The sequence below is a fragment of the Sceloporus occidentalis genome, unplaced genomic scaffold (assembly GCF_023333645.1).
Source record: "Sceloporus occidentalis isolate IW3139 unplaced genomic scaffold, rSceOcc1.0.p SCAF_89, whole genome shotgun sequence".
NCBI lineage: Eukaryota > Metazoa > Chordata > Lepidosauria > Squamata > Phrynosomatidae > Sceloporus > Sceloporus occidentalis.
In genome coordinates this window covers 4,057,528-4,129,616 of record NW_028317069.1, presented here as the reverse complement: position 1 = coordinate 4,129,616, position 72,089 = coordinate 4,057,528, and the positions used below count along the sequence as shown (strand labels likewise).

At 41.4% G+C, this 72,089-nt stretch overlaps 3 protein-coding genes across 4 annotated transcripts; 2 read left to right on the top strand and 1 right to left on the bottom strand.

Moving 5' to 3' along the window:
- The first annotated feature begins 1,499 nt into the window (after positions 1-1,499).
- On the top strand, positions 1,500-3,511 carry LOC149284766 (hemojuvelin-like). The gene is made up of 2 exons (XM_089496371.1): positions 1,500-2,012; positions 2,897-3,511. The coding sequence occupies exons 1-2, from the start codon at positions 1,704-1,706 to the stop codon at positions 3,509-3,511; spliced, it is 924 nt and encodes a 307-aa protein (XP_089352497.1). The 5' UTR covers positions 1,500-1,703.
- Positions 3,512-19,995: 16,484 nt separating this feature from the next.
- Positions 19,996-22,687, top strand: LOC149284765 (thioredoxin-interacting protein-like). Its single transcript, XM_089496370.1, has 8 exons — positions 19,996-20,245; positions 20,849-20,921; positions 21,006-21,153; positions 21,424-21,526; positions 21,614-21,870; positions 22,024-22,183; positions 22,282-22,433; positions 22,655-22,687. The coding sequence occupies exons 1-8, from the start codon at positions 19,996-19,998 to the stop codon at positions 22,685-22,687; spliced, it is 1,176 nt and encodes a 391-aa protein (XP_089352496.1).
- Positions 22,688-49,407: 26,720 nt separating this feature from the next.
- On the bottom strand, positions 49,408-55,024 carry LOC149284764 (DNA-directed RNA polymerase III subunit RPC7-like). Of its 2 annotated transcripts, XM_089496415.1 has the most exons (7): positions 54,905-55,024; positions 54,229-54,358; positions 53,070-53,138; positions 52,617-52,673; positions 51,692-51,765; positions 49,760-49,870; positions 49,408-49,494 (listed from the first exon to the last, which is right to left on the bottom strand). In XM_089496415.1, exons 1-7 carry the CDS (start codon positions 55,022-55,024, stop codon positions 49,408-49,410), a joined length of 648 nt encoding a protein of 215 aa, XP_089352541.1. The 2 variants fall into 2 exon arrangements, with proteins under 2 accessions (XP_089352541.1, XP_089352542.1); XM_089496416.1 differs by lacking the exon at positions 53,070-53,138.
- Between the last annotated feature and the right edge of the window lie 17,065 nt (positions 55,025-72,089).

Sequence of the window (72,089 nt, the reverse complement as noted above, 5' to 3'; positions counted from 1 at the left end):
GTGACACCATATGGAAAGGAAGAAATAAAATGCTAATTTGTATAGAGTGACGCTTCTAAGCATTGTACTGAGTTCACAGAAAACTATCTGGCTTTCTCTTATTAGTTTGAAATACATATATATATATATTCAGTAATAAAATAGCATTTTTGTGGACAATAACCATGTGTCCTCTTTTGGTCCTGCTAACCACTGCACATGCGCAATAGACTGGATCTTGAGCAATGTTGCTAATAGTTGTATATTGCCACTTAGCAAAATAGGCGAGGGTTCATGTGTTGTTTTGGTAAATCTAGGCCACATATATCAATCTAGGACAAGTTGATGTCAATGTATTTAGTGTTTGATTAAATGACACCGCTAATCATTGATCGTGAAGAGAGCAGGTGAAAGGATTAGAGATCGGCTGATACTTTGTTTTGCCATCACGGAGAAACATATAACCTAGTGATTAATTAGCTGGCACGTGCTTGCCGCCACAAAATATGATCCAGCTTGTATCATTCTAAAGGGAGAGTACCAGGCGCAGGTAGAGTATCCACTAAACAATTATTTACATGTAATAAGCAACCAATCCTATATATGTATGTATTTACTGCCTGCACAGGCTCACATGTACAGTATGTAAGCACATGTTTCCCAAGGACTTTAAATACCACCGTGTTTCTGCCTTGTCCTGGCATTCCTCTAGACGGGGAGTAAGTGGAGTAAGTAAGCAAAGTGGGACTCCATAAACCAATAAACAACTGAAACTGTTATTATCAAGCATGTGTAAAGAAAATAACTTTAAAAATAAAACAAACTAAGCATGTGTGTTGCTGGACGATGTCCTTGGATAGTCCTTGAGGGACGTGCTAAACGTAGTATGGCCAAGGAAGAGATTGATGGACCTGTATTCCAAAGCTAACAAATCATGTTACCGGTCTGTCTAGAAAAAAAGAGCATTTTCTTATTTCTCTGCCCAGTGACCACAAACCACATGTTCCAAAAGTTAGTTCTCAACAAGTGATTTGCGGAGAGCATCATCAAGTAGTTGATGGAATCTCTCATGGTTAACGTGTATTAAAATGTTTCTCGGTTTCTCTGCACAGAAAATGCATGAGTGAAAACAGTGTGATTTGAATGGACTGGAATGGGTGGATCAGCTGGGAGACGTCATTTCCCGACACGGTCAGATAGCGTCCTGTGGAAGACCGTCCTCCTGCTTATCATCTGTGCGCAAGGTAAGGACCTTTTAAAGAGCATGTAAAATGCTACTCACACCCCACAAATGTTCATAATTGGTCTTTTAATTGGCGTTGTCCCAGCTCACAAATAATGAACTGGGTGTGTAAAGTCCCTCTGTGGCCCGTCCAGGCCTAGAAGTTAGCTAACCCATTTCTAAAGTTTCTTAGACATCTTTGAAAGAAAGCCCGAATCCAGGCAATGGCATAAGAAAGGTTTTAAAATATATATTATTTCAAATGCTAAACATGATGAATTGTCAATACATTATTTTTTTCCCCCCTTTAGTGGATGCTCAATGTAAAATCATTAAATGCAATTCAGAATACCTCTCCGCCACCTTTAACCTGAGGGTCTCTAACAGAAATGCTGCGTACTGTGATGCCCTGCGTTCCTACTCTCAATGCACACGGAACACTGCCCGTACATGTCGAGGCGACCTCGTCTACCACTCTGCAGTGCACATCATCGAGGACCTCATGATCCAGCACAACTGCTCCAAAGAGGGGCTTACCACGCCTCCCAGGCGGCAACCCCCACAGTCGCTCCCCGAAAACCCTGGGAAACAGGCATGCGACTATGAGAAGATTTTCCGAGAGAAGCATGGGAAAGTTCCAAAGTATCTTCACTGTGCGGTGTTCGGGGACCCACATGTACGCACATTTAGTGGGGACTTCCAGACATGTAGAGTAAATGGGTCATGGCCTCTTTTGGACAATGATTACCTGTTTGTTCAAGCCACCACCACGCCACTCACCAGCTTGTCCAATGCCACTGTAACAAGCAAGGTAAGAAGTAGCGTTTGGTTTTCCATAACCATGGTAGCTGAAGAGATGTGTGCTGCTCTGGAAGAAATGCACCCTAACACTAAAGCCAGCCCCGGTTTTAACTTTCTTCACAGCCACTCTACCTCTTCAATTGTTGTTATACTTTTGCCCCTCTGTGTCTAATGTAAATGTGCCCTACCCATCCCCCTTTCCAGTTTAATTATTTTCCTACCATGTGTTCTTCTCCCTGTGCTTCTCTCTTTTTCTCACCCTGACCTTGTATGCCGCTTTTTTTTGTATTTCTTCTACTTCACTCTGCCTTCCCCGCGATGATTGGCTTAGTCTTTTTATTCCATACTAGTCGATATACCTCCTTGTGTATGTCTCTTTCATTCATTTTCTATTTCCTCTCCTTCTGCTCTATTCTACATCCTATAACTGTCCCCATCTCTCCCTTTCTCATCCCCTTCCAACTGGCTCTTTTGTTTTGCCCAACCACCACCCGATTGAAATCCAAAACTATTCTATTTCGATTTGCAATGGAATGTTCACAATAATTATGGAAATGATATGCAAACATGCTTTTCTTTAATTAAAAAAAGCCCTTTTTACCCTCTTACTTAATCTCTCCAATATTATATTTTTGCATAATATGTCCCATACATTTCTAGGAATATGAGACATTATAGTAATATGAATTTTAAAAAGCAGGTGCATGGAATGGTTTTAAGTTTATAGCAGCTGTATTTAGAAACTATATACAAAACATGTTTTTGGGGTTTTTTTGTTAAAGAAGAGAATTGGAGGACTTTCGTTTTGGAAAGCAGTGTTTTGTTGATGAGATACACTTAGTTCTAAAAGAGTTTGGAAAGTTAATTGTAACTGTGCCAACATTCCTTTTATAGCTGACGATCATTTTCAAGAGTATGAAGCAATGCATCGAACAGAAGGTCTACCAGGCAGAGGTGGGCAACCTGCCAGCGGCGTTTGATGATGGATCAGTCAACGGAGGCAGAAGAGCTGGTGGGAAAAGTCTTACCATCCAGGAGAGGGAGTCTGGGAGCTACATCGAGATCCAGGCCTCGTACATTGGCACCACGATTCGCGTACGGCAATTAGCAAATCAACTTTCTTTTTCTGTACGCATAGCTGAGGAGATCTCTCAAGCTTTCCTCGAGGAGCAGGATTTACAGCTGTGTGTTGGGGGCTGCCCAGCGAGTCAGCGGTTATCCAGGACTAAGGACGTTGGTCGACCATCTTCCAAGAGCATGGAAACGGCCAAATCCCTGTGCAGGGAGAAGTTACCCGTAGAGGACGTGTATTTTCAGTCATGCGTGTTCGATTTGCTGGTGTCAGGAAACACTAACTTGACAAACGCCGCTTATCATGCTTTGGAGGACGCTAAAGATTTTCACCCTGAACCAGGAACATTACATATCTTCAGTGGGGCAGTGGAGCACCCCCGCCTGAAGCAAACAATACTTCTGATCTGTTTAATTATCGCTGTGTGGATTCTTTAGCTTTGGTCTGCCACTTGCCTTGTTGGTGTGTGGAAAACGAGCAGCCATACTAAATGTGAATTTAAGAGATATAGAGGCAGTTGGCAGGAGAATTTGTAAGAAAAGTTTCGGTAGGGCCTCCCTAAATTCACTTATAAAGGGCCAACTCGCAAATTCTCTGTAAGAAGGGCTGGCCTGGCCATGTATAAAGTATAGTTCAATCAGTGACACGAATTTCAAGGAATCTCACTGATTTAAATAACCTCATACAGGGTCCGCCATGGTCTTCTTTCAGCGGAAGATCACTGGGGTTGGAACTTTTTAATGTATCGTTACATGAAACTGCAACTCTCCTGCCAGCTCCTTCTATAGTGACTAGGGAAAAAGGCACTAATGACTAAAAGGTTGGAGTGGTGTCACTTTAGTGACTGAAAGATTTACAACCTTGAGTACATATGGCCTGTAGAGTAGAATCTCTCCAGTGTATCAAGCATCCCTCTCCAAACCAATGTCTCCTTTTGTAACCTACCCTTCTTTATGTATACATAATAATAAGAAAAATATGAACATTGCTATATTACATTTGTTGTGATACTACAAGTCTATATTCAATTTTTCCATTAGCTCAGAGTGGGCCTGTGAAATTACATTAATAGGAAACTAATCAATAGTGAATCTGCTGCGTTTTGTTTTTAAAGTACAGCATAGACATTTGCTACAGAAAGGGAGGATCTCACATGTCATTTGTCTTGAGTTGATGAGTGAGGGTCTCAGTGTTCCAAACAGCTGAGACAGTTGCCAAAGTCATAAGGACTGGCGGGATTGTAACAGGCCAAAACGCAACGGGAATCGTATAAAATACTGATTCATGTGTCTGGGTAGTGACAGTCATATTTGGACAATGACACCAAATCACTACAAAGATTTTTAGTTAACAACGACCATTCTAGAGTGCTTGTTATACCACAACGTTCCACAAGAGAGCGCTATACATTACATGACAACCACAATTTATCCCACTGTACTATGTCTCCCCATATAGTGTTTATTTTAGATACTGGAAATCAACCACTGTAATTAAAATGTGCTAATATTATATAAATATTTAATATATATAGAATGAATTATTTAAAATGCTTTCTATTTTTTTATTTTGTTGGTTTTTTTAAACTAAGATGATATATTACGTGGTGTTTGAAGATTTATGGTGTTTCTTCTGTAAATGCTTTTACCAGCGATCACTGTGGATTAAAACGGTGACCCAGTAACAAGGTGATGTTTCCAGTGTAATACCTACAGAAGAAAATATTTTGTCAAAAAAAACTATTTTTTTTTTTACATAATAGTATTAATTGAGCTGAAAGCCTTATCTTTTGGGGAGGAATTGTAGCTGGACCCATGTTATATCCCTTTTCAGTATTAAAGCACCACATGGCTCTATGTTTTGTGGATATAAATTCAATTTTCTTACAGTATAATAAACCCCCTATTTTACCTTCCACTGTGTTGATTCAGAATACTTTCTCCCTCTCTCTCTCTCTCTCCATAATAAATGCAGGGTGGAGGAGACAGTTTCCCTTTTTGACTGAGAACAGCCCCACTGCATTTTGTCTGCATCTTGGAAGGAGCAGGAGGTGTACCTCAGCTCTGGTGTGCTACAGAGTGGGCTTGGTAAGAGAGGACTTTTGTGAATCTGTTAGAAGTCTATTCTGTTTTATTTTATACTGGGAGCCAGCTTAGCAGGCCAGTTCTTTGTTTGTTGGCGAGAATTGCTGTATAGTAAGACTGTGTATTGGGTGCAATAAAAGCCTGAAAGAATGTTGGGTCTCCTACTGTCCCTGTAGCACTAGAAGTGTCCTAACAGGTACCTTACTACAATATATATGTGTATATATGTGTATATATATCTGTTTATATACTAGACTTTTGCATTCAGATTTGTTCAAATTCAAAATTTACCAAATTTTGGCAAATATGCTGATTTGTACAAAGACATGAAAACATTAAAATGAAACAAGCTGAGAATTGTCTGAAATACGTGGGCCCACATTCACTTACACTTTCACACACTCACTCTCATTCTCATATTCCCTACATTCTCTGCCAACCACTTCTGCATCTTCATCTTCTAGCTTATCTTCTTCTATCTTCCTTCTTGTATGTTCATTGGACATTGGAAGAGTGAACCAAAGTGGACATCGGGCAACAAATTTTGTTCCCAAATTAAAAATACCCCGAATAGTTTTTGCACATGTCTAATACATATACATATATTCAGTCAGCATAGAAAAAGCGTTCTAGACCTCTGAGGTCTTTTTCATTTGAGGTCCTGACTGCTTATGTAATGTCTTTTTCTGTGTTGACTGAATGAGTTATCAACTTCATCCTATGTTGGACCAATGTGGCTGTATCTGTTTTCCTTAGTCTTATAGAAACTCGAATCACACTACTTTCCATAATTAAGACTGATCATTCATGGCAATATATTCTAATGGTGTGATGTTATAACTTGCGCCTTGCCTCTAAGTATTATAATAGTTAAATGCTACCACGTTTGTTAACATAAGTGTACAACCAACCTGTGACTCCTACTCTTTGCCACTAGATGGCGATGTAACTTTACCAATCAAATAGTAAGAGCCCTGACATCACACCTGAGGAAATCATAAGAAAACATTTAAAAAAAAAAAAGTGCTCTGTATTTCCTGGGTAAACAACTATTACATCCATTCATCACCTGACAACGAATTGGTAGTGATAGCTACACCAATCTTCAACTCCAAAGTCCCACCAAGATCCACTCACAATCATTCATACACTTGGAAAGGATATTCTGTCCTCAGTAGGGCTCTTTGGGTACATTTCAGTTTTGAGCCCAGATAAGGATTATGACAAATTCATTCTCTCCAGAACATCAAGTTTTTCTTTTAAAACAACTAGAAATGTTGACGTTGTCAGAACAAAGCATGGACCTTGACAGAAACAAGCAGAATTTTATGTAACCAACAATAGCACCCCTGTGCTCTGAAAGTATTTGCGAATAAATAACTAAAGGCTGGCTTGAGCACGCAATGTTCTTTATAAAATTAAGTTTATACAGCAAGTTAGTTTATGTGTGCGTTGAATAGGCACGAAATAATCTAAAGCATTAGACAAGACAAAGGACCAAAAAAGTTTAGGTCTAACAGCAGCTACAAAAAGGGCAGACTATATTGTGCTGATTGTCTCTGCCTTCAAATTGGTTTGTAGGTATATTCCTTATTACTGATGTGTAAACTATGGTGTGTGTATTCACAAAGCTTTATCAGGGCCCCCTCAGCAATAAGTGGGGTCCGGGTCATATTAAATTCTGTATGCACATGAGTCTGATTTACCCACTACAAAAAATACGGCCTAAGAACACTAGCAGGTTAAAAATAAGTATTGTGGAATATTGTATTGCAAAATAATAAACATAAATACTAAGTATCTTGAAAATATATATTTTTCATGTCAAGTAGCAGATTGAAAGCTCACTGTGTGATGTTCGTTTTAAGACATGCTTTATTGTTTGAACTAGTTCTAAAGAAGATTTACATGCTTGGTGGATGGAGACAGAGAAGAGGAATTCTATTTTAACTGGATGATCGGAACTCTGTGCTTAGCTACTCCAGGAGTAAAAGGCTCTAATATTTTGACCTTGAGCGGTTTCCAACACGCCGTAGAGTACAAAGATGAGTTTAGCCAATCTTGTGTTTTGCACGGGACCTGTTGCTCTCAGTTGATTGTGAATTACGCGGTCGTCACTTGTGACTAATGTTCCAGCTGAGAAGACACTACAAAAATGTGCCTGTACTCAAGCATGTATTATGCAACCCAATCTGTTTGTCTATGCAGAAATGCTTACTAAAAATCATCCCCTGCTGTACGTCGCCAGATTAGGTTTCAGCTTGTGGTTTTACATACTGGCAGATGTGGTGCTCTACTTGCGTATGGTTTTTAGGCCAAACATATTGGTTCTGTAACAAACATACAGATAAGTCAGGACTCGGTAGAAGAATACAAGGTAAAAATACTAATAAAAAATGGTGGTTATTTTTGAAGCAATGCACCACTGCAGTGCATTGCTCCAAAAATAAGCACCCATTCTTAATATGTACTGGAAAGCATGTGAAAAGACATGCCTATTGTGCTGGCTTTCTCCCTATGGCTAAGCCTGGCTGGGCTTGGGGCGAGAAATAATGGTAACAATGTTATCGAGGTTTGACCGGCATTAGATTGCCTTTTTCTGCGTGTCTTGTGATTTAGATCTAAGAGTTGGCTTAGCATTGGATATTGTCTATATGCTGCTACAGACAGTACAGAATATATGTCAGCACGTACACTGCATGCTATTTGTAGGCTTAATACATTGTTTAACCCCTTCGTGACAAAGGCTGATTCTATTTTTTGTACCCTTCGTGACAATGGCTGTTTTATCGTTTCTGCGGTGTTTGTGTTTAGCTGTAATTTTCTCTTAACCCATTTACTAAACCCACACAAGTTATATATTGTTTTTTTCAGGACAAGAAGGGCTTTCTTCAGACACCATAATTTTTTATATATGATGTCATTTTCTATAATAAAAATAATAAAATATGACGAAAAATTGAAAAAAAAATAAATTTATCACTTTTATTTGAAAAATCTTTTATTCATCATAAAAAACTACTGAAAAAACCTGCTAAATAGATTCTACTATTTGTCCCGAGTTTAGAAATACCCAATGTTTTTATGTTTTTTTGCTTTCTTCTACACGTTATGGGGCAATAAGTACAAGTAGCGTTTTGCTATTTCAAAACCATTTTTCTCTGAATCTGGTAATTCTGTCTCCATGTGGTATTTGGGGCATCTTTGAAGCCAGCAAATTAAATTTACCCCACCAAACCATATATTTTTGAAAACTAGACACCCCAGGGTATTTTAGATGCTGATAGTTTAACCCTTTCCATGCACTAATCCTACCACCAACCCTTGTCAAAGTTTGTGATAGTAATTGTTTTTGCTGTTTTTTAAACATACTTTGTACTTCAGGTGTAAAATTACAGCTCCTGGTATGTTGTTGCTGTCACACAACACCCCGATATGTGTTCAGCAACATCTCCTGAGTACATTGATACCCCACATGCATGGGTTTGTCAGATTGTTTGGGGGCAAAAGGGCCAAATTTGGAACATGCCTCCTCAGCCGTATACCGCTGCATGGCAACAATTGCAGCAAAAATAGTGGGGAAGGAAAGGGTTAATGGCTCTAATAAAATTTTTTTAAAAAACCCTAAAAAAAAAGTACAAAAAAAAAAAAAAGTACAAAAAAAGAACCCCAAAAACAATTGCCACTATGCAAGATCACTGTTTATGCAGTGATCAATGGCAATGAAGGGGTTAATATTAAATGGGTGGCTCTTATAAGAGCCTTTGGATCAATATATATATATATTATTGAGAATACCTAAAAACACACTGATCTGTCTCTCTCCCTCACTAGAAGCAAGTGAAGGAGGGAGGCAGATCCAATACTGATCAAAGGCAATGTTTAGAAAACATTGCCTTTGATTTATCAAATCATGATCACTCTTATGAGTGATCTGACCACTAGGGGTGTTATTCACTGGATGTCCATGACATCCAGCAACACCCCCCCCCCGATGATGACAGCAGGCTCCGCCCCCGGCTTGATGGGCGCCGCCATCTTGAAACACCGCATGTGTTTCGAAGACGCCGGTACCGGGAAGGTAAGTTAAGCATTTAGGAAGCGATCGCAGGTCACTTCCTTTGCTAAACAGGTGTTGCAAAGATGCCTCGATACTGAGGCATCTTAGCAACACCAGCTAAGCAAAGGAAGCGACTCGCGATCGCTTCCTAAACCCGTTTTTCGGCGGCGGGCGCCGCCATGTTTGAAAGACGTGCAGTCTTTCAAACATGTTTTTTTATTTGCTCCTAGGAGCGATCGGGGGGGGCCGGGAATGTTTTTTTTGGTGTTGCTCAATGCCTCGATGTCGAGGCATTAGAGCAACACCGTTTGAGTGAAAAAAATCGATCACGGATCGATTTTTTCACCCGTTTAAAGACGTGCCGGTCCTGGCACGTCAATTGTCATAATCGTCACGATTTTCGGTGACGTGCCCGGACCGGCAATTGTCATCAAGGGGTTAATCAATGTATTGCTCAAAAAAAGCAAACATCTGCCCAGGGCAGATCATGGAAGTCTTGACTAAAAGATAAAACAAGACTGATAGAATGAGATGGGATAAAATTTGTACAATGCTGCTAAAAAACTAGCTTTAAATGATGCCGTGAGCATACTTACACTTTAGGCATGCTTAGTGCATTAACAGTATTGCCAAAAAATGGCTCATGATTTCACTGTTGACTTCTGATGGATTTTATTTGTCCAACAGCATGAATGCGAGATTATCAAGAACAAAAAACATGTTTGTTTTTGGTTCAAAATTCTTGCCCAGCATGTTAATATTATTCAACTTTTTATTTCGTTTCTTTGTTAAAAAACATACTGTGTATACTGAGAAGTTTCTTCAGAGGTCCAATGGTCATAGCACCCACTTATCACGTTGCTTGGAACAAAGTAATATTTATCACGTTTCCTAGCTGAATTAAACACGTGCTCTACACTCAAATTACCTGTTTGCATGGTTATAAAAGTTATATAGGCCAATAAAGCCATGAGCATGTCACTTTCCAAAAACAACAAATGATTATGGGAACTACCCACTAACACTTAAGTGTTACAAATGCCTACTACTACTGCTTTGTAAGTGTAATTAAAGTTGTCACTATCCCACGATTTCCGGGACACTAGAGAGCTATATGGAAGGACTATTAAAAAGCTGTTTGAATACAGACCTTTAGTGGTCTTCCAAAAGTGTCTACACGCAGGGGCGGGCTGGGCTGGGGGGCAGGGGGGCAATTGCCCCCCAGGCCCCCCGAAATCTAATCTAAACGGCCGCTGGGTGCTGATGCCGCCGGCCGGCGCTACTTTAATACTTTTTTTAAAATTTTAATATGGCAAGCCGGATCGGCTATTAAATGGAAAAAAAAAAAAATAGTATTAAAGCAGCGCCGGCCGGCGGCATCAGCACCCAGCGGCCGTATGCGATGGCCGCCAAGTGATGGGAGCAGCGTGAGGGGTGAAAGCTCCGCCCCCTCGCACTCACCTTTCACCCCTCACGCTGCTCCCATCACTATGCGGCCATCAGATTGTTGGAAATCGAATCTAAACGGCCGCTGGGTGCTGATGCTGCCGGCGCTACTTTAATACTTTATTTATTTATTTTTAATATGGCAAGCCGATCCGGCATATTAAATAAATAAAAAAAAGGATTAAAGTAGCTCCGGCCGGTGGCATCAGCACCCAGCGGCCGTTTAGATACGTTTTCCAGCAGTCTGACGGCCGCATAGTGATGGGAGCAGCGTGAGGGGTGAAAGGTGAGTGCGAGGGGGCGGAGCCACTTCACTTGACTTGCCCCCCAGGCCTTAGGCTGCCAGCCCTCCCCTGTCTACGCATCTACTATGCGATGTTTGCAAAGGAACGTGAGCAGATATTTGGTAATGACTATGGGAACTGGATTTCCTAGGAGCTGGAGTTGCAGTAATTGGTTATCTCCGCCATCTACTAATAGAACACTTACCTGACTTGATTTTACCGGAAGTCCAAATAAATAGTGCTACTTGCCTACTCCAAATACTTCAGATACTAAAATGCACAAAATAAGTACTTGAGTAAAGAAATCTGGCTTTCCTAAGATGTGATCAGAGGTCGGGTATAGAAAGCATTCTGAAGTATAAGCATTCTGGGTATAAAAAACTATTCTGAAGTTGTGCTAAAATAATCTCCGAGAGGAGTCACTGAACTTTAACAATACTATTTTCAGTAAACGAGGACATGAGGCTTCTAATAATGGCTGCCTAGCTTACTTGAATAATTGCCCGGAGATTTAAATAACCTATTTAAAAAGTCTGAAAGATATGAAACCACCAATATTTTCATTTCAGTATTTTCTTTAAAAACATCAGAGACTCCTAATATCCTTGGAAGAGTTTTCAGTTCACATACACAAACTGTTTCCGCGTCATATGTTTTGATGTTAGGGAAGGAGGCACGGAAGATGCATCACGTGGTTGGGACCATGGTCCTGAAGACACCATTTTAATCATTGCTTGTCTGGAGATCATGTTTATTTTATGGCTAAAGGGCAGGATGCCAGTAAATTGCTGATGTGCAAAGCCACAGATACCTGCTCAGAGGGCTCCTCATGTTCTGCTGCATTATGTATGAGGTCAGGGTGGGATGGAGGAAAGGAAAGGTCTAACATAAATGAAGAGTTGCTGGACAGCATGGCAGCTGTGGACACCAGTGGTTTCACCAGTGCATGTGGTATCTAACCATCCTCTTTCTTTCTCAGTGGGATTTTTCCACTGGGACGTTGACCTTACTCATTGTATTTTGTTTTTTATCTTGTTTACTTATGTCAAGGTTGTCTACCCTCATAGCTGACAGTCAGCGGAATAATCTGTCATAAAGCAGTATGAGTGGAAGAGGAACGTTATATGGCTAAATGATGGGCACTTCTTCCAGGTTTCTCCATTATTTAATCTGTCTGGTCTCTCTAAAGCTACTGGCACGGCTCTAGCAGCCTTTTTAGGTAATCTACTTCTCTACCAAGAGACTCGCGCTGCTCTAAGAGCTTTCATCTTCTAGGCACTCTATGGGGGGAGAAATAATATTTGCCTGTAATAAAAAGTTAAGCGCCGGTGTGCGCGATCCTCCAGCTCGGTCTCTCTAAAGATGCTACCTTGGTAAATTCACATTGCTGTCAAGATTATGTTGCTGCAGTTTTCATTCATTAGATTTTCTGCTGTGTAATCCCAGTGGCTTTTTATCCTAAACATGCGGCCACTCTCTAATTTCTGATTGTAGATGGATACAACCATACTACCACTACCATACATATAAAAGATTTTTACATTTATTAATACCCTTTTCGCAACAGATTAGAAAAAATAATTAACTGTACCGACAATTTTGCTTGCACGCATGTGGCTGTTTTGTTGTTACTGTATTACCTACAGATAAATATGTTGCATACTTTGCTACAAGGTATACAGAGTGGACCAAGAGATCTCCTTTATTATCTGTTATTGTTTTCTGTATTGTTATTATCATTTTCCTGTTTCTGTGCCTGAATTGTCTATTACCATTTTTTCTGTCTATCTATGCTTTATGGCCTAGGAATGCCCTTACTGGGAGTTGCAGCATTTTTCCACTGATTGTTTTATTTGTTTTTATTTGGTAAAATTTATGTCATGCCTGTCACTACTTAAGTGTGTTATATTTTACTTTCTATCTTTCTGCTCCACTGACCCCTTATCTCCTATATCTGCCCTCTTACTGCCCCCGTCCACTTTAACACTATTTAACACTCTCTATTACAGCTCTCACAACCTGCAATACCCACCTTCATGTTCCCCACAATCAACTGTTTTTTTGCCCGCCCTCCCTGCCCCTCTCCCACCCGCCCCAGTGGTGTTCTAATATATAGACAGTTAAGTACCGGATCTACTGGATCACGCCAGTAGGGGGCACCACACTGTGGATCCCTTTATTACCCACTACTCCCCATTAAAGCATTCCAAATCCTATCCCTCCCAATCTCTCTGCTGTCAAAGCTATCCCAGTACCTCTACACTCAACCTGTATATGTGAAACCTACCTGCATTTGCTCTACCACTCCTGTCCTATTCCTATCATTCTCAACCAGCAAACTCAATCAACATGCGCAACCTAACCAATCTTATTCCTATCATCTCCAACCATAAACTCCCTCCCGTCTTTAACTGTGCCCTATGGAATGCCCGCTCGGTATGCAACAAACTCGCTTGTATACATGACCTTTTTCTGTCTCATGCTTTTAACCTCCTAGCTCTTACTGAAACCTGGATCCCCTCCCAAGACACTACTGCTTCTGCTGCACTCTCCTTCGGAGGACTACACTTCAGCCACACTCCTAGGCCTGATGGCAGAAAGGGTGGTGGTGTAGGCATCCTTCTCTCACCTCACTGCACCTTCCAGAATATACCAAGCCCTCCCTCCCTCTCATTCGGTTCCTTTGAAGCTCACACAATCCGTCTTTTCTCTCCACTCTCTCTTCAAATTGCTGTCATATATCGCCCTCCAGGCCCTACCTCGCAGTTCTTTGACCACCTTTCTGCCTGGCTCCCTTTCTTCCTCTCTCCTAATATCCCCTGTCTTATTCTGGGTGACTTTAACATCCCTTTAGATATATCTAACAACTCTGCAAGCTCCAAACTCCTCTCCCTGACATCTTCCTCTGGTCTCTCTCAATGGACTAATTCCCCTACGCACACTGAGGGACACTCACTCGATCTGGTTTTCTCCAGATCATGCTCCCTTTCAGATTTCTCCATTTACCCCTTCCCTCTGTCTGACCACCACCTCCTATCTTTTTCTCCAGTGCTAACCCCTAACAAGACATACTTACAACGCTCACCTCATACTTGTAGGCCATTACCAGAAAATACCATTACCCAACTGTCAGCCTCACTCGAACCTCTCTTACCTTCCATGTTAACCCTTTCCTGCCCAGACACAGCAGCCTCTTTTTACAACAACACACTTGCTTCATCCCTCGACACCATAGCTCCAATTACTACAAGTTACCCCCGACAATTTAAACGCCAACCATGGCATACCAAAACCACACGGTATCTTCAGAAGTGCTGCCGCACAGCTGAGCGCTACTTCAGAAAATCAAAATCCAGCGAAGACTTTACTCATTATAAATTCATGCTTCACACCTACAACTCTGCCCTCTCTCTCGCCAAACAGCTCTACTTCTCCACTCTCATATCCTCTCTTTCTTCCAACCCACGACGCCTTTTTTCTACTTTCAACTCCCTTCTCTGTCCCTCCACACCCACACCACAAACCTCTCTCACTGCCCAAGATCTTGCTACCTACTTCAAAGAGAAGATCGAGACTATTAGAAAAGACCTCTCTTCCTTACAACTCCCTCCTACACCACTCACCACCACCCTCTCTACTCCTACTATACTAACTGCCTTTTCCCCTACAACCAAAGAAGAGATAGCCACTCTTCTTTCTTCCTCTCACCCAACAACCTGTCCCCTTGACCCCATCCCTTCACACCTCACAAAGTCTCTATGTCCATCCCTTGGTCCATCACTTACCCACCTATTCAATCTTTCTCTATCATCTGGATCTGCCTTCAAGCATGCGCTAATCACACCAATTCTAAAGAATCCTTCCTCAGACCCCGTCTGTTTGACTAACTACCGCCCTATCTCTCTGCTTCCTTTTACCTCTAAGCTGCTTGAATGGATTGTGTACAATCGCCTCACTAACTTCCTCTCCTCTAATTCCCTCCTTGACCCTCTACAGTCTGGTTTCAAACCTCTTCACTCTACTGAAACAGCTCTAACAAAAGTCTCCAATGACTTGCTCTCTGCCAAAGCTAAAGGTCACTACTCTATTCTAATTCTACTGGATCTCTCTGCTGCTTTCGATACTGTTGATCACCACCTTCTTCTTGACTCACTTGCTTCTATGGGCATTCGAGATACAGCTCTCTCCTGGATCTCCTCATATCTGTCTAACCGTTCCTTCTCTGTCAACTTCTCAGGCAACACATCTTCGCCCCTTCCACTTTCGGTTGGTGTCCCCCAAGGTTCAGTCCTTGGCCCTCTGCTGTTCTCTCTTTATACTTCCTCTCTTGGCAAACTAATCAACTCATTTGGCCTCCAGTATCATCTATATGCAGATGATACCCAAATCTACCTGTCTTCTCCTGATCTCTCTCCATCTCTCATGTCCCGGATCACCAGCTGCTTGTCTACTATTTCTTCATGGATGTCACAACACTACCTGAAACTTAATCTTTCTAAAACGGAACTCATTATCTTCCCTCCCTCCATCTCCACTCCACTACCTGAATTCTCTATCACCATTAACAACACAACAATCTCTCCTACTAACCAGGCCCGATGCCTTGGGGTCATCCTTGACTCAAACCTCTCCTTCATCCCTCACATTCAGTCCCTCGCCAGATCCTGCCGCCTGCACCTAAAAAACATCTCTCGTATCCGCCCATTCCTCACCCAAGAATCCACAAAAACTCTGGTTCATTCACTTATCATTTCCCGTCTTGACTACTGCAACACTCTTCTGGTTGGCATTCCACTGTCTCGACTCTCTCCACTACAGTCTATCCTTAATGCCGCTGCTAGGCTCATCTTCCTTGCACGTCGCTCCTCTTCTGCTTCCCCCCTCTGTGAAACCCTCCACTGGCTTCCGATTACCTTTAGAATTAAATTTAAGATCCTGGTACTGACATATAAGGCCATCCACAATACCGCTCCTCCGTACATTTCTGACCTCATTAGCAAATACTCTCCTACTCGATCCCTACGTTCCTCCCATGGGCTAAGGCTCTCCTCCTCACTCATCACCTCTTCCTTTTCCCGTCTACAAGATTTCACTCGAGCTGCCCCATATCTCTGGAATCTGCTCCCAAGGAACCTTCAGAATTCACCCTCCCTCCCGACATTCAAGAAACATCTAAAAACCCACTTCTTCAGAGAAGCATACCATCTTAGCTGCTAGAACATCCTTGTCATTGATACCCCCACAATACCTCTCACCCTTTCTCTATGCCTTATGTTTATCACCCCATTTTCCCTCTAGATTGTAAGCTTGCGAGCAGGGCTCTCTCCACCAAATGTATCGGTTTGTCTTAGTCTGTCAATTCTTGTCTTGTCATATCCCTTGAATTTATGTATTGTATTAAGCGCTGCGTAAACTGTTGGCGCTATATAAATAAAAGATAATAATAATAATAATAATAATGTTGCTATTTTTTAAGCCATACGGACAGCCAGCTATTTCGCCCACTCATCTCCAGCATGCTGCTTGTCATAATAATTCACTGGTAGCTTGGGTAAGGCCAGTCATTAGAGAGCATGTTATAAATACAAACACGATAGATCTGTTAACATGCTTCTAGAAGGGGAAGGAACTGCAATACTCATTTGGGATTTGGGAATTCACAAGTCATCAAGAGTACGTCCTCGGCACAATTCTGGCTTAACAAAACTGCAAACTTTCCTTACAAACATTATTCGCTTTAAACTTTGAATATAATAATGACCCAGTTTGCTAGATATTATCAACCAATGCCTTATGGTGTTTTTTGAATGTTTTAAATAGGCACTTCAAGACTGAAACAAATCGATAAAACTCTTACAATGCGCTTTTATGTCCAGAATGATTCTGGTCATTGGAAGGCAGCCAGCTTTTATCCAATGGGATCCATCCAACCGAACACTTCCTTATATAGTGGCCCACATAAACAATTGGCCAATACATTAAACAGAATTGTTTGATATGTTTCCCTTGGATCCCTCTCCTTGAAAGGGTTTAATCTAAAGATTGAATCACATAAAAACTTCACGGAATCTTTAAAGATGTATCTTTTTTTTTTTACATTTCAATAAAGTGTTCCCGGGAAAAATGAATGGGACAAACTTTTTTACATGATATATTTTTATGTATGTATCTTTTGTATAGTTTTTACAGATGTACTTACAGCTTAATGGTTTTACAGTGTAGTAAATAGGAGGTGCAATAAGTGCAGTTGTACAATAGTCATACAAACATTATGATCTGGGTACATATGGGAACCTGCAGACTTTTGGGAAAGGTTTGGACATCTAACCGTACTATGAATTATGTTTCTAATGCTGCATTTAAGAATCTTTAAATACCCTCACTTTAAAACATGTATAACAGTGCAAAACATCACGTAATTATCATAATTCTGGGTGCGGTGTGTCCCAACCTCTCCTGTGTGTGGTGGAGCAATTTTCTTTCGCAATAAGTACCACTTGACATTTTTGACATATTAGATTCTTTTCATACTTCACTCCACTGACAGAAGAATTGTCTAGACCCTTGAAAGTTCCATTTTAACTTTTCTGTATCTTAGATGCTTATATACTTTTTACCTCCATGGTATTTTATGTGTTTAAGTCTGTGGTACACATTTTCAGGCTCATCTCATGAGCACTGATGGCTGAATCGGTATCCCTGGGGTTTATTCACTAAAGTGAGGTTGCGGGGGAGCTGCACTTGTAATTCATTAACTTCACTATGCAGTGTGAAGGACCAACCCCAGTGAGATTCTCCTTCATGAGGAGCTTCCTTAGCCCTGTATAATGCAGTCATAAAAGAAGAGACTTGACCCTTTGTAAGACAAAATGAAAGGCATAGTCTAATGTCCCATGCAGCCCTACCTTTAGAAGAAGCTGCAACCTACCTTTAGAAGAAGCTGCAACATAATGACACTCTATGCTCAACTATTTGCTTTAGGCAGCAAAAGATATGCTTCAAAAATCCTTACCTGAGATTGCAAGCTCTTGCACCTAGGTGAGCCAAGTTCTCTCGTCAACGAATACTTCCTATTCCTACAAAGGAGAAACAAAATGTTAACTGCAAGATAATGATATATTGTAACACTCTAGAACATAAATACATTTTGAAACCTAAGCTGGGTAGCCCTTTATGGAACGATAAACTGGTGAATTACACTCCTCAAATAGACAAAAAGAAGCACTTTTGTATTAGGGGTGTGGTTAGACATGGCTGGGGGGTGGAGTTTTACCATGACTTTTTGTGACTTATATCTATGTAACCGAGAAGAACATGAGTTTCTACTAAACGCCTTTATTTTATAAAGCAGTTTCCTGCTGTTTCTATAAATATTATTGTGATTTTTGGATCCTGTGATACACTCATTCCCGAAAAACATTCTGAGCTCCTAGAAAGTTTGGCCACCAGGGAGTCCGGCCATATTTGCCGGGCGGGTTGGAGCCAGAATTACCCAATCCCCAGACTAAAATCATTGCCAACGTTCCCGGGGCACACAAACAATAGATACGGCACGTGCTTCCTAAAAAGGGGTTATCGTAAACACTTTATAAGCAGGGCATAGAAAGACTGAGCAGAAATCAATCAGGATGATGTGTGGGGGGGTATATGCGAAGGTTGGGGGGGTTTAATCCATGAGGTCTTCATGTTCCCCAAAAATATAGAACACAAGATAAGTATGGGGAGATTCAGAATTAGCAATGTTCTAATTTGGGTTTAAGAACAGCTGCAGCTCTGTGGTTTTCCTTGAACTCTGAGAAGAACTTGGAAACATATTTACAAATATTTGTTACGTAAAAATATTGACACACAATTCTGTTTTTTTTTTTTTATTGCAGTGATACTGTTTCAATCTAAGTTCTTCCCTTTGACTGACCTGAAAGACCAACGGGGTCTACAAATGGGAAAATATTTTCCCTGCCCTCCTGATGAATAACTTTTGTTATTTATAAATATTTTGTTATGAGCTATAAACATGTGTCATAAAAAATAAACAAATGTAATATAGATATGTTCTAATATATATATATATTATTATTAATCAACCTTGATGTATTTCACGTTTTTTACCTCAAAATTTCCCCAAATTTTAATCTGTTTATTTGGCACTTACATAACTACGGTTTTCCTTGCGGTTGTAAACAATAAAATGGTTCTATAGATGCTTTCACTGTGTTTTTGGTTCGAATACGCAGGCTTTTTAGGGCGGCTTGAGGAAAAAAATGCATCCACCGTAGGTTTTCTATAACCCCGAGGCCTATAACATTAAGTTATTAACATTTTGACCTGTTTATCCCCACATAGAAACATGTCTTAAGTGTTTCCAAGTGTTAAAACATACCGAAGGGTTAAATTAGGGTTGTATTAGAGTCGGAGAATTATTGCATGTGAATACCCCTTTTGTCTGAAAATTCTCTTATTTTGGGCTGTTTTCTGCCCAGGGAAGAGCTAGTTTGGTACATTTTCTGACAGGATACCTCGGTTTCTACGCCACGGACAGGGGTAAACACCTGAGCGCCTCAGTTAATGTCGTTGTGTCACCACGCTAACCGCCTCCCTTCTCGTCACGAAAAAACTGCACAAGCGGATACGAAGCCCCGCCCACTAACTGAATCGAGCTCCATGCATGCTGTGTCCACGCGCAGCCGTGCGGCTCCCGATTGGCCGATCCACTTCCCATCCGTGGGAGCCTAGCGAATGAGGGCAATGTGCACGAGGTGAGCATGCCAGACTCCAAAGGCTATGTGTAATCGGTGACTTCCCCGTAGGCGTGGTTTCTCCGCTTAATATAAATATACTCTTCCGGCTCTTGTTTACAAGAGCTTGAGTTCTAGCGAGAAGTGGATATAATAACTGCTGGCTAATAGTGGAAGGCTTGGAAATTAGGGTTAAGCCGCTTTAGCATCCCTATTTCAGAGGCACACCCCCACTATAAGCTGCAGGGTTGAGTCCACCTAAGAAGGTTGATATTTGCATTTGGGTGACATTGTTCTGGAGGAGCTTTCATCATGGTGGTCTTCAAGAAAATCAAGTGCTTTGACCTGTCCTTCACTGATCCAGAGAAGGTGTATTGTGGTGGGGAGAAGGTGACTGGCAAAGTGATGGTGGAAGTGTCAGAGGTGACCAGGGTGACAGCAGTGAAGATCCTGGCTTGTGGTGTGGCTAAGGTCCTGTGGTCCGCAGGTTCCCACCACTGCAAGCAGGAGATGGAGTATCTGAGATATGAGGACACCTTGCAGATGGAGGACCAGGCTACAGGTGAGGGCACCTTCTGGGCTTACAGGATGGGGAGGGGGGGGGGGCTGTCACTTTGAGCAACAGCATGTGGTAGCTGTCCCTTTAAACCAGTGACAGTAATGCTGGAAACTGTCCCTTTAAACAACTATGCAGAAAAGCTAATGTGCATCTACAGAATTCTGCGCTGCAAGATAGGTGTCTGCATGTTCCGTATCAGAAATTGCATGTATGTAGACCCCATGCAGGTTTGCGCTTGTAAGAAATCATATAACCTGTACAAAGCGCATGTTTACGCGTTATAACGCCATGCATCCCCACCACATTAGATCGGTGTTTAATACTGTAACATAAGATCCTGACGTGTGGCTTACGTAGAGGATGACACTGTTGGCAGGACACTTTGATCCTGAAAGGAACAATTGTTTTTTGGAATGTCTAGTGATCCAACTGTACTATGAATTGCAGAGATGAAAGGGCTCCAACACACTTAATATAGCATCAAACAAAAAAAATTGCCACTCATTAGGATATAGAGTCCTTACTTTCCCCAAAAGACAATGTTTTTAAAAATTAGATATTAAATCAATACCCATGTAATCAAAACATTTTTTTTTTAAATTCTAGATTCAGATGGATCTGTGATTATGAGACCTGGTAACCGATACGAGTACAAGTTTGGATTTGAGTTACCCCAGGGGTAAGCATTGCCTCCATTGCGTTGACATGACAATTTCCTTACTGGGTACCAGTCCATGATCTAACCAGTATTAATCCTTTGTAGGCCTCTGGGATCAACATTCAAAGGGAAATATGGCTCTGTGAAGTACAGGGTCAAGGCTTTCTTAGACAGACCATCACACCCTCCCCAAGAAGTCCAGAAGAAATTTGAAGTGGTGGACTTTGTTGATGTCAACACTCCAGATTTGATGGTAAGTGTTCTGTTTGTTGTACGAGCTAGAATGTGGCAATAAAATGTTAACTTAGGAATTTAACTGGCAATATTGTATACAGGTTTGTGACAAGCACACATGTGTCTTAAGGTCACTGCTAAAGACTAGTATATTTGGTAATTGATGTTACAGATTAACCATAAGGCTCAGAAGGTCATAGCAGTAGCTGTATTAGTAACCCAAGGCTTTTTCTATATACAGTAAGGTCTCTAAGGTCAAAAATAATTGGGTTGTTTATGTTTTGGACAGTCTCCAGTTTCTGGCAAAAAGCACAAGAAGATGACCTGTCTCTTCATCCCTGATGGACACATCTCAATGAGTGCCATGATTAACCGTAAAGGATTTTGCGAAGGTGAGTTGACTTAAAACAGTCACTGCTGTACCTTAGTTATGTAAGTAATGTACAGTCTTTAATGTTTCTGATTTTTCCATGTTCTAGGAGAAGAAATTTGTATCTCTGCTGACTTTGAGAACACCTGCTCACGTATAGTCGTCCCAAAAGCAGCCATTGTTGCCAAGCACACCTACTTGGCCAATGGTCAGACAAAGGTCTTCACCCAAAAACTTTGTAGTGTGAGAGGAAACCATATAATCTCTGGCATGACTGATTCTTGGCGGGGAAAGAGCATCCGGGTCCCCAAAATAAAGCCTTCCATTCTTGGCTGCAACATCTTGAGGGTCGAATACGCCTTGCTGGTAAGTGTGGACTTGACTATATTTTGGTAAACAAAATTTGACCGGTGATGATTTGGCCAACATAGAAAGAAGATGTGAAGTTGCATACATGTTCAGGGCCTTGGATTGATGCGGCACACAGACTCTAACCTGCTTCTCTATTTTATTTTAAAGGTCTACGTCAGTGTTCCTGGAGCTAAGAAGATAATGCTGGACTTGCCTCTTGTTATTGGTAGCAGCTCTTCTGGGTTCAGCAGCCGCTCATCAAGCATGGCAAGCCAAACTAGCTCTGAGATGAGCTGGGTAGAGCTGAATATCCCTGGGACACCAGAAGGTGAGGATCTTTAGAATTTTGTAATATTCACAATGTTTCTAGAATACCAAGAGTGTTCATTGTTCTGATGCTTAATGCTGTTGACCTTCTTCCTTCAGCTCCTCCCTGTTACTTGGACATAGTTCCTGAAGATCACAGACTCGAGAGTCCCACCACTCCACTTCTGGATGAGCTGGACAACTCTTGTGACAGCCCTATCTTCATGTATGCTCCAGAGTTCAAGTTCATGCCTCCACCAACCTACACAGAGGTGAGTTCCCATAATTGCTCCTTTAGTCCTGATATCCTTGGGCACAAGTCCTTTTCTTGACTATGAGGTCATCTTGTATGTAGATCGTAGATGGGACATTGTTTTGGGTGGAGTATTCAGTGGTGGGTTCTGTGTTGGACTTCCTGTTTAGGTTTGAATACTTAAAATGAACAAAATGGAACGATCAGTATGTTGACATCTTTTTTTTTTTTTTTTTACAGGTTGACCTCAATAAGAATACCTGTGTGCATTAAACAGAACACAAGTCAGTCGTCTGATTTATTCTGAAATGTCCTCACTTGACTTTTCCCAAAAGCACTGTTATCAAGGTGGTAACTCGACAACCTCACGTGTCCCTCTGTTTCCGGGAATAGACGTCAGGAGGTTGAGCACAATGCAAAATTGAGCACTTGACTGTATTTGCCATCCAAAGATAACCCTATTCATCAGGTGTACCAATGCAAAAGAGATAGGGCTTGCCCTTTTCACTCACCATTAGGTGTATGAGTGGGTGCAAAGTAGATGAGGAGATGGACGAACCCATTGAGGTATTTAGTGATCCGTATGCTGACTATCATTTTTTTAACACCATTTTTAGTTTTTTGTAAGGCAAAGATCAAATTGTATTTATATTTTCATAGAGCCTTGAGTATTTCAACCGTATCTAAGAGCTTGGCTTACAACTGCCTCTGTGTGCCTATCCTGTTCCTCCCGCTCCTTCAAAAAAGTCACTCCAAAATCATTCCAACTAGCTTATTAGCCCATTACCTGCACAATAAAGCATCTTATATGTGATGTGGCTAATAAGAAGAAAGAGGTTAGCAGGAGTTGTATAATTATGGCCAGCTCTTATTAATGTTAACAATTCAATGTTTCTTTGTTAGAAAATGTATGTTGTAATGCTGCATGTATGTATGGACGGTATAGTGTTTTATGGCTAAAAGCAGTGTTATTTTCTTGTTCCGTCTAGCACTTTGAATGTTTAAGATATTTTTTTGGTAGACAATTATAACCACTAGAACTCCGTATGCTGTCTCCAGAAGGGTCTTCCGCACGTTTGAAGCTTGAATGCAAAGCTTACATGTTTAGTCTGTAGAATGGCAGACTTCTTCTTTGTTCCGGACTGTGATATTTACCCAAATCAGGTTTTCAGCTTTAACGACTGAAATTCTTGTACGTTCAGGGGGGGAAAAAAAAATACTGAATGTCCCTGTATGGTCTAAAAAGGGAACTTTGACAAGCCTTTGTTCAGCAGCGAGGCGATAACGTGGCTCCCTCGTGCAGCACTGGTGAAAAAATAGCTTGAAACTTATTTTATAAGGGCTTTTTCTGAAATCATGTTATGCATATCTATATAAAGCCATAAAATCTTCATGCACTTGAGCTATTTTATGTTTCTTAAAATTATGAATTTGTCCTGCAACCACAAGGCAATATTGTCTCTATTGCAATATCTTGGCCTGGATTTTTTTTATAACTTTTTTAAGAGTATTTAAAAAAAAAATTCTCTGAGAACGCATAAGTCTTTTCGTTTAATGTGTACTGTATTTCAGCACTGAATATTTGCTTGTATACAATTTCTTGCAAAATATATCCTCCCTGAGAATTTTGTAATAAAAACAAAAAATGTATTTGTTTTGTATAAGAAATTAACTATTGTATTTTTTACTGTAATATTTTGTCCCTTTTTTTTTTTTTTAAGGGCACATTTGTTTTCTAAATAAAGCTAAAAATTCTGCATTAAATATTTGCTTGCTTTTTACATTTATTTTTGTGAATGGATATCGCCATGAAAGCAGTGGCGTAAACTGGTATCTGGATGTTCCATCCCCTTCAATAACCTTCACTAAAGCTACACTTCAATTTCTTGGCAGTAACCAATGCTGTAAAATCCAGTGGCAAACTACGCATGTAATACTTCTGGCCGCTAATTGCTGGAAGTAACAGGTGGTGTAGGCTCTGCGCGCACAAAACACATTAATACAAACAATTATTCAATTAAAATGGACAGCTTTAAAAGGGACTTATAATGGGGGGAAAAAATCTTCGTTTTAAATACAACATTGTATATTGAATTTTTTTTCTCCCGCATTGTAGGCGATTGCGTGTCATTTTAGGTTACATCCCAACCTCAAAACCCACCTGTGCTGCTCCTATACTGGAAGTACTGTATGCTAATGAAGTCCACTTCTCCATAGACCTTTGTTACTTAAGAGTCCTGAGTGATTAAAACTGAGGCATTACACTGGTTACTATATAGCAGTATACATAGTCCATGTGTTTCGATTGGGCCAAAATGACATCTTAAAATATACAAAAGAACCGCAAAAGACTACTTCTCAAGTCCTGGAATCCCCCTTAATGCATAACCTGCATAGTATGATGTTCATTGTATTGGTAGAGGGCAGCAAAAGTGCCCACGAGTCTCACTTATGGTCAGCATGACTTCTGTTTGGACCACACTGAACCAGAATCATGGCTTGCTTATCAGTTTTTGGAATGAACCAAACAAGATGTGAACTCCAAACAGGTCCACTTTCCACACGTGACCAAACATGGACCTTTCAGAAACAAATTGCGATAGAAAAGTGTTGAGAAAGGACAGAGCTTCCATGAGGTGTGTGTTAAACTGATACTGTCAAACGTTAAGTTGTCTTACCCCCATAGAAACAGATTGGTTTCTATGGCAAAAAACTTCGCGCTTGGCACAAGGATCACTTTTACTACATAACCCCATATGAATTGGGGTATCAGATTTAACACTTTTGTATAAAAAGCTTTTTTTTGTTAGCCATTTTGCAAGCGCTTTCGGAGCCTTCTATGGCTACGGTATTTTCAAAGTTAAAGTTCACAGGTTTCTGTATTTAAAGGAAAACAATTCCAGAATGTAAGGAAGGCTGAGGCTGATCACATGATCTGTAAAGGTGGTATAAAGTCAAAGAAGCAAAACATTTAGAACGGGATGTATGTCCAAAATGAGTGTTCCATCATAGATAGGATAGAACTATACAGAGTTTAAGGTAGTTTGTACCTTTCTAACCCAACGGCTGATGGTTGCCCATGGGCCTAATCTACTTCCCACCAAAAAGTGGCCTGATCTTTTAGACATTTCTTTGTTTTAATACGTTTTGGCAATGTTCTTACATTATTTCGCTAGAAGGGCAGTATGCGTTATTTGCTAAAGCCAAGTGAGATGGCTGTCCTAGGAATGGTTGCCGTGAGATGAACCCATTTAATCTGTGCAACCACCGACAGACAGATGGTTGATGCTTAGCTTAATGAGTTATCTTTCTGAAATTAAGACATGTTACCAAGTGACGACTCACAACGATCCACATTATGGTTTTATTGTTGGCCACACTCCACTGTAGCAGAATTAAAACCCAGAGAGAAGGCAAATATTAACTTAAAGCATTAACCTTTTTTTAAAGCCCTTACCCTTTTGGAAAACCATGTGATAAGTTGTGTTTTTCCCATTTACACCGAGCTGATTACTTTCTGTTAGATTGATTACAATCAATCAAAGCTGAATTAACGTCTCACAGCCAGGGCCTGCAAGGTAGTGGATCTTGAGCAGACGTCTAAATAGTGGGCTTCTTTCTCTCTACTCTCAACCATAGTTAGAAAAATGTGAGAGCCGGATGCAAAGTATTAATAAAACTTTTTTTTTTAATTGCAATAATGTCATCTAGTCTTTGCCCCAAACATCCGGTTGGTCCATAAACTTTAATGGGAGAATTAGGTAGGGTTGCCAGATGGGTTTTGCTGCAGTCACAATGTATGACAAGGTTTGGGTTAAAAAAAGAAATATACAAATACTGGGCTATCCAGCTGAAAACCCCCAAAACCCTTCCGCACTCGCATTATTGCTCTATGTTGGGTGATCGGTAAGATATTTGATGTCATAGATTGTACATACCTCTGACTGAAGGTACTAGGGCGTGATGTCATATCCCTAAAACCTAATCACTTGTTCAACAGAGAGGTCTAAGAAACCCTCAAAAAGATATCTGTTTGTTTATACCTATTTACCAAAACAGAGATGACTGAAGTATTTGACCTCCTCACCAATACTATAAACGATAATAATAAGCTTGCTAGGAAATATTTCCCTTCGCTTACAGATGATGACTCTGTAGATGATTTTGCACTTCTAGAAACTAGAACTGGGATCTGGTGATAAAATAGTGATTAATCTCAATGGGTGATTTAATTATTTGCCTCATTCACTATTATGCCTGTGCATTTCGAATGATTTATGGTGTTACAATACCTCCCGCTGCCTGTGTAAACAAGTTGAATTGGGAATCGCTCAATGGGAGTCAACGTATTAAAAATACCATAAACATTTTTAATTTAGTTACAATGTTGGATATAATTGTCCTTTCTAAATTATGAAGTCCTTCCAAATGGTTCGGCAATATTTAGTGATGCTCTGTTCAAACAGTAAGTGTGCCTAAAGTCATCGGGATGACAAAGTGACCTGAGCTCACTCAGACATCAGATAATAAATATCCGAAGCCTTTACAGCTCCGCATCTGATTTCATGATCGCTAGTAAAGCCAGCCAATGGAAAATGCCATTCTCTGTGCACACACGGCCTGAGAGTGAGAACATTCTACCCGGCTTCTTCCTGACATTCCGCCGCGCTCTGAATAATGGGTATCCCGGATCCAGGAATGAGAAAAACACATTGTTATACACTGCTATAAAAGGAGAAAGGGCTTTATCACAGTATTTAAGCTTTATCTTTAGGCAACCAGCTAAACTTTCAACTCCCTATGCAATAATAAGGGTCAACCCCAGCAAGCTTTTCCAGGGGGATGAACCATCCTGGAATAATAAATGATTAAATCAGTGATGTGACTTTGAAGAACGTTCTTCCCTATAACTATGCATTAAAACAAGGCTAGTTTAGCTCTTGCTACAGAAGAAGCTCATTGGACTTGACCTTTCATAATGCATAGTGGAGTTAGGGAGTCAAAATGTCCTTTGTGCAAAATCAGAGGTTAGCCTCATAGTGTTTGCGAACATTCTTGCATATGTCTTAAGGGTTATGGAATCGGTGATGGGACGGTCCCTATCTGAACCTGGCTCCTAACTTCATACAAAATACTGTAAGGGAAAAAAACTCTGCCGTGGTTTGCTATTCGCAGCATGCCACCTAATTGATGCATGCATGACTTGCAATTAAACATGGCTGTGTCCCATTTTGGGTCTTCATGGCTCCTGCACTTGTTTGCCCATCGTAAAATAAAACTTTGTTGAGTTGGACTGCAGTTGCCTCAGCTTTTCTTCCTTTCTTTACCTACATACCTCCCAAGGTCGAACAGCCCCGAGGCTACTGGATTTAGCACCTCTTGGGAGGTTTGATGGCACTTTGGATCTACAGAGAACGTGTTTGGAAATGCCACCATCTCCAGATGAGATGTTCTGTGCAAAGGACATCAAAATTGTACAAATAATTATCTCCCGGAATGAAAATAGACATCATAGACCCCTTAAAACGTGTAATAATATATTTAGAAGGGAACTGATTTACAGCACCGTGTACACAACCTTATGGTATCCTCTGTGATAACACCGGCAATGTGTCTTCTGCTATTCTAGAACATTCTTTTTGTCACAGAGCTTAGGACGAGCTGATATATTTTAGATGCAGAAAAACAAGTATATTTGTGGACGTTCACTCAGCAGGAATAGAGTAACGGCCCCTGCATGGCTGTTTACTGATTTCCAGCCCTGCAGCTGTCTCTGGGAATTCGGCGGCTCAGGGATATATCAGTGCAGTTCTTGGAACCTGTTTACTGGGGTTTCCAAACCATATCCCTACAAGGAAAGGAAGCCCATCCCTTCCCGACTAGATCTGTTGTACAAGAAACTCGAGCACTTTCCTATAATACAGACAGAGGAGACGAGCCGCGGCCACAATTTCAGTGACAATAAGCTGAGGGCACATCAAAGATGAGAGAACGTGTTTTCGTGACAACCCAGCACAACATTCTGTTCCACAATAATTTGGTGCCTGTAAAACTATAACTGTATTCCCTCGTTTTAAAGCCTGGTCTCTGCGATAATAAAAAGTAGAATTCTGCGTTCTGCACACCTGCAAAGTGCCTTTTTTAGCAGGGACAGTCCCAAATCTCTGTGCCTCTCTTTCCTCCCCTGATGCCCCTTTTGTAGGCGGTCAGAATGTTTGCTGGGTATGAGAGTATCACAGGGTTCTACAGCCCTGAAAGCCCCAGGAATGTGTATAGAAACTGCAGGGAATGGCAGTATAAATAAAATAAAGAACCTAACTTAAAGAACTTTCCTCCGTGGTCCGACAATTCTTGCTATTGATCATTGGGCATTCCCACTGACGTTGCGGGATATACCGTCTTCAAAGGGGGAATGGGGCAGAAAATGGTGTCTGTCAAGACGTTTTCCAGTGGGGACCTGGAAAAGCATATGATGGTCGTATACGTTACATAAACAGCTATCGATAATGTAAATGAATTACACAAAAACATCTGAAACCGCTTGAAACTTAGAAAACTTTGCTTGGTCATTTTAAATTCATTAATTTAATGAAGTAATGGTGGCCCACTGGGTCTTCGTCTTGGTAGTAATCAATGACGTCATATTGCACCTATGACATCCTGCGTGGCCCTGGTAGAGAGAGATCACCAGTTTTAATGAAATTGAGCTATATCTACCTTAACCTTAATCAGTAACCACACTGGCTTCCTGAATTGGTTGAACCTTAACAGAAGGGAAATATATATAATCTCCAGTTTTTATTACTTTGCAGTAAGTAGACAAATATTTCTGAAGGTCCTCCAGATAACATGCCTCTGTTTATATCCGAGATATTGAAACGTATTTGTCACAGTATGATTGTACCAGCTAGTCAGGTAATATTGCCCTGCACGGCATACATATTAACCTTTTGACTGATACTGAGCTGCGAAATGGGATGTGGGAACTGGGGAGATAAAAAAAATATTCTTATCCCTCCAGGTAGACGCAGCCTGAAGCTCCAGACATTACTGAGTGTTATCTGCAGATAAATAAAGATGTGCGAAGAAAGGAGTGAGGAAGAAAGAAGGAACTTGAGTCCCAAAGAGGGACTGTGCCTTCTAAACAAGGACACTAGGGAGCTATGCAAGAAGATGATTTGTAGGGGCCCATGGGATGTGCTCTATGTGCACAGTAGCAAGTTGTTATATTCTCAATAGGGGTCCTGTAATGGTGAGGCTTTAGATCAGTAGGCTTCCTATTTACTTGTAACTTAGTGCTCTTGCTACAAAGTAAAGTGGAGCAAAGGTAAGAAGCCAAAATGGGAACTGGTTATGTTAGTGGTGACATAACCCCAGGCCGTCGTACGCTATTGGCTGGACCAAAGCCAGGTGACACAGGCTCTATTTATAAGTGGATTCCGCTATTGGAACAGGAAAACGTGGCTCGCTCTGTTTAACCATCTGCTTTAGATCTGGGTTTTACTGCTGCTGGTGTACTTTAAAAAAACGTATTTAGATAAAAAGTTTGAAAAGTACTCGTATCACAGAAGGAGCCAATTGAAATTGTCCATTATGATGGGAAGTTGGTGAAAAGACCTCTTTCCATAACCATGAGTGTAGAAAAAATTATATGAGAGCTTCAAGAACAATTCATTTTGTGTAGGACATGTTGGAATGAGGGCTGGGCTGGGGGTTAATCTCTTCTCCGGTACTTTAAGGTAGTAGGAGGGAAAGTGGGATTTGTTATGGATAAATGATGCTCTCACCTTCTCAGAGAAAGGTGAGACGTGACCCAGAGACCCAGGAACGCATCACCTGGAGACCTCCGAGTCAAACCTGTAGAGTTCCCACATATGGCCGTGTCACATGAGGGGCAATAAAGGCATTTGAGACATTGTTGTTAACCAGACCATTGGGCATTTGCTGGGTTTTCCCGATGGCCAGTCTGGGTCTGGTAAAAATCAGAAAATGACGGTTGAAATGATCAAACAGTAGGCACCATAGTGGGTTGTGTTGGGTGGGGATGGCTAAACTTAAGCTGCTCCTACATCCTCATCTAGTTCTGACATGCTTCACCGAGGTTTGCATATTACCCAACTACACCATATCTTTTAATTACTTTTTTTTCTAGAAAATACATCTCTGGCGCTACATAGAAACATAGAATCTGCGAGGAAATCAGCCCCATTCGGCCCCCGTCTAGTCTGCCTGTTTTTCCTACTGTAAAACGGAAACCTTAGTCAGTCCTTGGTCTCATCTTAGATTCAGGATAGCCATTCTAATCTTTTGGTTTCTCTTTCATCTTAAAGCTAGAATATTGGACTTTTTTAGTGCATCTTCATGAATGAAGGGCTGAGTCCTTCCATGTGCGATCCCATTCCGTTGGTTCCTGCTGATTAGTTTAGCAGCTAAAGCTCTTTGGTGCTTCTGCTTCCTATAGCTGGCTGCTCTTGGTGACCTGAACTAATTCTCCATTTAAAAATAAAACCCACCGCTCACTAGATATTTAGTCTTATTGACTCTGACAGCGCTCCCGTCTCTGTGTTCTGCCAGGGACGGAGCTCACGATATAGGGAACGGGGGCACAGGTGAGGATTTAACAGCCACAGCTATCAGATTGGGTACATCGGCATAAAACTGGTCTAATTATAGCCACAAAAATCATATTACTCTGCAAGTGGTTTATTCATATGATGTGTTTACAGCTTAAGATACAAAACTTTTAGGTGTAAAGCTTGTGTTATCACCATAGCAACTAATGGAATCAATCTCTAGGATGATGGTTTTCAATGGTGATAAGATTTATTTTGTTACCGAATAAAACATGTTTATTTTTTATATTATTATTATTATTATTATTATGTTATTTGTGTTTATCTGCTGTATATAACCCTGTGATTGACGGCTCTGACTGTGAAGAATGCTGAATACTGTACCCTGCTCGGATACACAGTATTAAATGTCACTTGCAAAGCTTATTCCAATATAAGCTCGGAGAGGAGAGACTCATCAATACAGATCCCTGCTGTGACGTGGCTGTGCTGACTAAGTGAAGAATAAAGGGAAGCATGAATCACAATGTCCCAATATTAGTAAAAAAAAATAGATTAATCTGCAGATTTCAGAGTCTCAGTGGGTTAAAAGGAGGTGCAGTCCCACTGATTCAGCTCTATGGTAGGCAATGCATAGATTACATAGGACACACCTAGATTGGGGTATTATGACCTAGTGGGGGGCTAAGCTATATACGTCCATATAGTGTGACGGAATCCCCAATATTTATGCCTCGGATAGGGGCTTTTATGGAGTATTTGCTGGGTGAGCTATGATGTCATATGCTGCCGTTTAAATGTAATAAAGGCAGTGTTGGGGGGGGCGGCTGGTAGAGACCTCACCGCCTCAGATGCTGCTCTTTTTAATAAGTCTCATAACAGAGCAGCTAATTACTTTCAGTTACAACAAGAATGTCAGGTTTACAGATTTTTACCATCAAAGACTCTTTCCTTTCCATTTGGAGGATGTGGCCGGCCAGAACTATAACTTCCATCATCCTCAGCCAACATATGATCATTTAACGTTACCCCAAAGTTGCTTGTTGCTCCTGTAGTGGTATTTAAACCACAGCTGGGGAGCTACCGCTTGTTTTATTCCTTGGAAAGAACATTCTAGAGTCCTCTAAAAGGGTGAGGCTTCTTTCTAAAACGAAACTGCCTACGTTTTGCCTTTTGGGTGATTACGAGGGACGAAACTCAACCCCGAGGAACAATAAGAGGAAGCAGGCGAGATTTCTTCATTATAAGATAAAAACTAAATGTAACAAGTTTGAGGAAAACAGAATTTCCAAACTTTTTGGCTGCAACGGCTTGAGAAAAAAAAATTATTTATCACTCCTTGGAAAGTCGTTTGTGATTGGCTGTCGGGTAGAGATCAGCCGCGGCCTGATTGGATAAGTGCCATGTTCACGTGAAACCCCACAGCCTGCCTGCGTGTTCTGGCTTCTCCCCATGTTGAGTCAGAGAGAGCAGTATCAGTGCATTCTTTTACAATGAGCCGCAGCGCTGATGGTTAATGTAACTTGCAGTCAGCCGGTAACGTAGGCTTCAAAGTATGCTTATTGGAAACCAAATGAATGGTGGGCAGGACGAGAGCAACATAATAGTGTCCCAAAGAGCTTGCAATCCACATATATTTGATTGGGGTTTACAAAGAACATGTATATGGCATCACACAACGGCATGAGAGACAGCTGAATAAGGTCTTATGATTGGAAAACGTTGCCGTCCATTAACCGGCAAAGTGGCCACGCTACAAATGTGTTGTACTAGCACAGGAGGGTCTAGCGTCTTTTCCATCAATATTTGGGGGGTTTTAAGTTTGTTTCGAAAACGGTAAATTACAATTTAGAAGGTAAGACAGTAGAAAGACCTAGACCGTGTTTCTTGTCATCCATGAGAACGGGTTTTTTTTCCCCAGGATGGATGGAGGACATACAATGAAACCCTTAAAAGCCACATCAATCTTATGGGCCCACAGTTGTAAAAACAGGTCTTTGGCGGGGGGTCATTTTGGGGTTCCAAGCTGCATCAATGGCAAATCTTCCAAGATTCTACCGTCTTCTGTGAAGAATTTAGTCGTGTCACACTTGTTCCAAGGCACATGGTGTTCTCTTGATGTAAGTTCTCTTTGTGGCCATTCAGAAGCCCAAGTTGCCTGTAATGTGGCTAAGCTGGAACATTGGTCGAGACTAACAAGATAGCAGTCCCACCTGTTCTAACCAGATGAACCCATGTAGTGGATTACACTCTGTGGCCAGAACATTTTTAAAGAGCTGCCTCTACAATCACTGAGGATCACTGTAAACCAGCTATTGACCAGGATACCCACCAGTGTCCACAAGGTCTACCAACGGCGAGGCACCGACAACCGAGATAAATCAGGGTGCTGAGGAGAGGCATAATAGTGGATGTTTAGAAGAAAAATAATGGATTTTACTCACACAGCCATTTCCTGGTTTCTATACACATTGTTGGGGCTTTTAGGGCTGCAGAACCCTGTAATACCCTCATATCCAGCAAACATTCTGACCTCCTAGAAAGTATCATAGGAGGAAAAAAAGGGACTGCTCACACCAAACAGGGGCAGTTGGCAGGTATGGCATCCGAAGCAGAGAGGATGGGGAAGATTATTTTGCCAAGAGTAGGGAGCCTGAAGCTTATAGAGATAGACAGCGAATGTGATTACACAAATAACCCAGTTGTCATTAGTTCTTATACACAGGATTGCTACACGGGCCAACAAAATGTTATCAGTCGTGAATTATAGCAAACCCATCCCTTGGGCTACTTCCTCTTTTCCCAGGAAGACCTTCTGAAAGCGCATGTTCAACCACGGCATGATTGGCTGTTGAGTGGAATCAGGCACAACCTGATTGGTTGAACGAGTTGTTCATGCACCGAGCATTGCCTCTCCGCATGCTGTGGAATCTTCCTATTATTATTATGTGCTATTGGTGACATTGTTAGTTGTGTCTCTGAATCATAACTTCCTCCCACTGAGTAATAACCACAAACAAGGTTATCACCGGTCTGCATAGGGCTTGTGACAGATTAAACTGTGTGCAGCGACTCCAATATGTTATTAACCCAAACAAGGCATTATTTAAAGGGGAAGTACCATGAAAAAACAACTTTCCTTGAGCATAAGCCCTCACACTGTATACAGTAATAACCCCCCCAGTGCTGTATACATCAATAACCCCCAGCAATGTATAAAGTAATATCGTTGCCATCAGGCCCGGACTGGGACAAAAAATAGGCCTGGGCATTTAAGACTGAGCAGCCCATTTTTATTTATTTTTACAGCCCACCCTTCATGTACTATCTTTGCATTTCCCCAAATCACTTAAACATTCATGATAGACAAACACTTACTTACTCATTCACACAAATCATTAACACATATTCATTAATGCAGTCTCACAAATCATTCAAGCAATTCATCCACACATGAATTCATTAATTCTCATACGCATTCACACAATTCATCCACACATTTATTCATTCATTCTTGTTCGCATTCACACTACCCCCTCTCCCCATCCCCTTCTTATCTGCCCCTTCTAACTATGTACCCCCTTCCCCATTTCTCAATATGTACCCCCTCTCACTATCTATCCCCTCTATCTACCCCTTTCTATCTAACCCCCCCCCCTTACCCTACTTACCTTGTTGCCGGAGTAAGCAGCAACTGCGACCGGGTCCACCACTCTAGGAGGCCGGGCAGCCCCCACCAGGGCCAACCTTAGGGGTGCGCGGCCGCACAGGGCTTAAATTAAAACATCGGGGGTTTTTTTTTTTTACTTTATTTAACATCCTCCATGTTAAATAAAGTTAAACAAACTTTATTTAACATGAAGGATGTTAAATAAAGTAAACAAACCCCCCCCCCCGATGTTTTAATTCAAGCCCTGTGCGGCCGCGCACCCCTAAGGCCGGCCCTGGTGGGGGCTGCCCGCCCTCCTAGAGAGGCGGACACGGTCATAGTTGCTGCGGGCTTAAGGGGCAGGTGCCCCTTAAGCCCTGTGTTAATGCGGCCGCATAGGCCCAGTCAGTCCGGTCCTGACTGAGCCTATTTTAAGGTAGGTGCCTGGAGCTGCAGCTCCATCAGCCCCTACGTCAATCCGGCCCTAGGCCTGGTTGCCATTGACAAAAACCTGGTTTTATCACATTTTGTCCCAATAAACTCCCGTTATCTGCAGACCTGGAGGCCGCCATTGTTTTCAGTCATTTGATATTTGGAGTGACTTTCCCGGCTCAAACACAGTGGTCCCAGTGGGTCATTAAGACTGAGCCACTCTATTTTTACCACAGACAGTATGATAAGGAGTTGGGGTGTTTGTCTAGTAGTAGATTGGGCTCCAATATAAGAGAGAGAGAACTCATACAAATGGATAATAAACAACTGCCTGAAAACATTATATTATAAACTACTACTGATTTAAAACATCAAATTTTTTAAAGCATTTTTAATTTGATAGGTCTGTGTAAAGTGCACATTCCTTGCGGTTTTTTTTACTACTGGTCCCATGATAGAACTGAAGCTATGATGAAACAAACACACAACACAGAGTACCAGAAGTCAACGAGGTCATCTTGATATATTATGGTCAAAAAGGCTGTGAGTGTCTGCCCTACAGATAAGAACCGTGTGATGTAATAAGGAGGCTGGGAGTGGATTGATTATAATTTAGCTGTAGCCAGAAGACACTTGCCTGTGTATTTGCGATCATGAGTGATGCCAATTAGAGCGTGTGTTATAGACCGATATGTGACATCTAGCTGTGAAATGCTTACTAGAGGTGCCACATGACCTGGAGAACCTAAAGAGTCACTTACCTCCACATAGAGTCATATCTCAGTGGTGCTCCTTTCCAGTTGTGCCCTCATCCCACTCCTGTCCTGTTTATACCTAACCAATTATTTATTTTAAAAGGTTGTTTTTTCATATTAGGATTTCCCCCATAATGGCAAAAGCAGACAGGGATACATAATTGCATTCTTTATGTAAATGTCTCATCTAGGGTCTCTCCTAGGTACATGTGATATCCTCAGAATAACCCTCCCTGATCGCTTCTTTCAAATCTGTTTTTAAATGACAAATCGGCCCCTTAAGTGGAAACCCTGCAGCTTTTACAGATGTGTGTGAAAACAGGACAAGCCATAACCAATTTTCCATAATATTTACCTTTTCCGTATGTACTCAACCAAGAGGTTAAAGGGCTGAAACCTATGAACACTTACCAAACGTTCTTAAGAATTCCCAGGAATTCTAAACTCTATCTCAGCCAAACCACACAGCAAAACGCCAGCCAGATTATTCTCAGTACTTTACACAAACATGAACGGTCATCCGTTCAATACACAGCGAGACAATACAGTGGAAACCACAGATCTAATCTCTGCCATACACAGTTATACCGGAGGGAAGCCTATTTCAAAGCAGGAGAAACAAATCAGGAGCTTGGATGTGAAGTAAAGAAGTTTTAGAGAGGGTGGTAGATAAAGGGAACAGCATCTCAGCAGAAATAGTAGAGAGATTTAAACATGCATGGGACAGGCATATGGCACCTGAATCTAAGATGGGACCAACGACTGATGAAGGTTTGAATCTTTACAGAAGAAGAAACAGGCGACTAGATGATCTACCGGCAGATTCTAGGTTTCTACACTTCCACAATACCTACCATGCAGTTTCTCTAACCCCAGCTGTTTATTTCTGTCTACAAGAACTATCTTGGTGATTTTAATAACTTGTGTTCCAAGTATGAGTTTAAACTCTTACGGTCAAAAATCTTCAAAAAAGTATTTTTTGTTTCCATTTTAAGGACCTAATTATTCTCCAGGAATATTGTTCTTTCGGTATAAGGCATTAACGTTCCTACTGATATGAGTGGATCCCGTAGGTGAAACCCAACCAGGTGGCCCATAGCAGATGGGACCATATTAGGGATGCAACATAAAACCATCAAAAGGGGGCAACCTAGAATAGAAACATGGAAACGATCCAGAAATGGTGTGAACGCAATTTTGTGTTGAACTGAAAGTAAAAAGATGGAAAAAAGGTTTCTGGGGGTGGCCCAGAATGTTTAAATGAGTGCAGCCCAGGAGGCAATAGCCCCCAGATCTCCTCGCCAGCCCTCCCCTGAGTGAGTCACATATTTTATTTCATCCTATATTCAAAACAACTTGTTTTCTGCTAGTTAAAGTGGACAGGTTTATTGACGATTTACACCAGACAGAAAACAGGTGTATGCGTCTCTCCTCTTACAACCGAAATAGAACGTAAGTCTCATCCCAGGACATGACTTGTAGGTTACCCAAAATTGAAAAAGAATTACCAGCCATTAATACCATGAAAGAAGGCCAAGATACCCTGCCAGGATCCTAATAGGTGAAGGAACACTATTGGCCGAGGGGAAAGATGAGGAATCGTTTGATTGGTTTCATATCCCTGATCATTCACAAGCTGCATGATCAGCTGTGGTTTTTGGCCGCCTTCGACTTGGCCAAATGTCTCTCTCTCTCTCTCTCTGGGTTCTGTGACTTTCTCCTTTTCAGGGTAAACCCAGAGAGCAGCTGTTTCTAAAACAAGACGCTGCACAGGCTTTTAATAAAGGAAATGAAACTTTTGGTTATGTTCCAAGATGTTAGAAAGATATAACCCATAGTTCGTATCCGTTTCCCCTCCCCAAACCACATCTGTTGCATCCTTGGTTTATTTCAGATGTCAGCCAATATTCAAATACCACGGAGTGATGGTAAACAAGGCTTCATTTGAATATTGTGTTGACAGAGGGGTCAGAGAAGATGCCTAGGAGTTTATCTGCAGAGACAATGCCCGAGGACTCAATCATCTAACATCATCACAGTCTTCAAGGCAGAAAAGTGCCTTGCCAACGTCTCACAAGAACAAATGTTCCTGCTCAGCAGGCATTGGTGTGGAATCATGAATAGTGCAGGGTCCTGTGAACCGTTTCATACGATGGTTCTACTTTTTTTGTTAAAGTGGGATCCTTGGAGCTCCAGGGGTTCCTTCAACGTTTCAGAAGTTGCAGCTGGAGTGTGAGCAGGTGGCCACTTCCTGGCTCAAGACTCGGTGGGCCACTGGTCAACAGCACCCCATAATTACTCTAATGGGTGCTATAGTGCACTGCTGGCCGGATATGCTCAGTGTAGAAAGTGTAATGTGTAGCCGTGCGTATCCAGCCAGCAGCCACACTTACACTGTTTGAGGGCCACTTCATCATCCCCAGTCCAGGCCTGGTTGCAATCTTAAAGGGTTAATAATTTCTTTTTACAAATATCTGTCCATGCCGTACTTGAACTGGACAAAAATTGTAATTTTCTTCCAACGGGAACGTTTGTGGATACGTTGTAAAGGTTCCACTTTTCACATAACCTCTTGAAGGGAAGCTGATGCCCTTAAAACATCCACTCGCTGGTGTCACCCAACTCATGTAGCGACGCTCACGCCACGCGGCACGCAATGTAACGGGCCACGGAACCTCAAGGTTGGAACATAGAAGTTGCTGTGGAACGTGGCATCATTTCCACAACTATTATAATAGGGGTGAAATGTTTTTGATCCTCTAAGGCGAGGAGCCCAGTGCTAAAACACGTACGCACTTCTACTTTAGGATTATTAATGACTACGCTGTTACTGATATTCGCTGCAAGGTGATAATCGCAACGCAAGTCCTTCATGCATTTGCAGAGGGGAAAATGTGCCAGGTAAATAATTCTTCAAAGGCATTACCTTTCCCCCACATAGTATGCTAGTTATTCTGGTGACATGTATGGGTAACATGTGTGCCCTTGAAGAGGATGTCTTTCAAATGCAAAAACAAGTTGTTGTTGGGAGAGGGAGCTCAGCAGAGGCACGGACTAAACGTAACACATTCCAGAACACCAAGAATATCCCAGTAACAACTGGGACATACTGGGAAGATGCAAGCTCACCCATCATCTGCTGATGGGAGGTCTCATAGTATGTTCTATTAAAGGAACAGTTAGTCCTCAGAATATATTGTGTTTTGCATAATTTTCCCTTATTGACTAGTTGCCCGTTTTATAGGCTTGCACAGTGTCGGAACGTTGGAGGTCTGAGGGATCTACAATGTTTGATGTTACTTTTCCTTCACTTGTGTGTAGTGGGGAAGGTAATATCCAAAAACTGGCATCCCTCAGCACTGTAATATCATGTGCTATCACCAATATAGATCGTGTAAGCGTGACTAGTATATATCGCATGAGCTAATACACACGATATCTGCACCCGCTCACGTGTGGTTATATTACAAAGAGAACAATGGCTGATATCTAAAATGTATTCTGGAGCAATATTTAAAAATATCGCTATAGCAACCAAAAGATTGATCCATTCAGATGGAATACATCACCGGGTGCAATGTTAAGAAGCGAACCCGCTCCGTGTCTCAGAAATACAGCGGATTTTAGCAGCAGCGGAAGCTCCAGAATGTTCCTACACTTTACTGCAAGAACATTCCACGGACTGTTCTATAACCGGTTACAGATGGAGACCATTATACGGGTATCAGTGAGACCGGGACTCTGACTCAGGACTTATTTTAGTGATATTACTTCACATGGAAACAAATCTGTTTAATTGAGAATTAAACCCAGTGCTGCATACAGTAATCTAGTTTCGTTTAGAAGAAAAATGCATTTTATTTGAATAAATTATCGCAACCATGCGATATTTTTGGACACTACAGCGAGCTGATGCTTTACGGCAATGCTAATGAAGTCCTGCTTAATTAAAGTCCCTTATCCCATGAGTCTTTCTGGTTGATTAAGACTGAGACTTTCTATTATTTCCTGAAAGGCAGTCGGAAAAGGTCGGAAAAGGTGTGGTTTGTTTGTTTAGTAGATTGGACAAAGAAAACAGAGCGAGGGCGCACATGACACAGCTGTCTGAAAACAAATAATGTGAAAACTAGAATTGTTTTTAAACAGAAATCATTCCGATATCTCTGTGCCTTGCAGAGCTGCTTATCTCCCCGTCTTCCATGATCAAGCAAGCTAGCATGCCAGCGGAGAAGGGAGGGCCAGGCTAGGTCCATTTTGAGCATGCCGATACATGCGCAGCTGCCGTGCAAGTGAAAACGCTGCTTATTTAGATAAAATACAGCACTGCTTGGCTCCACTCCAGGACCCTGGAGAGTGATGTCACACGTGTTTTTACCCACACTGGAATACGCTGTCTATGTTACGTGGATGACATCATGGCATCGTGTTGCTCCACCCACAGAGCGCCCTTCGTTGCCCCTTTTTTCACCGATTCATAATTCTTGTTTGACCAAACATTTGCCACGTCAGTCGACATCTGGGACATAAGCGTGACCGTTGAGAAAGTCCCAGCAAATTCTGGACTGTTGGCAGCTATACAGTAAAGTAAACACTGACAAAGCCAGTCCAAGATCTAGGAATATTATCCGAATATGTACCCTTTACACATCTAATCCTGCTAGAAAACCCTCCCCAACTGACATTACTTTAGCAACCTAGAGAATATTTCCCCAAAATCTTGGGGTTTGACTATTAACCATTTATATGTCTGCGGGTGCGAAAGATCTATACTTGTAGCTCTGAAATGCTTAGCGTGGGGGGCATCTGTTTGCAGGTTTGAGCGTTTTCGTTCTGCTGTGTGATGTAGAAATATGTTGCGAAATTCCAAATGCAGCCGCACATAAACATCTTGGTCTTACATCTAGTTACGACTTGCCCTGTGCTCAGTAAACAGTCCCTCCCTCTCGCTCCCACAGCTCTCCATTCTGCTCCCTAGGGCCTGCATGAGCACATTACACGTCTACATATACCATACGTGTAACAGCAGGGGAACGGCGGGCTGTTTTCCTAAATCCGTACAAAGTCACACGTGTTTATCGGCATATCTGTGATGTTTCTGAATTCTTTGAAGTATTAACATTTTAACGACCCATCACGATGATTCGCTAGTGGCAGCGACCAACTGGTTCTAATAACGGTCCCTAAGAAAGCGCTGACATGACAATATTCTGAATGAAGTCATCTGTATTCAAGCAGGAATTCCATGTAGCAGCGCGAAAACCCATTTTTTGGTAAATGTAGGATTTTTGGAGCAGTGGGTGTGGCCAGAACCCTATGCTTTATTCAAATGTTCTATAAAAAGCTCCGGGGTCGGAGAAAGTTTCCTTTCGCTCTTCTGTGTTAATCTGTTGTGAAAGCATCAGAATGTTGCACCATTCCATGGGCAAGAACACTGAAAAATAGTGAGGTCATTTATAATATGAGCGGCTCGGAATGCCCCAGGCACACAAGGGGTTACATTCGGGCTCTGTTATGTTATTTAACCAACTTCTGTTGGGAGGTGGTCCCACTTATGTACCACACTTTCAGTAAAGTAAGACTTCCGCTCTGATTGTTTCAAGAAGCAGCACGAGTTATACATGCGTGTTATTAACCTTTCCTTTGCCGTCGCCTATACCTCTCTATGAAGCCCAGCATTGAATTCAAAGGCCGGATATCTCCTTGGGCGAGAATGCGCTGACAGTTAATAGAAAGGGGACACTTTGTTCTGGGCTATCCCCGCCTGCATTAGCTGCTGTTTCTCTAGGGCTATTGGAAAGAACATTTTCCGTATCTGCGTATGACTCTGATTATCACAACAAGAGGCTACTTGAAAGCAGAAAGTCTCTTCTAACAAGCGCAGGCCTCTCCTATCTCCAAACAGAAGCTTATCAGCCGATGACACGTGTCGTGTCCTCTGGATGGAAGAAGTGTATTTTAACACAATACTCCTGGCCTCCGACAAATGACATCTTCTTGGTGCCTCTGGGAACTGTCTCAATGACCCTGAGGCTCTTGAAATGTTAACCCTTTGATTCTTTGTAGGGACTCGTCAAATGTTTTACCCAAATGTCTCTAATATTGCTCCTGATGGAAACCGTGACTTATCAGTCACCTGCTTTCAAGCAGGGATAATAAACACAACTTACTGGGAGTAAGATCAGCAATTGGGAGTCTCATATATAATCACAGCAGTGGAGAAGAGATAAGGGTCAGCTCCGGGCTGTGTGACTCTGAGAATCTGCCCCATCACCCTGAGATAAGGGCAAAAATCCAGAGACAAACCCAGAGAGTTTCCTGCTATGGGAATCATCCCAAAATTTTTCTCCGAAAAACAACTATACCGAACGTAGCAACCGGTCCTGACAGGAGTGCAGATATTTCGCAATGAGTCTGTTCTTGGCTACCTCTCGGTAAAAAGTCACCGGTAAATTAGACGTCAAGTCTGCTCGGAAGCCCCTATAGGGTTGGTTAGAAGCTCAGCATTGCAATGGTTTTATGTTATCAGGATCCTCATGTCCACAATGGCCTATTTCCCCTTTGACATGAAGAGCCACAGGTTTCTTAATCCCACAGCTAAAAGCCCCATCATGTATAAAATGTAAATCTAAATGATCGCTGTGAATATTATTCTATGAGAAACCAAAAGATCTGTTGGTTTGGTTTGGAGTTGTTTATTCCGTGAATGCAGTTGGAGAAATAGCTGACATTTCTTTCTTCTTCCTGTCTTCCAATAGCCTGGGATCGTTTCCAGCCGCCCTCACATGACCATAAAACCAAACAGCCATAAACATCGAAGCTTCCCACAGCTCTACTTTCAGATATCACGAAAGGGAACATCCGTTGCGTGTCATGGAAGGGCTTTGTTTTTTTAAAGAAAGCAATCCTCAGAGACCGGGTTTAAAGGGACTCTAAGTGAAAAGATTGAGGAGACCCTCTTTAATTTGTATACACATTAGGTAACACAATATTTATCTTCATAGAGTTGATATTTAAAATGATTCATAATATCTTGTTGCCTTCTTGCACTCTGGTGATGCCATACGTCCACAACCAGTCAAGTGATGCGAAGAGCATCAGACGAGTTGTCTTAGCCTGGCTTTAGAGCTGCTTGCTGACCACTGGCACACTTGGTACAAAACACAACCACTTCTGAACCAAAACCAATGTGATCTGCAGAGGGAAGACCTCTGTGTATAATAGACCCTCTAGGTGGGATTATGACCCTCTATCTCATAACAACTATATCCAGGTTAATGCAGTATAGGATATCCTTGGTTCAAGCTTAGGTAAGTCTCTGTCTCCTTCCCGGATGGACCCAGCTGAAGTCAGTTCGTGTTTCCTTCCCAGATGGACCTGGTTAGACGTTTATGGCCCCGGAAAGGAATGGATCTTAGGCCAACACACCTTATGAATACCCTCAAGAATGTGAACTCAGGCCAATGCTCCCTATGCACCCCCTATTGAGGTAAACTATTCCAAATTCACTATTAGAACCTCAACGGAGGCCAACTCGGGTCCCCCTAGGATTTAGTGGACGAACCCGCTAAATAAAGGGATGGTTTATACAATGGGTGCTGTGTCCAGGTCCTCAGAACATATCACCTTAGGCTTCAAAGCCAGGTCCAGCTCTGGGGGTATAGATGCCTAAAGGCATAAGGCTCTTCGTGGTGGGAAAGTCCATTTTTCAGAAGTTGCGGGAAACTGTGTTTTCGAGATAATGCTATCTTTCTATTCTATCCATGGAGAAGTGTGGGGTGGAATGTTTGATAAAATTTCCCTGTTGTGATACTAAACCTCATCTCTTTCACTTTCTCTTCAGCCTTCTTACAAAACATTTCTTCTACATGGAAGCTCAGAATCTGCTCTCTCCTTAGTTTTACTTTGTCCTCCATGGTGGGTACTCTAGGACATCTCACCATTAATGGACGTGCCAGAGGAAAGCAGACATCTGCACTTCTCCAGCTTTGAAACCATTGCAGTTTCCACATATATTTCTTTCTCCTCTGGCCTTAGTTGGGTTAACATTTTTTTTCCACCAGACTTCTTTTTTTCTGTCCAAAGTCCGTCGTTTCCATAACAAACGTCCAAAAATGGAAACATTTGTTTTAGGGGGTGTGGTCAGAGGCGTGGCTAGGAAGCGGGATTCTGTACGTGGCTGTAACGTGCTGGCGGTTATTTGAGTAACTGAGTGAGACTTTTAGAAGAAAAATGGATTTTATTCACACAGTTCAGTAATAAAGCCATTTCTTGCTGTTTCTATGCGCATTATCCGGGCTTTTAGGGCTGTAGAACCCCGTGATACCCTCATACCCAGCAAACATTCTGAGCACCTAGAAAAGAGGGGCATCAGGGGGAGGTATAAGATACTGGCCAAACAAAACAGGGGACTTGGCAGGTATGATAGAATCACGTGCTATATTTAATATTATTTTTTCTGGGACTTCCCCATTCAGTAAACCACAATAGTCAGAGGAATGGTGGGGCAGGGGGTCTTGTTATAGCATCCGTGGCTCCTGTAGAGCCCCTGCACTTACCTGTGTTTAGTATTTTCATTGCATACGTCTCGGTCAGTGAATTCCCCAAAAGCTCTGTGCTCCAATGATCCTCGCCACTGATTGGATGTTTGAACGGGGCCGATCTGCCGACAGGTTCTGTGTTTTATGATATGGTAACCCATATATATATATATATATATATATATATATATAGTGAATTAAAGGCACATTTAGGGGTCATTTTAGGGCTCATTGACACCATAATCCCTCTCTGGTTTTAGTATTAGAGATTTTTAGATGTGTCCATTGTACTACACTATGGCATCTGGCAGCGCTTTATTACTAAATATGAATTATTCCCAGTCTGCATGTGAAGTGGTCGAGGAAACAAATCTCCGTCGCATTTTAATGCAAAACAACACGGGATCCGGCTTCATCTGGATCCTTTCATCATCCGACACACGGGGAACACATTGAAATTCTATACTGTGACTTCCTCCGCCTATACATTAGAGTACAGAGTGTCCTGTCCCCGCCACCCTCCCACCTCCACTTCCTATCAGCGCGCAGGCACGAGAAAAACAAAGTCGAACGTGGGGCTATTTGTTTTAAGCACCGAGGTGCAGCTTGTTCTGATTTTTATGTCTTTGCTCAGTAATAAGATTTGATGGATACAGCTTACTGGGCACGGAAAACTCTTCAGGGGGAAATGCAAGGCTGCTTTCCCTATTACTTTGCAGGTGCAACTCTCATCAGGCTCAGCCACCAGATGCCCAGCTTGCAAAGTGTCAAAAACATTAGTGCTTTGCAAGATGACTGTCCCCATCACCCTCAGCCACACACATGCCTGGGTATCAGGGTACAGACATTTAAGTTGATCATCTGGCTGCATTTCAGCACAGCTGGGAATATACATTTTTGGAAGTGTATATCTATATATATATATATATATATATATATATATATATATATACACACACACATGTATATATACATGGGCACGTGCGGGGTTGGCCCGCTACTTGATCATAACGTAACCCGTGGCCGCAAGCCTTAAAGTGCCGGGGCCGCCACATCATCACCAGTCCATCTCTCGACAACAACAATCAGCAACTTCAGGTCAGAGAATGTTGCGAAAAAGGAAAGCAGACGTTTCATGAACTCAAAACTTCCCTGAATTTCTCCCCAAACTTTTTCTAAACTTATGTTGATGGGAAACCACTTTAACCCCTTCATTACACACATGGCCAAGGGATTCTGCCGCGATGAAAGGGCCGATGTCCTCCTAAGATCTCTTGAAGCTTTCTTGCCTCCAGTTCCATAAACGATCCGGATCTTAAGCGTTCGGAATATTCTGGGAAAACGAAAGTCACACACGGCTAAACCATAGTGGGGAATTTCCACCGGCCACAAGTGTTTGCAGCTTGTGAGTTGAGTCACAGGGCAGCAGAGGCTGGTGCGAAATACCACGGCTTCCTAACCACTTCACCCCCACAGCCTATCATCCATCGCGGCTCGGCTTTCCAAGGCTGGTGGCATCTGCCAATGGGGCTAAAGCCGTCTCAACCTAGAGGGCCAGAGGTTTAGATGGAATGTAAGGAAGGTTTACCGAGAGGGTGGTTGATATGTGGGACAGCCTCCCAGCAGAAGTGATAGAGGTTAATACAGAGGGAAAAGCGGAACAGGGCTGACCTGTCTTTGCATTGTGTGCTATACTGAGCACTATGTATATATTAAAGAAAAAAATGAACGAAAAGGTAAAAGGCAAACAATAAATCCGGACACGGCGACGAGATGAAAATGTGTGGCGTCCCAGGCAGTTAGCGCCGTTCTGCAACTGGCGCAGGTCCAAAAGTGTAGAGTTAAATAGGAGATATTTGACCCGCGATTATTTGCTGCCATGTTTCAGGCGCTTCATTCAGTCGGAGTGGTCCGATTTCTCACTCTCCGAGGAATCAGGAAACTATATTTCCATGTTCCTGGACAGAGCCGAGCCGCAGCATTTCCACGTCTCAGCTGCCGACGGTGCGTGTTTTCTAGGTTTGCGCAGGTAGAGCTGTGTTCTGTTACGGCTCTGCAGAGAACTCCTTGTACTCCCAGGAAGAAGACAAACATGTTCCTTACGTGATATGAACCACATCTAGAGGTCGCAGCGAGCAGATGCCGGGCACCGAGCCAGCCGGAGAAATTTCTCGGAATGTACAAGACATTCCAGCGGTGAAGTCACCGAGTCCTGCCGCGGACAAATTAGTTTTTAATTACCTTATTTACACATTTGTTATGTCGCTTTCTAATGCGGGTTCTGGGTAAACGGGGATTCCGAAGCAGGAACGTTTCATTGGTTGCTATGGCGATTACTCCACTTTCACCATTTGATCACACGGCTGCTATGTAGTTGAGATCACTTTTTCTTAAAACAATATATATATATTTTAATTAAAACAATCCTTTTGCATGTTTTGTTTTGTTTTTGATAAATCACAGACTTTTCAAAGAACCCCTTAATGACAAAGCCTGTACATGTACGGGCTCAAAATGCATTGTTTTCAATGGGTTTACGGAGCGCCCATTGTCCTTAAGGGGTTTAAAAAAAAATTAAGTTACTGCAGATAATAAAACATCAAACTAGCCAATAAACCTGCATCTTATTAACCATGTTTTGTGTTTAATGTATATAGTATCTCTGATGTAAGGATAGATGTTACAGATTAACTATAACAAAACCGATACACTGTATTTCAGCTGGAAGGGATTTTAAAGTTAAAGGGACACTTCAGCCATCACTGTTGCTTTAATACATCTGACAGCTGGGAGGTCCTTTTAAATTATCGGGGTGTCCCCCCTTGCAAGATTACGTTTGGATCATTACAGCCCATTAGTAGGCAAAATTTCCCACTCACTCACAGTGTAGGCTATTTTTGATCTATACAGTCGCATTATATATATATATATATATATATATATATATATATATATATATATAAATTATAAATATATACACACACATCTGGTACTCTTTAAGCAGCGTATCTGCAAGACACAAAACCTATAGGTAAAACCAAAGGAATTCTGATACAAGAAGTGCATGAATAATTCCCTGGTTGCTATGGTAATTTCACCATACGGAGCTCTTTGCACTAAAACTGCTGCAGTTAAGTCTGGAAATAAGCCGCATACATACATACCTGTAGTGGCAATAACACGCATGCATATCAGGGATAACACAATGAATTCACCCAGCTTTCAATAGGAAACGCCGATATTTATTTACAGATCTTCACAGAAAATTCATTACGGTTAAGGACTCGCGGCCAAACTCCGAAGAGCAGTCTTCTTGTTTACCGAGCAACTCCCATGACGCTCAGCTGTACTTTAACCATCCTTTTGGACTGACCGAGTATGATAAATTATTATTGCCTGATGAGGGTGCAAACTAGGAATGGAACCGGATGCCTTATTTCTGATTAAAATCCCAAATTCCTGAATTGTGAAGAATTTTTCCCCCCAAATGTAAAAATTGATTCTTATCCGTAGTAAAAGCCAAAATATTTACAACACAGTGACGTCATTAGGGCAGTAAATTGATTTCATGCATAGTTTTACATAAACAAATATAAAATGCTAAATAAAATGACAAACACCATATTAAATATGAGCATGGCTCACTGGGTCCAGACGGTTAGATCACTAAAACAACACGTTAAAAGTAGGCAAAAGTAAAGCGGCTGATTTTAAAAAAAAAAGGGCCCCAGGTCACGTCAGTGGGGATAGGGTCCAGTTCTAGAGCCGAAAAACAGGAGAGCAGCGCCACCTTGTGGCCCCATAGGATTGGTGCACCCTGCAGCCACCATACAGCGTCCTTTCTATACCACCAGTGGTCCGAATGACTTCCGTGGTACCCTGTGATTGGTTGGATTTACGGTATAAAGACCACAATCACTGTGTCAGGAAGATAAAGCCAGGTGCACCGTAAAGAAGAATGGATAGAGCCGTGTTGGTCCAAGAAAAGTCACAGCTAACATAATAAGAGCTGTAGAATCACATATGCTTTCCGGACCTCGGGGGTCTCTTTTTCATATAGAACTCTGCATCGAAAGCTGGACAAGAGACCGCTACGTTGGCCCAGAAAAAAAAGGTATTACCTGCGCCCAGAGATGATTTTAAACAGACATACAGACAGATCATGTTACATTAGACGATGATGGTTGGCACTGCGGCGGAAGGAAGACAGTGACGCAAGAGCCTTTGGGTTAGCATGCAAACTCCAACGTTAACATGTTTGCCAATAATAACAATCGCAGGACGCTGCTTGATGACTATTTATGCACAGCCGCAGAACGTTCAACCAAATAACGAGGGAGATATTTATACTACAGTCCGACTATCAATCATGATCTAAGCTAATAAAATCAAAGCCAACAGTCCTTTTTATCAGTAAAAACATCGGGTCCTAATCCTTAAATATGGGGATACAGAAAAATAGACATGCAACAAATGTTCACAGATCAAGCAAAGCCTAAGATATATTATATCTATATATATATTAGTAACCTTGAAGCAGTTTGTTAGAGTCTCAGCAAATGAATTACATTTCAGTGCTCCAGCAGCTAATAGGTGCTCCTTAGATAAACTCCTTTGGTAAAACTGGGAAAGAAGCCGTCCAGATTCCTTCCACACATAAAATTAAAACTATTTGTATTCATGTAAAAGCCGGTGCATGGTAGCACTATAGTTGCTATGCGCCATTGTTCCATATTGCCTCAAGGTTAATAAAATGTGTTTGCTACAATGTCTGACCCGGATTGGCTTTATATATAGATAATGACGAGATTGCCCGACATTATACTCCCAACTTTAAATCACGGGCTTTGCTCGGTCTGTGAACGTTTGGAACAGTCCATATTGTGTTTTGAATTGGTGATGGAAACTATAAAACAGATTAAAAGCTAAAACTGGCATTACCAGCTGAATTTAAAAGGGTATGGAATAAAATTGCTCATCTTTGCATTAGACTGAAAGACTCCTATAACTTATGGCCGCCGGTCAGTATGCGCATGTGAGCAGGGAATCAGTAAGTGGCCTCGTCCATATTGTCATCGCTGTCACCACCAAATTCCTCACCGTTATCAAAGTAGGACATGATGTAATCCGTCTCCTAGAAACAAAAAACAATAAAAAAAATGAACTTTAAATTTTGAAACGTAACAGATCCATTTTAAGCCTCAAAAGCCCATTACGTACATTAGAATGTTAATATCGATAAGTAATGACTTATAGACCATTTGGTGTTTATTCAACTAATGTGACTTCACTATGCATTGTGAAGGGCCAACCCCAGCAAGCTTCTCCTGGAGGTATAGCCCAAACATTTCACCCATATAATGATGTCTTCTAAAGACTTTAGCTATCCAAGTTCTCACCTCCTCATGTTCCTCTTCGTCGTATTCTTCTTCTTCCTCCTTCTCTTCCCCTTCTTCCTTGTTCTCTTCTTCCTCCTCTGAGCTCACTTCTTCTTCCTTCTTTTCCAAATTCTGTGGATTACAGGTAAACGAGCAGCTTCAATTAAAGTTTCATGAGAAAAGAGCATGGCTCTCTACGGAAGGTATTACAGATGACCTCACATACAATGCAACCAACGTCCCAAAGAGTGGAGGTTAAGGTTGAACTTGTCGACTGGTGACATATGGCTACACCGGAAGATGGTTTTTTTTGTCAAGATGTGGCCATCGCTCTAATTAGAAACCAAAAACCCCATTCAACAATACTTGGACTATACAATATATATAATTTTTATTTATTTTTTCCCATTTTAATATATATATATATATATATTTTAAATACATTAAAATTGCTAAAGATTTTCCTAATATTACCATGACAGTTACATAAGAGCAAGGACCCAGCGCATGACTAAAACACATTTTTTTTTTCTACGATACTGTTACATCATTTTATTTTCTTCTGATGTCGGAAGTAACGACAGCCAGCGGTTGTGACGTACAAACAATAACAAAACGACGGGAGGAATTGAAAGGGTTAACGTGAAAGGCGTGTTTTCGAGCGTGTTTTCCCGTATAAAGATAGTGATTTTCCGGAGTCTGTGTCTGGCAGCTGCTCGCAGGGTATGACTGGGGGAATGTGTATTGTCTGCCGACAAGCTGTACAGGGTAATGATACAGTAATCAGAGCTGCCGGGGAGGAAAGTGACAGAGAAAGAAGAAAACCCAGCGCTTATTGTCAGGTAATTACTCTTCAGACGCACTATTAGGGTCACAGCGTGCACAGAGATAGATGTATAGATATATTTATATACAGTTACACATGAGATTTGCCTACAGACGCATAACTATTGCATGTATTCATATGTGGAGAGGTGCATGATAGGAATTAAGTGAAAAGCAGCCAAACTTGGCATTCCCTAATAAATTGATGCATTCTGGGTATTCCAGGACAAAATATCAAAGAAAGTTAAGGGAAATAACAAACACGCCTAGAACCAAACTAAGGTAACATTTTAACTATAATGTGCACACGCACATGTTACATATAAATAACACACAATATTTTGTGTATTTATCTGCAAAATGGAAACAATCCATCAAGGAACAATCTGAATGGTTCGGATACCCACGGAGTACATTTGTCAGCCGGTGGGGTTTATTCTGCGGGAAATGTTCGGAATGAAGGAGATTTCACATTGGGCTTTCATCGTGAGGTCACTTAAGATGTGGATTTTTGCAAGATCTGACCAAAAAGGGGCCAAAAAATATACAAAAACACATTTATCAGCGATCCTGGGAAAATGTTGACTGCTGTTTATGCGAATTGGACATGTTTAACCCCTTATAGTGCAAAAAAAAAAAAAAAAAAAAAACAATGCTAAAACACATTTTGTTGCCTTTTTGATTAAGGAAATGAGTCTTTCTAGCAAATTAAATATAGAAATAAAAAAAAAAAAGTGGTGCAACAGTAAACCTTGCTATGCTACACAACATTTACGCGCTAAAACGTTCTATAGAATTACGTAGAATACGAGGACCCCCTGCAAAAAGAATGCGTTTACAGACATAGGAAGATGAATCTTGGGATCCTGGCTTATCTCAAGGCATATATATCAGATATATATCTGGATATATAATAGGATGGCATAAACAATGCTGAGTTCAGTGCTGATACATGCAGAGCTGCAGGGTTCAGAAGAAGACTACAGACATTATAATGTCCGCGAGTTAGTTAACCCGACTAAAACCATCCAGCCAGAACTGCTAACGTCTGAACTGGTTTCCAGTAACGAGGGGGGGCACCGAGCACTCTCTCTCTCCTTGCTCTGTCCCAGTTAGGTCTTGTCTTACCTCCAATTTCTTAATGATCTCTTCCTTATCCAGAGGAAGCTTCTGTTTGTGTTTCGGGAGGACAATGGAGGACTCTGTAGAAGAAGAAGGGGATATTGGATAAAACGGAGCACGGCTATTTCAAGGTCAGGCAGGAGAGGGTGTTCCGTTCTATTAGAACGGGGCACTTAACACAACACAACGCCACTTGCATTAGCTATGTCTTGGGCTTTGAACATAACCTGTTGTTTCTGTAAGTCGAATTGTTATGTTACATACTACTTGTTATGTCCTGTCCATTGTACAGCGCTACGGAATTTGATGGCACTATAGAAAACAATAAATAATAATAATGCGCCTTGTCTCAACATTGGCTGCATGTTTTAGGTCTTCTTAAATCTACCGGTGTGGGACTTAGAAGAGAGAAGGGTTTCGATGTGTGCATTAAGTGCTCAAAACAAACCAGGTCATTTCATGTAGCTATATCTTTGAGATGCATTTAATTCCAGCTTGTCATCCTAAATGCGCATGTACAAAATGCAACAATTTGTACCCCACCTTTTTCGAGAACTATTAGCTGTCAAAATCATAGGCAAGTAACCTTTTCGCTTATGGACTAAGTTTACTATTTTCTTGTCCAATTACCATCAAGGAGGTAGTCTGGGTCTGCATTATTTTTAAGTGCCACCAGGTGGCGCAATAACCAACACTTATGTATTATTATCAAGAAACAGCGAAGCTGGTGGCAAGGGTTGAAACGTGGTCTTATTACCATAGCAACTAATGGAATGGTCCAATCAGCAAACACATTTCATTGGTTGCCTTTGAGAAAAGACGACATTTAGCTCTTTACACTGGAATCAGGTTTTATACATCACCCTGTTGTGTATTATTGGCCGTTCCTCCAGGTGGACCAACTAGTGCTACTTGCGTTACAACTACTTACTCTCTTTCTTGACCTTTCTCACTTTGATCTTAAGTTCACGGGGCAGCAACTTCCAGTCTGGAAGAGAAATAATACAAGAAAAATTAAGGTTGCGTCTATACTAAAATAACCCCCATACAAACAGTGCAGCTAGCCAAAGAGACATTATATTCACAGAGGGGGTAATTATATTCTGGATAAGGTTTGAGTCTTTACAGCAGGAAAAAAGGGCAGACTAGACGGGCCGAAGGGTCTGATCAGCCAGCAAATTTAAAGTTTCTACATCATTTTGAATCACATGAGCCATTTAGTGTAATATAACATGAAGCGTGTTAAATTGTGTGATATAACTGGTCTATAACCCCAAGACCTGAGTTCAGGGGGAGCACCGGGGGTCCATATGCCATGTGTGCTGTGATATGAACACGTAAAAAAAAAAAAAAAAAATCATGGACAAGAAGCAAGAGAGCTTACCAGGGTTCCAGTCAATAGCATTGTCAACAGGTCCAGACATCTGATATTTATCAGAGTAACGTTCTACATCTGAGTGAAAGAAGATAAAAATAACATTTGTTGCATGCGTCACCGAGAGGCAGATCAATATAGCACGGAGCGAAAGATGGGGGGGATATTTCTCTAGCAGCCCGGAGTGGAAAATAATCAACGCGTTCAGCAACCATCACTGGTGAAATTTGTCACAGCTCGAGTGCGTAAAGAGAATTTCACAGCTTCACAAAAAGATACAAAAACACACACCTCTGTGCATCTGCATATCGCCAAAGGTGACTTTATAATTAAACGGATGAAATGCGTGTAATAAACGGGATTAAACCTGCTCGGATCCGCACGTCAAACTATTGTGTCTTTTTTTAGTAATGCCAAGAAAAACGTTCAAAAGGGGGGAAGATGAAAAAAGGATTGACAGCCACGTCAATCATTCCGATTTGGGCGGTATTAAAAGACATTCGTGTTTCGGTCAAAACGTATAATCGGTACCTTTAAACTTATCTCATTTTACTCTACATTATATAAAATGCGTAGCAAAGTGAGTAAAATAACCCCAGTGAACAAGCCCTGTTAATGGGGTTACTGGGGAGAGCGGGTTTAGTCAAATCTGTCAGAAAAAAAGGTGCCCTAGGCTTTTATAAACCCTTTGCTGTGTCAGTGACTCCTGTAATGGCACCCAAGGGGTTAATCTCTCCGTGTTACCGCGTCACATTGTAAACCAACATTTCGTAGCATAAAAGTGAGCTTTTTAATAAACTGTACTTTTCAAGAAGCTTCCATTAAGAGCTTTTTATTCTCTTCCTCTTAGCACTCGACACCATTCCTGATTGTCAGATGGGCCTGTGATTATTTGATTTGCGTAATGTGTTCCTTTTTAATATATAGTTGCCTTTAGGACAGACAAATTTACCTAGCATCTATGAGCCAGGAAGACAAATTTATGTGCGACCTGAATGGCCCACGTTCGGGATTTTATATGTGGTACAAAAACTGGGTGTCGATACTTAAGTTTTAGGACTGGAGTTTGTAAAGCCCTGTTATATGTTAATAAAAAAATATAAAAATAATAAAAAAAAAGTTTAATTTGGTGATTTCCTTGGAATGGACAGGAATCAGAAAACGGTACCTTTCTTTGGTGCGGCAGGTTTGATGAAATACGGGAGATTTTTCATTCCCCCGCGGAGCTCCTGCTTCAACGCCAGCATATATTCCACCTCTTCTCCCATGAGCAGAGGGACCGGTTTGTACTCTAACGCCTGGGCAAGACAAGAAAAACCCCAGGTAAAGCTTCACGCTGTAACAGTATACGCAGCTTTATTAACCATTTTAGTGCCAGCCATTTGTGCAACACACTATGACAGCCAAGCGGCAAGATCTCCGGTAAACCCGATAAAGTACGAGTAGGAAAGCGAGGCAGCCGTTGCAACTAAAGGACAGGAGAAAACAGAGCTAGTATGGAAGGTCTTTACGTCATAGAAGAACCAAAGTAGAGCTTCTGCGGCATTTGTCATCTTTTAAATAAATATGAGCTTTTTTGGGTAAACATGCAACTCAGGTATCCTCAATTCTTTCTAAATCCTAGATACCCGTTGACCAAACATCACGCTTCCATCTCGCGGTTTCAAATGTTTACTTGGTTAGAAAATTAGACTTTCTTTAAAAGGACAATCATGTCGGGATTGTTTTCTTATGAACACATACGGCCATTACCAACAATAATAACCCAGCAAGTTCCCCAAAATGCCTACAAATGTATTTCTGGCTGCAGAGATGTCATGGAGAAATTCATGATAAAAACTTACAGGGAATAATGGCGGAGGCTGAAGAGTCGGTGGAGGTAAGGATTCTCCTCGGGCAAAGCCTACAGCCTCCACGTTAAATGTCATCTGGCCCCGGGCACCACCTCGGCCCCGTCCGGCCATCTTGTCTGGGCCTGGCACACAGCACAGAAATCACAACTGGGGGCAATGGAAAGACACGAGAAAACAAGGAATCATTTCTCAGTCCACTGAGAAACCATCCTAAAAAGAAAAGGAAGGGGGGAAAAAAAAGGACTGTGGTGCAAAGTTTGGAAATTGTTTTCATCACCATGGCGACCACTGGAGTTGATGCAGTGGTTGCTGTGGTGATAACACCATTTCTAAACGTTTACACCAGAATCATCTTTTATACCTTTTATTCAGCGCAACAGAATTTGATGGCACTATATATAACAATAAATAATAATACCTAAACTCCTATCACACCTGAAGAAAGTTAGAAAAACAGCAGCAACAATAACATATAACATATTTATTTGACTAGAATTATTATTAATTAGTATTCAGGTATTCTTATTATTAGCTGTGGAGAAATGTATCTACAAGTTAAGAGAGCCGCGGCGTGGATTGAAAGCCTCATAGTTACTCTGTAACTCTGCTGTTTACATAATAATCTGCTCTGTTTGTAAACACACTAAATATAATTGTACAATTTGTTTTTTTTCACTCATTTTTATTTGGACTTAAAACTTGGGAAATGGCTTAATGTATTTCAGCAGCAAGAACGTATAGATCCATATATAAAAATTACATATAAACAATTACATATTACATACATTATATTACATAGGTATTAAATATATAAGAAAATATACATTTAGATATAATACAATCCCAGCGCCGAATATCCTAATTTATAAAGGCAGCTAAATCAGCTGTCTGTCGATCACTGGAGCCCCTCCATGTTCTATATGTATATTTATTTAATAACATATCGAATAAAGCCTTTTATTTACCTCACTGCATGCTTCCTTACACATGGAACGCACACCAGCCGACGCACAATCATGACGCAAGGCTGACCACGCCCACAAACTCTTTCCCCCATAGATACTGTTGTTAGCGTCTTCTTCTGTCCGTCAGAACGCGGGCAGCCAATCACCGATTAGTTAGTAGGCGGGACATTGCTAGGTAAGCAGAGGTCGTGGGGAGCGTGTGGTTTCCATGGTGATTGGGAACCTGCGCTCCCTGTGAGATGCAGGCTCAGCTGGCCTCCAGCTCCTGGCTTCTGTGGAGTAGGACTCCTATGATGCTCAGCCAGACCACAGACAATATTTTGGCTGGCTGTGGATCACAAGGTCCTAGTCCACAGAGGCTGCCTGATCCCACGTCTGTATATTTAATGTGGCTGCTTCAGACCCCAATGAATTAAAGCTGATTTATTTCCATCTCGCCTAAGTAGATGTCTCTATAAATATTTAAATACACCCTCCGAATCTGCCCATTCCCCATGACATGTTACCCCATCGCCCCGTTTACTCTCAGAATCTGCCCGTTCACCCTCTATTTCAAATAAAAAGCCTTTCTGTTGCGGTTCTCCGGGGCTCGTTGACCGCTGAAGCGCGTCGCCGTGTGGGTGTCCGCGCGTTTCCTTCGCTTCCATGTATCATTGTTTTTGATACAATAAACCTTTTCTGAAGTTCATCTCCCGCCTACGGGCAAAAGTGCTCTGAGTGTATTAGTAATAGAGAGACAGCAGCAGTTAAAACTCAGACCTCAGCCGTCGGTCTTGTCTTAGATCCAGGAGCCGTATGTCTATCCCACGCGTGTTTAATACCCTCACTGTATTACCCTCTACCACTTCTGATGGGAGGCTGTTCCATTTATCCTCCGTGCCAAAAGTCTTATAAATAGTAACTTTGTTATTATTTTTTATGTTTCGCGCACGTATTTCCCTGTCCATGACCCTCTTCTATTTGAGAAGCCAACTCTCGTGACCCGGAATCCTTTCGGAGATCGGAACGTGGCACCAGTTCCATCATCTGTCCTGCGTGGTCCCTCACGCAAGCCAAGTGATGCTCACCTTTACTTGCGACAATACTCTAGCTTCGCATTCGGCGTGTCTGATGCCGGCTCAGGCTAGCGCCACCACGTAGAGTGTGAAGTCCGGTGAGGAAAGTCGACACTCAACTCATTTATTGCTTAGAAATCACAGTGGGGGAAACAGGGGCCGAGAGACACCCTGCTAACACTTCATGTACCTTTTGTTGGTCACCCCCCTACTACCAACCATATGATGCCCCCTGTTGGTGTAGATGGTATCAGAGATCTTTGTACCCAGCCCCCCGGCATTTAAACGCATCCATAGGGATGGGATCCATAGATTTACCATCCCATTTGGGGTAAAATGGAGAAAGGAAGCTCTAGTGCAGGGGTGGGCAATTAATTTTCCCATGGGGCCACATGAGAAATTGGAATGGTTTTAGAGGGCCAGACCTCTACAAACTACAAACTCCGAAGCCTTGTCCATTTTGTTAACTTATGTGCTGTTTAATAAAGTTATTCAAGCCTACGTCATTGGTAGAGGTGCTTGAATAAGTAAGGCCTGAATAACTATTAGCACAGCACAGAAGTGAACAAAATGAACAAGGCTTCGGAGTGCATACCGTATTTTTCGCTCTATAAGACGCACCTGCTGATAAGACGCACCTAGATTTTAGAGGAGAAAAAAAAGGAAAAAATATTTTGAGCTAAAAAATGGGCTAAAATATTTATTACAATAACTGAATAAGCTATGAACACAGTAAGACACACGCAGTAAGACACACACAGACACAGTAAGACACACAGACACAGTGAGACACACACAGACACAGTGAGACACACACAGACACAGTAAGACACACACAGACACAGTAAGACACACACAGACACAGTGAGACACACACAGACACAGTGAGACACACACAGACACAGTAAGATACACACAGACACAGTGAGACACACACAGACACAGTAAGACACACACAGACACAGTAAGACACACACAGACACAGTGAGACACACACAGACACAGTAAGACACACACAGACACAGTGAGACACACACAGACACAGTAAGACACACACAGACACAGTAAGACACACACAGACACAGTGAGACACACACAGACACAGTGAGACACACACAGACACAGTAAGACACACACAGACACAGTGAGACACACACAGACACAGTAAGACACACACAGACACAGTGAGACACACACAGACACAGTAAGATACACACACACACAGTAAGACACACACACACAAACACAGTAAGACACACACACACAGTAAGACCTCCCTCCCTAACCCCCCTTCTCAGTATCTCCCCTCTAACTCCCTAACCCCCCCTTCTCAGTATCTCCCCTCTAACTCCCTAACCCCCCCTTCTCAGGATCTCCCCCCCCGCCCCGGTCACTTACCTTAAACTCCTGTGTTGGAAGCGTGAGGCGTTTGTCTCGGGTGCCGGCGCTTCACTGCTGATCGCCGGCGTCTGACGTCATATGCCGGCGCCCAGCGTAAAGCGCCGGCACCCGAGACAAACGCTTCCAACACAGGAGTTTAAGGTAAGTGACCGGGGCGGGGGGGGACACCGGACTCATTGGTGAGTCACCAGGACACTCTTTGCGGGCCGGTCCGAGCTATTCAGCGGGCCGGATGTGGCCCGCGGGCCGTGCTTTGCCCAGGTCTGCTCTAGTGGAATGTTAGAAGGTTCCTTCTTCACCATCTCATGAAGCGTTCCTTTGCGTCTGCTGAGGGACCCACTTTTTCTTCCTTCCACACATCTTGTGAAGTGGAAAACCACAGGCTGAGCCTTCGCGTCGATATTACAGCCGGCTTCTCGAGGCTCCATTGAAAGCCGAGCGAAAAATTCTCGACGGCAAATTGCCACTTTAGGTTTGTCTGATAACAGCCGCGGCCTAAAGCTTCAAAAGAAGTCATTACGATTTTAACTCTATTGCCATTGAAGCGTTGGGTTTCTAATAAAAAGACTGTATTTCTCTCCGCGCGAAACATGACCACTAATGAAATCATCAGGTCCTTCAGTTTCTTTTAACCCTGTTTACTCACAGGATGGATAAACTGCGTTCGGGAGCAGCGTAGCAGAACGTGGCACGCATGCGACGGATGGATTTGTTGTTCCGGAAACGCAGCGTTTCGTACACAGACACATTTTTTAAATTCGGTAAAGTGGGCGCTTGACCCAGGATCACTATGGCAACAGCCATCGTCACTAAAAATGACCACTTATATATTTTTTAAAAAGTTTAGTACCAGTCAGGTATAGAACATGATTTAGAGGGTTTTTGGGGAGGATTGAGGGCTTTTATAATACAACATTTACTTTTTACCGCTTAAGGTGTCTTGATTGAGGACCTGAGTGACTCCGTACCTAGTTACCATGGCAATAAGCCATGAACATTATTATGGCAAATCCATGGAATCACCCAATGGGATTTCATTTTAGGCTACCATTATGTCTATAAAATACCATCTTCCTCAGGTGCCATCGTAACACAATGGAAACTTGTGTCCAAGATCCATGATGATGTGACTGCTCTCTTGGACCTTTTCTTCAGCTAACTATCCAGAACACGGCTTCTACAAACATTCTTAAGAATATATATTTCTTGTGAGTCTCTGCCCAGATGAAATGGCCTTGGTACAAAAAAAAGAGAAGAGATGTTTTGTACAGACTCACTTCCTACACTTTGCGTTCTTTGTGAAACTGCGTGATACACGGATGACATTGACGGCTGAAGGGCCGCGTTCCCAACGCATTGTCGCGTGTCCTTCGGAAAGTCGTAATACTGTGACTCATCCGTAGGCTGTTTTATTAGTCGTTACGAGGCATTGTCTATGGATAAAACAACACACCAGTGTGAGACAGCTACAAATATTGAGATGGAATATCAACAACCCACAGAGGTCAGATCCAGGGACATCAAAAGCCCATCAAGTCTGAGGGGTACAACCCCTCGTTTTTAACTCCAGATGCCTGAAGGTACATTATCCACCTTCTCGGAGCACCATTTTAACTGGGAATCGAAAAGGCAACGATCATGTCCAGACTGTTCCCACCCGTATCTGACCAACTAAACACACTTATAAAATGGCCACCACATTTTTGCCCAAGACTTTTCATGGTTCCCATCTGTTCCTGTCTACATTTATTTATTTTTATCTTAAATGTGTTTGTACCTAGGGGAGGTTGGAATGTGTTTGTGGTCTTCATGATCTCCATGGAGATACTTCTGGCCAGCAACTTTGCACTAATGATGAGTATTTAGGAACCAAGTGATTACAAAAGAATCCTGCTTAAAGGCGAACCTAGGCTCCTTATACCTCATTACAAAGAGATTATACATCTCTGTTTCCAGATTCAGTGTCCATCAAGGGTAAAAAAAATCTTACGATAAAATGGACCATATTCTTCTAAGAAGTTCAGGTGATAATGACTTGGTGCAGGCTTTGGAGAAGATACAATTTATGATGCATCTATTATTGATTCAGTGGATATTCATACAAAGCACCCCTGCAAGGCTAAAGAAAACTCCTATTTATATGCCTCATTTTCCCACCAGAGAAGGAGGCTGTGCAAATTATCCTTAGTGTTATACATGGCAATTTCTTAGCTTTGTCCCATTGTGTTAAGGGATTCCCCATGCTGTAAAATAGGGCAAATTCAATTGATGCCCTTAACCACAATGTGTAATACGAAAATAGCACGTATAGAGCTAGACTTTAATCACCCAGGGAGGTGAACAATGCACTAGAACTGATTTGAACTCTGCCAGCACTGACCTTGGAACGTTTTTGACTCTGCACAAGCTCTGCAAGTCTGCAGTGTGCTCATCTTTAATATATGGTTAAAGTTTTTCCTTAGTAACCAATGTTTAGTTTAGGAATAAGCCTTTGGGGCAATAAATATCTACTGGCAGAAGACCAACACTCACAATTTAAGTTTGGGGATGTTGACCTTTAACAGGAAGAGAAGATTCTCCCCACTGTTTGTGCCAAGAATTAGAGCTTTTTTTAGGGTCTCACATGAATGGGGTATTCATTAGGCTTTTTTATGGCAATGGCTATGTCCAGTCAATGAGGCGGACAGGTCAAGTCAATGTTAATCTCAACTGAGATGGACATTGACTAGGGGAAGAATCAATGTCAAAGAACGAAAGTAGACAGAACAGGGGTAAAAGGTGGATATGGAATGGTAAGCTGAGGAATTGGGGATTGAGCCTGATGAGAAAGGAGAATTGATGCAAAACCAATAGATAAATATTGGGACAAGGAACAAGGGGATGTATCATTTCCTAGGTTCTCCTGTGCCCATAGGTGGAATTCTAAATCTCAAAGCAAAGCAGGTGGCCCAAGTTGGTCGGACCAAATCACGCATTTGCCCCTATACCCCATTAGCTAACCCATCCTTTCTGAGTTATTTTAAACATATGCAATAAAAGTACCCTGAGATCCTAAAAAAAGAATGTATGACTTGTATCATCTACATGTTTGACAAACATATAAAGGTCTAAACCCAACACCGCAGGAGTATTGTGTACTTAGACAGTCAGGTGAGCCTGCGCTGTCATCTGATTTATTTTGCAAGTTTCTGTAAGGCGTCTCTTCTTACTGTTTGAGCTTCTATTTCAGTATCCGAAAAAAAAGCGGAGTGGGAGGCAGGCACTGCTAAAAATGTAGAAAGGGTCTCGCTTTTATTCCTACGCAGTGGAACATTGGAACAAAAAAGAAATATACTCTCCAATGTTGCAAGCCCTCGCCTTTTCGCACGACTACACATTTGCTTAAAATGATCATTTAACCCTTTACTTTTCAGGCATCTGAACATCAACTAAAATGTTCACATTGAATGAAAATAAAGTTGCGACTCAAAATTAACACTTTGTTGAATCAGCAATCTACAGAGCAGAGCAGGTGACGCTCTGCCTCCAAGTCAGACGCGTTTCGAGCACATAGTCATAGGCTGGAGGAGGGATGAACATGCTTTCCTATGCTAAAAAAGGGTAAACTTACAAAAATAACTATATCCTGGCCCATAATATTTGGATTAAAATCCCAGCATTGTAAACTGTGTCTGTTCCTTATGTTGGAAAAGATTATGATTACCCCTCCCTCCTTGAGTCAAAGAATGTCCCAAACTCTTTGTTGATTGTGGCAGAGCATTGCAAGACAGAATTTTGACGATACCAGATCATATTATTAATACCCAGGAGCTTACACTTTAACATTGATCTGGCACCATAGGTAAATTACTATAAGATGGTTAACCTGAGACGATACGAAGCTGAAAATGTGACTTGACAAGGGGTTATTTCCAAGAATTCTGGCTGTTTCATGAAAAGGAGAATGTTTTAGTTCTAAAAATAGCTATTTTTAAAATAAAATTATATAAACATTTAAATAGGGATCCTCGCCTTCCATATCATTCATGGACGTGGTCTTCTCATTAAAACCCTACAAGGCTTCATGGTAAGCCTCATCCAGTTATACCCTTAAAACTAACAGAGCAATAAACATCCAATAGCGGGATATTCATAAAACAAGTTATTAAATGTATACATTTACAAGCTTTAATAATGTTTTAACTATTTATGTGCCTCATGCAAGAAAATTGCAAAAAAAAAAATCAGAGGTGTGGAGCAGGCTGATCTCCAGCCACTCTCATCATTTTCATCCAGGCTTTGACCAGATGATGACTCCATAAATATCATGGAAGCTGAGGAATGATAACAGGATGGAGAACTCCATGCTTCCCTCTATTATATACAGTAACAGGCACACTGGCATTTGTTGGTGTGACATTCAGCAATTGCTGACTGGGCATCCATAGTATTAAGAATTCACCATTTCCATATTGTCCTTAAAATTTGAATTCTGAATTAAACAAACACATTTTAAATCAGGTAGAGATGGTTATAAGTATAACAGGTAGCAGGATTAACCCCACCATCTTGGAATTGTGAGATGAAACAGGGATGTCTTATGATGTCATAATGCTAACTTTCAATAAGTTTCAACAATAATCCACTGCACACAAACAAGCCAGGAGCCCAACGTATACGCAATAGCGAAGGAATAACCAAAAGTTGGTGTAGTCAAGAGAATGAGCTTGGGGTGGGGGGATCATGGACCAGGGCTTTGGTTTTATTTTTCCTTCTCTACAGGTAAAAAACACAGTTAACCTCTTAGTATCCAGAAGGGAAGGACAATTCTTCAGCCATGGTTCCCTAGAGGTTCCCCACAGAGGTTTTTTTCCTCTCTTGAGTGCTGAGTCCAGAGGTAGCAGTCACCATGGTCAGCTCTGAGGCCCAATAAGTTGGACTATCAAGATTTTATGTCATAATTAATATTAAATAAAATGCACTCAAACTATATGTTTCTGTTGTAGTTTTTATACGAATTACTAAAAGTTAATGTAACCATTTGTAATAAAATAATGTGTTCAGTTTAACAAGAGGAATGAATGGATCACACTGGATCACACTGGATCAACACTGTGTACTCTAAAGAGCTGCAGGACTTGCTTGTGACACAACTGTGTTTGGACCACCAGGGAAAGCTGGGGGGGAACAATTCAGGAGCTCTGGGACAATAATACCGGGGCTGGCGGTACATTACAGGGGCTATTTCAAAAGCAGAGAATTTTCAAGAGAATTGTAGGAGAATTTGAAAACTGAAGCCAAAAAAAACAGAGTTGGGAAAATCTCCAATTCAACTATTATTCCAAATCTGCTATTTTAACCTCAATTTTGCAATTTGCTTGCACGGCCCTTGAAAATCTCTCTAGTTCTTTTCTTATTGAATAGACCCTATAATGTTTTATGTTTTCAAGTTAATTTTTATTTCATTTTAATAAATTAAATTTTTAGTCATTTTTTGTGAGGGGGCTACAAGCTTTTTTTTTGCACCAAGGCCCTTCGCTCACTAGTTTCACTGACATACATATTCATACAAAAGTGTTCCTGAGCAGCTACTTATACCTTGGCTAAAAATATACCCTGTTTCTCAAGTTGTGTTGCAGGGAAGAATTAAATTCTCATTTTGAAAGTCTCAGATTTGTTTCTATTCTTACATTTTTCCCCTGAGATAATGATTCAAGCTGGTTTATTTTCAGAACCCAAGTCTTTAAAGATGTTAGCAGAATATTAGTCTGCTGCTTGGCTGCTGCTTGGCCTAGATGGTGTAGACCTCAAGGAGGTAAGTAGGTTAAGGTTGGACAGTGGCCCTTCAGCACCATGTAAGGTGCTGCTATTTAGATCAAATTCAGTTTAGGATTGCCACCTTTAGGTAAAATAAAAAAATAGTAACACAATGATTTGTGTGTTCTATAACACAGCCTAGATGTCCGTTTCCTCACCTCTTGGCCAATTAAGCCTATATGTTTTTGTTTATTCTTCAACAGCTGGGATGATGGGGTTTTATAAATCTTATTAAACATATATCTATTACTTTTTCCCCCTAGACTTCAACAGACAAAATTCATAGAAAAGCATTGATACATCTTGTGATCCAGAACCTAGAATTGTATGAGAAATCTAGAACTTATTATAATGGTTTAAGTTCCTAGAAGGGTTTACAGTGTGAAAAAAAAGAAATGTGGCTTGTTGTTGCTTAGGGCAAATAGCACGTTCTGGAGAAATAAAATACTCCTGGCCATTTTCTGCATGTGGCAGTGATTTAGCTAAGGGCTCTTGATGATGTCATTACAAGGGATTCACATTTCAAGTGCAATTGAGACATCATCTTGTAGAAAAGAGAACAGCAGATAGTCTCAGTTTATTATTATGGCTACTAAATTACTCACAACACAGCCGTTGAGAATAGATTTTAGCTGGGAATTTGGGGAACTGTGAAAACTGTATTTTTGAAATTATTTATAGGAACACTCACGTTAATAAATGTGCAGAATTGTCATCAAATGTGCTGAGAATCAGTGGCGTCTCCAGGTTTCATATTTAGGGGGGGCACATGGGGGGCCAGGGACCAAAGTAGGGGGGCCAATTATAAAACGGTACATATACACTATATATATATATATATATATATATATATATACACACACACACACACACACGTTAGACGTGCATTTTTAACTACATAATATGCACTTATCTCTTTGAAGTAAAGACTGTGATTAAAATATGATTTCAAAATAACAGCTAAAGTGACAGTTATTTTTCATTATTTAATATTAGCCCCTGCTGACAATATATATAAATATTAGACCCTGCTGCAGATATATATTAATATTAACCCCTGCTGCGGATATATATTAATATTAGCCCCTGCTGCGGATACATACTTATATTATACCCTGCTGCCGATATACATAGAAATTATACCCTGCTGCCAACATATATTAATATTAGCCCCTACTGCCGATATATATTATTAGTCCCTGCAGCCAATATATATAAATATTAGCCCCTGCAGCCAATATTTATTGATAATAGGCCCTGCAGCCGATATATATAAACATTAGTCCCAGCTTCCGATATATATTAATATTAGCCCCTGCAGCCAATATATATTAATATTAGACCCTGCTGCCAATATATTTGCCACACTGACTGCAGATCAGGGGAAGACAGTGAGAGTCAGTGCAGTGTTCCCTCCTTCTGACTGCACCGTGACATTGAGAGGTCCTCTCCCCTGTAATCATCCCCAGAGTCCCTTTTGTCCCCTCATTCACTAAACCATAGCGCTCTTTTACTTACACCCTGTAGTTCAGGTATAGATCAAATAAACAACACATGGAAACAGCACATGCAACTGAATGAGATTAAAAAAAACCTTGTATTTGCAGGTATACATAAATAATGTATGGAAACATAGCATTGCAGGTATAAACCAACAGAACACACAAACCCAGCATTGCAGGTATATATCAACTGGAAATCACATGTACACTCAGCACTGAAGGTATAGATCAAATAATCAACACATGGAAACAGCACTCCAGGTATTGATCAACTGAATAAGACATGCAAATCCTATATTTGCAGGTAAACATTAATAATGTATGGAAATATAGCCGATACAGATGAACAGAATGACACAAAACCCAGCTTTGCAGATATAAATCAATTGGAAATTACATATAAACTCTGCATTAAAGGTATAGATGAACCCCCCTAAATTACAGGCATAGATCACTGGTCACACACCCCAAAGCCAGCCCTGGTGTCCACACTGCCCACATAGAACCTGACCAGCACCTAAGTTACACATTATGTCAACTTTGTCCCCAAACAGCTGAACGTACGCCGTTTTTGTCCCATAAAGACCTCTCCCTCCCAATCTATCCTATCTACCCCCTCTCCCTCCCAATCTATCCTATTTACCCCCTCTCCCTCCCAATCTATCCTATCTACCACATCTCCCTCCCTATCTACCACATCTGCCTCTCTATCTACCACATCTGCCTCCCAATCTATCCTATATACCCCCCTCTCCCTCCCAATCTATCCTATGTACCCCCCTCTCCCTCCCAATCTATCCTATCTACCCCCTCTCCCTCCCAATCAATCCTATCTACCCCCTCTCCCTCCCAATCAATCCTAACTATCCCCTCTCCCTCCCAATGTATCCCATCCACCCCCATCTCCCTCCCAATCTACCCCCTCTCCCTCCCAATCTATCCTGTATCTACCCCTTCTCACTTCCTATCTACCTCTTCTCTCTAACCCCCTCCTAACTTTCTAACCCCCCCTTTGAAGTTCACTTACCTTGGGCTTGTCCAGCGGTGAGATCGCGAGGTCTCTGTATCCCTGGTTCTGCCGGCTTCACTGCTGGGCGCCGGATATGACGACATATACCAGCGCTCGGCTTGAAATGCCGGCACTGCGAACCAGGAAGAGGCCTCGCGGTCGCGGAGAAGAGTGAGAGGCGCCGAACGGTTGCTCAGAACTTATTCCTCAGCAACCGCTCGGCGCCTCTCACTCTCTCCTCCGGGTCTATTAAAAAAAAAAAAAAGCCGGCGTTTCAATTGGGGGGGCACACCGGGGGGCACAGCATGATGTAGGGGGGGCCATGGCCCCCTCTGGCCCCCCCCTGCCGACGCCACTGCTGAGAATAGATTTTTTTTGTCTAGGGAGATTTGGGAATATATACATTTTTATGCAAGATATTCTTTGAGGACTGGCAATTGTGGTGTGAATGAGTTTAAGGTCTGGTTTAGACTGGTTTTAGATGGTACCCCAACAACGGACAGGCTGGTGAAGTTAGCCTGAAAGTGAAAAATGGCAAGAGCATAACTAAAATAATTTATTCAACCTACCTATCGTTTATGCTTTCAGTGTGGTAATTTTTAGTTGAAAAGTTTTAAGGCCAGAGTTAGCAGAACTAACGTTAGTTATTCAATTTCCTGTCCTGAAGTTCTCGCCCTTCTTCTCCCTCAACCCCTAGAAAGGCTCCGAACCAGTCAGCAACTTTACGATCGGGAAGGCCCTGACAAGTTATTTGAATCTGTAAATCCCATTACATTAGCATTAATTGTGTGTTAATGGTTGTTCTCTGCTGCACCAGTAGCATATCTGGAAACTTCCCAGGGTAGCCCCAGATAAAATTGAGTGGACTGGAGTTATAGAGAAAGTGGGTGGGGAGTGGGTTTGGAGTGGGTGTGGCCAAGCATTGATCTCCTGTTCACCCAAAGAGGACAGTGACCAAAAATGGAGATCTCTCATGAATGCGTGTAGGTTAGATAGAACCCAGTGTTGATCAGTCGTCCCCCATGTTCCATGAGGTCATGATCGACAGGAACCTTTTTCCCAAAGGTTTAATAATAGGTCATTTTAACCTTTATCCCAATGACTAACATAGTAGTGTCCTCAATATTTTTCCCACGCAGTCAGACGCAGAAAGACCAATGTGTCTGACATTAATAACATCTCTGCTGTACACACATACCTGATTCTTCGACAACATTGATGTTGGGATGGGATGGGATTACTAATTCCTCCCAGATTACAGCAGAGAGAGGCAGCAGCAGCAAGATGAAGCAAACACCCATTATTTTATTAGATGGTCATCAATATCTACCCCACCTTTTGGGATTCCAATACTCCTGATACTTTGACTATAGGTGGCGCCGGCCCTGAGTACACACCTGCCTCAAATAAACCTAGAACAAAACAAATTATTTAAGATTTTCTATATTTTGTGATTTTAATTAAATGAAAAAAAACATTGACCATCTTAATTTTAAAAAAAATAATGATTTTGTTTTTAGCTTTTTTTTTATTAGACTTTGCAATTTTTACTGCCTCTTAATAGAAAAAATAATAATAAAAAATAATATATATATATATATTCCTATTTTCATATTTAATTAGATTTTTCCAATCGTTTAGGTCTATATAGAATTCCGATGATGGGCAGCCTATTATTTCTACTGATTTTTTTTTTTTACATGTTTATTGGTGTCGACAGCAATACAGCGAAATATTTCTACTGATTTTTTAAGGTCTATATGTCAATCTTCTCGGATGCTGACTCCTCAAACCTGAATTAGCTACACCTATTGACGCAATGCTGAAATGCCAACCGGGAATATAAAGCACCGGTGGATGGAGATCAGTCATTGTGCAATTCAGGAATATACATATAAATATATATAAATGTTTTAATTTATTATTTTAAGCCGTGCGCATGAAGAGGAGCAGAAACGGGCTATGTTTTGGGAAATGTTGAAAACAGGGCAGAAATACAATTAGCCGACACGTTACCATGGTGACCACACAGTGAAGGTACGGACCCATCACAAAGGGCTCGGAGCAGGCACCGTGCGTATGTGTGAAGCAGAATGATGTTCACAAAAAGCACCTCACATTTTAACGTCTTCATGAAACATTTAAAAACCTATTTTAGGGATAGCTAGCAGTGATAGAGGTCACTCGTCCCTGTGCAAGTCCGTCTTAAGGTTCGATTTGCATTCCAGGGACTTCATAGGAAGATCATTGGTGATGCAGGATAAAATTGCATGACAAGAGCTTTAGATGTAGTGTAAGAAAGAGTTTTTTTTTATGTAGAGTGTGGTGGATACGTTGAAAGAACTTCCAGCAGAAGTGGTAGATGTTAATACAGTGAGGAAATAAATGTAAGCCTGCATAGGTAGGCATAGAGCTACTGAAGAACGTCTGAGACCTGCGTTCTTCTGTGCTGGAGCCAATCAGTTTTACCCATGTCCTGGCTTCCTCTCTAGACTTGTCTGGAAATACCCCCATACAAAGTGCCCTCTCCATATGTGCCCATATGTGCCCTTCAGCCTCAGTGCCCTGGGATATAACATCATCAATTCATGGGTGGCCACAGTGTGCAGTGCTATTGGGGTACTTCTTACTCAAGGACCCTCAGTTGCCTCTGATTTTGCACCCCTGGTATCGCACTCATAGTACTGCTCCAGACAGGAGTACATGGGTCCGGCTCTAAAATAAATTAAGGAATTCAGTACAAACACCAAATGATGCAATGTACTTCATCATAATTCACCTTCATTTGTACTGCAATACAATTGTTTTTTCAAAATGTAACCCTACCATTCAGCTATAGCAAGGGATGGATGGATTGCAAGCTCTTCTGGTGCTGCAAGTCTGCTTTGAAACAAAGAAGCCTTCCAGGGGTTTTATATCCATCCAGTAATAACAATAATACAAAGCATTTGTGTGTATATATATATAAATGAATGATATTATATATTAATATTATATATCAATGATTACATATATTACATATGATAGGACATATTGTCTGCATGGCTGCATCCTGTCTCAGTACCAGAAGGTTCTTAATCCCGGTTAGAGGCAATTATACGGCATGACCAGGGCACCAATTGAATAAAAGATTAAATTGAATAATGTCTTGTCATCAGATGAGATACATTGTATTTCCTTACAAAGAAAAAGCAGAATTTTAAGCTCCTGTGTCCTTCCACTATGGTACATGGACCTGCAGTGCAAGCAAGGGTTAAATTGCAGAAGTGGGTCAGGAACGAGCATGGTATATAACAGGCGCAAGAGGGTTGGTGGAAGGATGGCCCCGGACTATGTGTATTGGTGCAATCTTATGGCTCGGTGTATTTTAATGGAATATCTTCTTTTCCTCTATGGGAAAACGGCTAAAAATAGCTCAGTGGGTCTCGCAGGGTTTTTCATTCTGTGACAGTGAATTGCAGGCACCAGATTGTATGCAGTGCTGCAACGGGGGGGAAATACAGCCCCACGCTCAGCCATTAATCCATTTTATCTGCATTTATTTCTTAAATAGCCTTCACCCAAAATAGATTCAAAATAGAACAAGCTTTTTTTAATACCCCCATCCCCCTTGTTCTCTATATAAAGGGATATTTCTTTTCTTTTTTTTTCTTTTTTTTTTTTTTTTTCCCAGACATGAATTTTCTTTGGGAATATTCAGGAATTTCTGGAAAGAAGAAAGCGGGTCTCCTCCGTAACCAGGCATCCGAAGCAAGGTCTCATCAGACGGTTTACCAGGTGAGACACCCAGCTCCTAACCCTAGGTGTATGCCAGCATGCATGCCGGTGGCAAGGGGCAGTTTTTATTATTGGGGGGTCCCGATATGCCAGCGTCTCTTATTATCTAATGAATGAAAGAAACAGGCAGCGATTTCCAGAGCGAAGTGCTGGACATTTAAAGATTAAAGCCCACCCCGATACGATCACATCCTTCTCTAGTGTTATTCTCGTTTTTGACAGTAATCTAATGACTGCAACAACTGTCCCTTTTTGTCTCAAAAAATGTAGTTATCTGTACATGTGAAACCTTTTATTAACTTATCTGGATGAGGTCAACCTATTTCTAGAATGTAATAGATACACCTGTCAAGAAGCAGCATTGGCAGGTAGACTATGTTGATGACGTTTATTAATATATTTGGCATTTATTTCAGTATTTTTTGTTTCCCTGTGTATTTTTTTATATCATTTTATTTGTGATTTTTTTTCTGCGTTTTGTAGATTAGGTGATAGAGGGGTTTTTTTTGTTGGTTCTGCGGGGGGGGGGGGGGGGTTATCATGCATTGTTCCAAAAATAAATTTCTTTCAACTGGGTGAAATTCTGTAGAGATCTAGAATGGAGGTAAATAGGGTACAAATATGGAATCAAAAGCGGGGAGGGGGGGTAGAGAGAGACCGTGAGAAATAGCTACGCCCCTTTTATTTTTAGAATCAGGGATGGCATTTCATAATTTGAGCAAAAGGGGTTAATCTGTAGGACTTTATCAGCCTCCTGCGAAATAATAAGGCACCTACTGGTAACCACAATACATCTAGTTTATAGTTTATCGTTAGAATTTTCGCTTAATGTATTTAATTCATTCCATTCGTGTGTGTAGATCGCACCCTACAGAAGGATGAGTGATCGCGAGGGGTACAGTATTAAGGGCTATATTTTATTTTGGCTTCAGTAAAGGATAATGGGGATAGAAGGCAACTCCCATCATCCAGTATGACGCTAAGGGTTATATGGCATTTTGCCTGGCATCAGTAAAGGATGATGGGAATGGAAGTCAAATACTAGCTGCAAATTAGGCTTACCAACTCCCATCATCCTGGTATTTGGGAAGTTGTGGACGGTGTATGGTTTTTTTTTTTGTGTGGTCGGTAGGGTTTAGTTATCTCACAGCCAAATACGATCATGAAAAAAAATATACAATAACAATTAATAATATTATATTGAAAAAAAAAAGCCTCCCTACCCCGCAGGGAGGTGGATTTCATTAGGAAAATAACATGAAATTAAAGTGTTGTTGTGACAATGGGCACACCCTCGTCAGACCCCCTCGTTACACATACATACGCTAATTAAGTCATTTTTTTCCTCCAGTGTACCTTTTGATGTTAATCTCCTTAGAGATGAAAGGATGCCAACCTTTTGCAAGAAAAACAATTTGGGGTCCTTTAGGATTAAAAGACGTGTAAATAAAACCAATTCCCTTTGCAAAATGTAATAAAAAAAAAATAATAGGACTCCAACCCCCAGAGAGCCAGATCTTTCAATTATTCAATGCTTAGAAAATATATATTTTTATCTTTGCAATAGGAATTGGTTTGCTGTCTTGTTGGCGATACGCTCTGTCCTTCTTTTCTCCTTTGTATGCGATACCAGAATGTGGAAAAAAAAAGAATTTGCATAAGACAGCGGCA

Bases quoted from the DNA above. Each gene is read 5' to 3' on its own strand.
- LOC149284766 (XM_089496371.1), top strand. From the start codon at position 1,704: ATGATCCAGCACAACTGCTCCAAAGAGGGGCTTACCACGCCTCCCAGG. The intron at 2,013-2,896 runs GTAAGAAGTAGC...TTCCTTTTATAG, and splicing joins ATGCCACTGTAACAAGCAAG to CTGACGATCATTTTCAAGAG.
- LOC149284765 (XM_089496370.1), top strand. From the start codon at position 19,996: ATGGTGGTCTTCAAGAAAATCAAGTGCTTTGACCTGTCCTTCACTGAT. The intron at 21,871-22,023 runs GTAAGTGTGGAC...TTTATTTTAAAG, and splicing joins GGGTCGAATACGCCTTGCTG to GTCTACGTCAGTGTTCCTGG. The intron at 22,184-22,281 runs GTGAGGATCTTT...TTCTTCCTTCAG, and splicing joins TATCCCTGGGACACCAGAAG to CTCCTCCCTGTTACTTGGAC.
- LOC149284764 (XM_089496415.1), bottom strand. From the start codon at position 55,024: ATGGCCGGACGGGGCCGAGGTGGTGCCCGGGGCCAGATGACATTTAAC. The intron at 54,359-54,904 runs GTAAGTTTTTAT...TGTCTTGCCCAG, and splicing joins AGCCTCCGCCATTATTCCCT to GCGTTAGAGTACAAACCGGT. The intron at 53,139-54,228 runs GTACCGTTTTCT...TCTTTCACTCAG, and splicing joins ACCTGCCGCACCAAAGAAAG to ATGTAGAACGTTACTCTGAT.